We start from the raw sequence: 71009 nt of genomic DNA on the forward strand, positions 1-71009 counted from the left end.
CCTGCAGCTTCCAAAGGGTTCTAGAAGAGTTAGAAATCCTGCTGCCCACTGCCATCAGATAAGTTAATATAATGGAGTTCACCAAGTGGTGGCTTGCTGGATACATCTAGATCAGGCTGGGCAAACTAAGGCCCGGGGGCCACCTACGGCCCTTCAGACAGACCTTGAGCTCCTGCCGGGGAGCGAGGTCTGGGCTTGCTCTGCTCTGGCGTTCCAGCCAGGGAGTGGGGTCAGGGGCTTACCCCACTCCCTGCATGCTGTGGCTCTGCGCAGCTCATGGAAGCAGCAGCGTGTCCCCTCTCTGGCTCCTATGCGTAGGGGCAGTCAGGGGGCTTTGCGTGCTGCCCCTGCACCAAGCACCGTCTCTGCAGCTCTCATTGGCCAGGAACCAGAGCCAATGGGAGCTGCAGGGATAGCACCTGCAGATGGGGCAGTGGCAGAGCCACCTGGCTGCACCTCTGCATAGGAACCTGAGAGGGGACATGCCACTGCTTCCGGGAGCTGCTTGAGGTAAGTGCCACCTGGAGCCTGCACCCCGATCCCCTCCTGCACCTCAACCTCCTGTCCCAGCCCTGATCCCCCTCCCACCCTCAGAACCCTTTGGTCCCAGCTGGAGCACCGTCCTGCACCCCCTCATCCCCAGCCTCACCCCAGAGCCTGCACCCTGAGCTGGAGCCCTCACCCCCTCCTGCATCCCAACCTCCAATTTTGTGAGTATTCAGGGCTTGACACACAATTTCCATATCCAGATGTGGCCCTTGGACCAAAAAGTTTGCCCACCCCTGATCTAGATGGTACTCTCTACTTTGCCATGGAAGAGCAGTCCATATGAGATAGCCCTCCCATGTCAATCAGAAACCAAATAGATTGAAGGTCAAAAGTATAACTGGGTTCAAAAAAGAACTAGATACATTCAGGTAGGATAGGTCTATCAGTGGCTATTAGCCTAGAGTCAGGGATGCAACTTTATGCTCTGGGTGTCCCTAAACCTCTGACAGTCAAAAGCTGGGACTGGACCACAGGGACGGTTCAGTGGATAATTGTCCTGTTCACACCCTCTGAAACATCCATTTAGCACTGGCAACTTGCAGAAAACAGGACATCAGCCAGATGGGTCATTGGTCTGACCCAGTAAGGCTGTTGTGATGGATCCAGAATGGGTTTGGGTGGGGTTATTTTAAATGTAGGCTCCATAGGCTCCTGGCTAGAAGAACCTGCACATTTTAGGCAGCATATTTTGACTCTCCTGTCTCCTTGTTGCAAACTATCACCCTCAATAGCAACACAAAATACACTGCTGACGACCACGGAGCAAACAAACAGGGTACCTTTTATATGAAACATGCACTTTAAAAAAAAAAGAAAGGGAGATGGATCTGATACATTTATAATTATAATTAACTAACTAATTAATTAGTTCTAACCCTGATCTTTAAAAAAAACAAAAACCGACAACAAGAAAACCATCAAAATATGGATGTGCTGAGCAGCAGCAGTCCCCCTGGCAGAGAAAACCCTGCTGCACGGCAGCTTCGGAGGGGTTAATAGCTGGTTTAATTATATATTTATATAAAACGGGGATTGCAGCGTGGATAACACACGTCTCCCTCCCCCCAGCCCACCCCGCTCTCGCTCGCTCTCTGTATATTAAATATGCTTTGCTTGTCAATTTCTTAGCCAGTGCATTTCTGCAGGGCAGGCGGTCCCGCCCCCCCGTGTGCGCAGGCGCGCAGTATCCCAGGTTCCCGCAGGCTCAGCGTTCAGTGACCACAGGCTGATTATTGTAGGTAAGGAATCAGATAAGAAAGTAATTTATAAACCTCTTTAAATCATCAGAATGCCCCCGGGAAAGGGTGTGCTCTGTGCTATGCCCACCTGTGCGCTCGGTTTGCATGCAACGCATTGCTTTGAAAATTGCACTTGCCTTTGCAACTAGCTCCTCTTACCAGCCTTTTGGTCTATTTTTTGGTACTGTATCTTTTGGGAACCAAATTCTCTAGATTTTTATTTGATTTTTCCTTTTGCAATGGGCAGAGCAGTAGAACGACTGAAGAGCAGACGAAATCAGGAGGCAAAGAGGGGTTGGCAGGGACAATGCAAGTGCTTGCAACCCCGGGATGCTTTTTCTATTCCATGTTTAAACTGAGGGAAGGTTTCTTTTTTTAACCCCCTTCCTACCCCCCAAGATAGGCGAATGAGTTGAAGAGTTTGAAAGGAAGCGAGGCAGGAGGGAGAGGGAGAGAGGACAGGGGAAGGTTTGCGATGAGCTCGGAGGGGAGAAAATGGGTCATTTTTGCAAACTTTCTCCGTCGTGCAATTTCCACTCCCCAAATTAGAGGAATTTCTGTTTGTGCAAGAGAATTTTTTTTAAAAAGAGGGAATTCCGCCATTTTGATGTTTAAAGAAAATATTAAAGGCTTTTCGGAATGAAGGGCTGATGGGCAACCTGGTGCTAGCCCAAGCGCCTAGATGTGGGGGCAAATGCAGGCAAGGCTGAGAGCAGCAGGCTGAGCAACGGGGGAGGGGCAGGGAATGATACTCCCCCCTTGTTTATTTTTTGCTGGAGATTCTTGAAGTGAAGGTTCTCTAGGAACAACTCTGCAAATCAGGTGGCATGTGGCTGCATCAAGGCACTAGATAAGCAGCAGCGTGTGTAGGTCCTTCATGAAAGGTCCCAAGGTTGTTTTTTGGGAGGGAGGTGTGTCAGACCTGGATTTTTTTCTCGCCTGTTGTAGCAGAGCATTCATAACCTTTTTGGTCCCCACCCCCCAACTCGGTATTTTGTCTAAGTGCCGTTAATATGGAGGGACAGGTTCAGTGTGTAAAAAGATTGTTGCACTTGGTCACATTTTGATTCTCAGCTGGCTGGCAGGAGAGGGCGGGGTGAAAGGCTGCTGTGCTAGCATCCCTGGAAATGTGTGCCTGGCAGGCTATATATTTGTGAAAGGCAAGGGGGAAAATATGTCTGTATACTGTACTGAAGATACTGGTGGGCTGGGCATTTGCTGTGAATAAATGGAGAGCCCTTCCTTCTGGAGGAGTGAGCCTAGATTAGTGCTTCACACTGGATCACACAACTATTATAAGAAAATATCCGACATGGAGCCCCTAGTAAATCAGAAGGTGGAGTATAGAGCTTGCTTTGGACCATTTTATGACTGACATTTATGTGTAATAAAAGCATTTTTCCTGCACAAACCATTACACCAAGCATGGGGAGGGGGTGGAATATGATACAAGTGCATTAAAAACAAAAGCATGTGTCAGGGTGTATTGTTTGTAATTGGAGTGCTCCTGCACTATTTCCTCCTGTGGTTATATGGGGAATGTAAGTCTGCCAGGTATCCTCACAGTGCCTCCTGCTGGGAGAGGCTGGGGCGTCTATGAAATTGTGGGCCCCTTGTTTCTCCCCTGTTCCCTGTGGTGACTTCTGTTGTGGGTTTTGGGGCCACGGGAGCAATAGTTTGCACAGTCAATTGATGCTCCTGCCTTATTCCAAATAGTGACTCCTGCAGGAAGATGCTGGAACTGGAGAACCAATATACTTGGCCTTCCTGATTGTTCCCTTCAGTCACTGCTGCTGGGAGAGGCCAGAACGGGAGCTTCCCTGTGTCCTGTGCCGCTGTAGTGATTCCTCAGGGATGCTCTGAGGCCGGAGTGGCCAAAGAGTCCCTCCAGTGCTGCTGTACAGCTTTGCAATTTTCCTCTTTACTGGCGGTTTTCAAATCTTGTGTGAAACCCCACTGTAAGGTGCTTGAACGCTGGGGCACTGCACAGCCCGAGTGACACAACAAGTGCCACGCGGAATCCAGGGAACCAGTTCAGCCTTCGTCTTCATCCATCCTACGAAGGCATCGCCCAGGCTGCAGGAAAAGGGGCCATGAGTTTAGGGAAGAATTTGGATTTATTTCTCAGCTGTTCAATAGAAAAATAATGGGTGAACCCTGGAAAATATGAACATTTTTTGGAATATTTGTGGACAGTGTTTCCCATCCCCTTTGATGCATCTACCCAGTGAGTAGGTGTATGTTTTAATTCCATGTTAAGTCAGTGGAATGTACCTTTTTGGCAAAGTACAGCGCCTCCTGCTGGCAGAGGCTGGATCGGGAGTAGCTGCAAGCTTACCCACAACCAGTGCTCCTGCCCTGCTCCATACAGCAACTCCTGCTGGGAGATGCTGAGACTGCAGTAGTGGTGAGCTCCCCTACAACCAACCCTTTCAGGCCAGTCCCTAAAGTGACTCTTATTGCAAGCAGATGAACTTGTTGTCAGAAAAACACCTGAGCCAAACAGCAGCCCTGCCTGTGTCATGCAGCCTGCCCTGGGATGTTAAGAATTCCCCCAAACAGTGAGCATCTTGGCAGAGGTGAGAGCAATTAAAAAGTAAAAAGCAGAGTTGCTAATGTTCATAAGCTGGAGTGTGCCCCTGTAGGACACCCCAGATCAGTTGGCCGGGGTGACCCACTGGAATATTACATCAGTTACATTGAAAACTTAACCCACAGTTTGCACAGCTCATAAGTATGTAGGAGTAACCCATGCTAGCTCAGCATGGCACTCTGTCCCTGTTAGTGGCTGACCCACATTGAGTCTGCTTCAGCTAGCATAGCCGGGTCCTTTAGCTCAGACGGTACAGAAGTTCGTGTCTATAGAGCGACAAGTCTGAGTTCAAGGCGTGATGCCAAAGTCCTATCCAGAGGTGTCGTGCTAGGAAGTCCACAGGGTAAGAAGTGTTTCTGACCCAGAATTTACTTGCTTTGTTTCTTTTGTTACGTTCATGCATTTGTTTCATTAGTGGCACTTCTGAAGCTAGTGCTGAAGGTAGCTGTCTTTCTGCTTGTCTGTCTCCCACCGGGTCCTGTGCTCTGACCCCCATTAGATAAATTAAAATATACAATGCGAATAACAGTCCAGTATAATAAAGGACTTTGAGATGTAAATATAACAAGGATGACAGAAATAAACCCAACACACTCCAGCCCTCCTCTTCCCTAAAAGCCTGGGGAAAACAGAGGGGGTTTGGTGGGAGCCCCAAGATTAGCAAATCCATGTCTGATCCAAAGAGGGAGTAAATTCCACACTTGTGAAACTCAGGGCCAAATTTGATAAGGCAGAGAGAAGCCAGAGATCTACCTGCACTTGCCTGATTACACACAGCCATGCAGTTACTGCCATTGGGCATCTGTGTATGCAAAGAGGTGTCTCAAGGTCTAAGCTGCCAGTTCATATATGAAGCTGCAGGATCTGCAACTGCTTGTGCATTTTTGTGAGTGGACCCTGTTCTTCAGCAGTCTGGCCATGGCAGTGCAGGAACCAGCTCCTAACCAGCTCTATCTCATCAATCATGCATTGCCAATCCTTGCAATTTTATCATGAAACTTCTGCTGTTTGGTGCTTTTCATAAAGCCCCAGCTCCTGGAGGCAACTGATTATGTGATAATCTTAGCTTCCATTTAAAACAATGGAGGGTTCCAGCCCCCATGGTTATGGAGTAAAATGTCACCAAAGAGCACCCTAAAGGCTCAGGAATCAGGAGGCAAATGAAAAGAAACCTCATGATTTTTAAGACAATCTCATCATTTATTTGTGGCCAGATTCTTGATTTTTTTGAAAGCTTGGGGTTGGCAATAGCCATGTGGGACCGGGCAGCCTGTGCCTTCAATGGCGAGGAGGCCTTGGGCTAGCCAGCTCTGGTCAGTCAGCCATAATTAGCTACCTCCTGGCCTAAAGGGGCAGGAGAAACTGGGGTCAGGTGGCAGATGGATAAACACCTGGGCCTCATCAAAGGGCAGAGAAGTTAGCAGGAGGAACCACAGGGAAGCAGGGCCTAGAAGACGCAGAGGAAGTGGATGACAGAAGCAGCCTGGGGGTCAGCGCTCTGTCCCAAGGCAGAGGCATAAAGGGAGCCCAGAAGGCTGAACAGGACTCTTGTTATCCTGGAAGGGGTTACATTTTAGCTGAGGCTAAGCTGTGCCACCAGCTTCCACCTGTATGGGGTTGAGGGGGCACACCTAGGAGGGGGAAATTAGGGTATGGTGTATGTGCAGTGTCCCATTTGGCCAGCAGGGGGCACAACAGGTGCAGGCATGCCTGTGACACTGTGATAGCTATACAAAGAGTTCACACATTCTGCAGAGCTTTATTCCTGATGTTTGACTATTAAAGCCAATTGGAAATTAATTTTTGGTCTCAGGCTGGGTCATAAGTAGCATTTCTTCTCAGCAAAATGGCTGCTTCTAGCACCTCCACAAAACACTTGGGTACTTGCTGTTCTCCCAGGTTGGCTCTTTCGCTTCATCCTCCCGGAGGCTCTAAGCAACAAGACATTTCAGCGATATATTTGTACTTTGCAAATTTCCCCCAGATTTCACTGTGGTTGGGGGTGTGTGAATTACCTCAGAATTTGGGCCAGTCCATGTATCAACAATACATATGTTTACTGGGAGAACCTCTCAGCTAGCAATGGCCCAAGGTGCTGCAGTAGCTAAAGCTCAGTGGAAAAATTATTTCCATTTTTTTTTTAAAGAAAAATGGAAACCTTTGGAGGTGAAAACTTTCATGGACATTTTTCCCCCTATCTTTCACTCACTCTCATGGTAACATCAGGCCCAACACTGGTTCCTTAGCAGGTTTCCTCATTTCACCAACCATGTTTTCTTGGTCTCTTGAGTGGTCAAGATAGGAGTACCTGTAGCTTACGTTAGGCCATGATTTAAGAGGTGTAGTGTTAATTGTTATTCTGGTGGTTCTTGCTGGATTGGCTTTCTGTTTGTCTGTCAGATTGTCTGTGCTTTCCCACAACACTCAGTACCAGTTGGGGGAGCTCTACTCTGCATGGGGGCTATGTAGGGTCAGCAAATCCATGGCTGACCTGAGGGGAGAGCAAAAGCCACCTGTGTGATCCAAAGAGCCAGTTTTCATGCACTCGCTGCATGTGCTGTATACAGTATAGGATTGTCAGAAACAAAAAATTCTTGTTTTTGAAAACCCTGCCTGTTCTGTGCAAAGCTTTAGCAATGATGTGGAAAGTTTTTAAAAACAAAAACAAAAGACCTTCCATTTTCTGTGCATCTTATAGTGCAAACCTCAGAGAAATACAGTGCTAAATAATAGCCTAGAATATGCCACATCCCCTCAGCTCAATGAGCTTAGTAACGACAACAACGCATCCTGGTTAGTAGTACTAAATCAAAGTGGAACTTCTATAATAATCAAGGGGTTAGGGCCCAATCCTGCACCCATTGAATTTATGTTTTGCCACTGGCTTCAGTGAAAGCAGGATTCCCTCCCCCCGCCACATCCAGCCATCCACAAGTAGTTCCTTTGGAATCACACGCGCTGACTAACACACATGATGGGTTCCCTAAAGGCTTGATTGCACAGCTGCTCTTGGGAACAGACAGTCCTGCTGGCTTCACACCATGTGGAGTATTGGAGTAACAGCAATGAGCATTATACTCGAGTAAGTGTTTCTGTGGGGTTGGGTCTTACTGTTGTCACTTGCTTTCCTCTTGCTGTTCCCACTTGCCCCGCCACCTTCCTCAGAATGCCACTTTCCACCTCAAACAAACATCTGCCATGAGAAATTTGTTCGTCTTCGAGATTAAAAGTCATGGTCCCTGTGAAACCCATGTGTTTGTAAACAATACCATGACCAACTGCACTAATAATTCCAGTCCTTATGTTACTAAATGGGCAAGAATTCTGAAAACCTAATTTATGTGTAATTGTTTGTTTACTTCCAGCATTTATTTCAGTCTGGAGGGTAGAACTCTAGAAAGTCGCTTTCACATTTGTTTAGAGTTGTTTCCACTTTTGCAGGTACTTCCTGCTGCCGGGTTAGCACTGCAGGGGGCAGAGTCCGTGTATTTGAAAACAACTGGCTTTGGTGGGCTATTTTAAAGGCGATTTGGAGAATTGCCCGTTGGTCTGAGGCTCTAGAAAAGTTTATTTAAATTGTTACCTAAATGTAAGTCAGCTGGGGACCTTTAATTAGAGATGGAGATGGGAGAGCTCTTTTGGTTTTGGAAACATCTTCTGGCTGATTTGGGGCCACGTTTTATCTAATATGGCTTGGTTTAGACACATGCAGTGTGAAATACTGGCTCTGCTGAAGCCAGTGAGGCCTGTCAAACACTTGTCAAGGATGGTCTAGATCAGGAGTTCTCAAACTGGGAGTTGGGACCCTTCAGGGGGTTGTGAGGTTATTACATGGGGGGTCACGAGCTGTCAGCCTCCACTCCAAACCCTGCTTTGCCTGTAGCATTTAAAATAGTGTTAAATATAAATGTGTTTTTGGTGGGGGAGAGGTTGCACTCAGAGGCTTGCTGTGTGAAAAGGGGTCACCAGTACAAAAGTTTGAGAACCACTGACCTAGATAATATTTAATCCTGCCATGTGGGCAGGGGACTGGCCTAGATGACCTCTCGAGGTTCCAGCCACTCCTACAATTCTATGATTTTAGCCCAAATGTCGGTGCTTCAGTTATTTTTGGATGGAGAGGGAAGATTGTGTGGTTTATTATAGAGCTATTTGCTATGAAATGCTAAACAAAAACAACTCTGCCAAGTGAATGCTTAGTCCTTGAACCAGCAAGTGACTTGTAGGTGTCTCACTTTAAGCATGAGTCACCCCATTGAAATCGTTGCTGCTACTCACATTTTTAAAGTGGTCTTGTCAACCACAAGTGTTCAAAAATCATGATCCAGGCCCCCACAATCATGAGATTATTTAAAAGACAAAATAAAAAATGCTTGGTTCTTTATATTTGCCTTTCAGGATCTGAATCTTTAGGAGTCACATTTTCTCCACAACCATGAGGCCAGAAATTCCCTTTAAAAAAAAAAATCTGAGACTGTCAGAGAGTCACCTAGCTCCAGGAGCTGGGTCTCTGAGAAGAGCCCTAAATAGCGTGAGACTCACAATAAAATCGTAAGAGTTGGCAACAGAAAGTGAGGCAGGTATTTAAATACCTTGCTGATGTGGGCCCTTAGCTGATGAATTTGGATGGTCACCCACTGCACATCAGTGCTTATTGTAGCTTCCATGTAGTATAAGTAAGTTTCTAGCTTCACTTGATGCAGGTATGAAAATATAAACTGACAGCTGAGAGACGGACCTTTACCCTCATGGCCCACATGGTGATGTGGGTGTGGAGAACTCATTTGCAGTGAAATGAAGAGATGCGGCTAGGGATGAGGCTGCATAGCTAGGACTTTAGCAAGCATTCAAAAATCAGAAGACATTTAAAAATAAGTAAATATAGGGGAGTTTGAGCCTTTAGGGTCCATGATTTTCCAGCTTTTCTCCACCACTGTTGGAAACTTTTATTTTGAAATGAAAGCTGAGATTGTCATGTAGTACAGCCTCAGAGTTATGAACACCTCTGGAACAAACGGAGGTTGTTCATAACTCTTAACAAAATGTTATGGTAGTTCTGTCAAAAGTTTGCAACTGAACATTGACTTAATACAGCTTTGAAGCTTTACTATGCAGAAGAAAAATGCTGCTTTCTCTTTATTTTTTTTAGTAGTTTATGTTTAACACAGTACTGTATGGTATTTGTTTTTTTGGTTTTTTTTTGTCTTTGCTGCTGCCTGACTGCATACTTTCGGTTCCAAATGAAGTGTGTGGTTAACTGGTCCATTCATAACTCTGGTGTTTGTAACTCTGAGGTTCTACTGTATTTTCACGTGACTCCATTAGCTGGGGATTTACAAAAAACACCAATTATTGTTAGTCTTGTGATAAAATTGTGAGCATTGGCAACACTGAACCCCAGTTTTACAAATTTGGCTGTAATGACCCTCTCTTAGGTGTGAAGTGACTTTGTCTCCCAGCCTGTCCTGTCCTGTCCTCCTGGATTTTATATCCTCCCTCAATTCTAGGAAGCTTTTGAGTGTCACCTGAGCTTTTTGTAATCTCAAGATTTAGCTGCACATTTGCTACAGATCTGTGTCACAGTTAGGTGAGTGGCATGGGGTGGAGGGAAAGCAACAGTTGGGATGGTTGTTTGCAGAACTTTCACTCCACATGTCCTGACTGTCGTATCTTTTATTTCTAACTTCACTGTCGTAACAGGAAACACAATGGACTGATACGACTTGAACTCTGTTTTAATGGTTTTTGGGGGAGAAATAAAATCTAAATCTAAATTTATTATTAGGTATTTAAAAGGGAAAAATATTAATGATGAGAGATCCTAATCAAAATGAGTACTGGTTGTTGAGGGCAAAATACACCCCCTGCAGCGAGCCAGCCAATGTCCATACATCACTTCAGTCCCACTGCAGCCTGTCAGGGTTTTGTAAGATATTTCTTACGATAATATTACTTTAAAAATGATTTTATATATACATGCTGGCCCTCTGCACCAGGATGAGGTGAGTTGCACTCCTGAGGCCTGCGTATCACTTAGCTTGGATACTGAAACTAGACTGGTCTATTTTGCTTTCTGTTTGTAGTCCTTTTCCCTTGGACTTCCCCTGTACTAGCGTAAGATTTTGTTGTGGTTTGGTGACCTGACTCTCCTCCAGGGCGATTGTTTCAATAATAGTAATAAAGAAACCTCATACCTTTCACAGCCATTAAAAATAGTGGATCCGGATTAGGTTTTGTAAAACCCATCCCATTAACAAAACCTAAGTAGCTGATCTGGGGACAGATTCACAAAATTGCCTGATGATGCAGATAGGTGCCCACTGAGGTTTACAAAAGCGCCAAGTAGGTAGGTGCCTAACTGCCATTGACATTCAATGGGAGTTGGGTGCTGAACTCACTTAGGAGTTTTTGTAAAATCTGGCCCCTGGTGCTTGATAGTGTCCATTAAATATTTCCTCCAGGAGCATCTTTAGAGGCTTTATCTTCCATTGGGTGGGGACGGTATGTTTTGATGCAGGGACTGAGCTGCATCCTAGTAGCTGGATATTCTCCTTCCTCACTCCTAGAGCAAATCTTCAGTTTAAAGTGACAAAAGAGTGCACCGTCCAGTCTTATCTTTTACATTCTTCTTGTAGCGGTCACAAAATACACCTTCAGACCTTGGGAAACGAGAGTGAATAAAATCCCAAGCCCTGCAGTGGTGCTAACTTGGCAACATCTGGCTGTATTGCCTTGCTGCAAGGGCCACTTGTTCTGCAAAGAACCACGTGCGTTGGTGTTGCATATAAAAGATACACAGCTAGCTAACGTACAAAAACCACCTGCTGGCATACAAGACTATGCACTATTTTTCAGATGCTTTTATGTTAGTGAAGTTGTTGTGCTGTGCAAATAAGTTCCAGAATCAGGCTGTTCATAGATTGATTTATTTATTTTTTAAAGGCGGAAGATTCTGTTGTGATCATGTGGCCCAACTTCCTGCATGGCACAGGCCAGAGAACCTCACTGGATAATTTTTACCATAAGCCCCCACCTTCTGTTTGAGCTCTAGAGCATATTTTTTAGATGTAACATGGTGTAAGAGGTGGGATCCGAACCCAGAGCTCCTATAGTAAAGTTGACTCATAGTGGCAAGGCTATATTGTTAACTGAGATTGTTCAAATCCATTGTAGGAAGAAAGTTGGTGTGAGAGTTCAGTGTAATAAGATAAATAGATCTATTTACGTTTGTGTATACAGTTTGTTAATATAAACAGCATCCTGTACTGGCAAAGAGGAAGATGTTCATGATGTGGTAGGTTCAATAAAGTAGTAATTGTTACATAGTGCAGATGTCCTCCTGAGTCCAGCTCTGAACAGCTGTGATCTGTCGAGCCTTCTAAGGGAATATGAAGCACCCCCTCTCCGTAACCAAGTGTGAAAACAGGTAGCCTTGTCCTGTCTTTGCTTTCTCAGGTGCCCCATCCCTGAACTGATGTTCCCCCATCTCAGCACAATTTCCAGGTCATTGTTATCAGTTGGATGACCTGACCATGGGTATCTTTTCTGTTCTTAGGCCTGGGTCTGTACTAGTGAATTTCTCCATCATAACTGTGTTGGAAAAAACCACCCCCCTAATTTATATAGCCATGCTGGGATACTCCCTAGGTAGACATGGTTATACTGGCAGAAAAGTCCTTTTGCTGGCTAGCTTTTTCAGGTCTGCTCTATGCTAGAAAGCTTTTCCAGTAAACATGCCTTAGTTTGGCATATCGCTGCATGAGTCCACACTCAATTTTGAGTCCTGTCGATAAAACCCTTCCTCTCAGAAGCCCAAAACCACCTGCCCATATGACATATGCCATCTGCTGGCACTGTTTTACCGGTACCGCGCCAGTGTTGATGCTGTTACCTCACCCATTCGGGGAACTGGTTTAAACTATACGAGCAAAATAATTCTTTTGCCAGTACAAGCTTTAGCTACACTAGGTTATTATTTTATTTTTTCGTGGTATTACTGCACCAGTATAGCTATACTGGCAAACCTTTTGTAAGGTAGACAAGGCCTTAGTTAACAGAGCATCATGTTGATAAAATGTTGCTGCTGACCCATGTCTGTTTCACACACATCTCTGCTCTGCGGAATCCCTGCTTTCTAGATTATGCCCTGTTGCAGATCTCTGTTCCCTTATACTATTCCTACTCTTTATTATTTTATCTTTGCATTTTGCATTGCACCTTTCATTTGAATAGGAACATTCTTTAATTACACTAATTAGTTTACCCTCCCCGTACTCCTGGCCCATTATTATCTCCATTTTGTAGATGAGACCTGACTGGCATGTAGCCTTTGGCTAATATCACCCTCCCTATCTGTCATCCTCTCTGAAATTCTTAAACTAAATAAGCCTGATCATGCTGGACCAGTCAGAAACTTGGTAGTGTCACTGAAATACAGGCCTTTCTCCCAGGAACCAATGTTCCCTCTAATTTTTTACATCCATGTGCGAAATGAATTTTGTTATGTGCACCAATATGGAGGTGATGTCTGGCAGGGGTAGGGCTGAGGGGTTTGGAGTGTGGAAGGGGCTCAGGGCTGGGGCAGAGGGTAGGGGTTTGGGGGCTTCAGGCGCTGGCTAGAGGGGTGGGTTCTGGGATGGAGCCGGGGATGAGGGATTTAGGGTGCAGGAGGGGGCACAGGGCTGGGGTGGAGGGTTGGGATGCAGGGAGTGAGGGCTCCATCTGGGAGTGTGGGTTCTGGGGTGGGGCTGGGGATGACGGCTTTGGAGTGCAGGCTGTTCCAGGGCTACAGCAGGGAGAGAGGACTCCCCCCAGACCTGTCTCACTGCAGCAGCCTGGGGCCAGAGCCAGGGGAGAGGTGCATCTCCCCAGCCGTAGCAGCTCCGGGCTGGGGGCGGGTGCCTCTCCCTGGCTGTGGCAGCTCAAGCACTGACACCGGGGGAGAGGTGGCTCTCCTCGCCTGTGTGGCCCTTGATAGCCTGCTGCGCATCCACACAGCTTAGAGGGAATGTAGCCCAGGACTAGGGACCTTTTGTGAACCCTGGTTTAAATCAGGCATCGTAGCAAAGTTCAGTCTTCCTAACTGTTCAAAAGAATATTAATTAAAAGAATCAAGTTGTTTAAAAAACGTTGTCTCTAATGCCAGGAAAAGCCAGGCCCTCTCCTGGTCTGACCGCAGGGCCTTGGCTACAATATATTGAGCGATAGCTGAGGAAAAGTCATGACTTCCATGCTGTTGTCTATCATGGGAGCTCCTGCTGGGGGAGAGTGGGACTGTTGGCCCTATGAGCCACCCATAGTTAGTGTTCTCACGCGGTTCATCAGACTGAGTCCTGCTCCAGCTCCTGTCTTTGTTCCTTCCCTGAGTTCATACCACTCAGGCTCTAACTGGCCTCCATGCCTGCTGGTTGGATTCCAGGTTTATGCCACCTGCCCAGAGGAGGTGATGGATGGCAGAGCGGAAATGGAGGTCATGAGAAGCACCAAGGGGAATGCCGCTGGGGAGGTCAGCGTCCATCTGGTCGCCAACGAGAACACATTGCAGAACACACACCTGCCCGCGACTGCCTTCATCATCCCAGGTAGGTTTTCCAGACGCCAGCGGTTAAGTATTTACCAGAGGTACATTAGACAGCCTCCATCACCACAGTATTGGAGCACCTCACGATCTCGAATGTGTTGATCCTCACAATGCTCCTGTGAGGCAGGGCAGTGCCATTATCCCCATTTCACAGAAAGGCAGCTGTGGCACAGAGAGACTAAGTGATTTGCCCAAGGCCACTCAGAAGTCCGTTGCAGAGCTGGGACTTGAACTTAGGTCTTTCAAGACCTAGACTAGTGCCGTAACCATAACCTTTCTCCAAATAGCTTGGGATGTTTCCTCCATTCATAGAGTCATCCCCTCCTTCGGGGCTAGATCTCTACTATTTGAACCTCGAGAGCACCCCCATTAGACAGCAGCAGTAAGCTGTTATCGTCTATGTGGACCAGCCATGGGAGAGGAAGGCAACTTACAATAATAGGCTTGTAAACTGTAGGAAATATTTGCATAGCAGATTCTCCCCCATGGGACATGCATCAGGGCTTGGGGCCGGGATGGCATTCTGGGCATGCTTGTGCTGTAAGTGTTAGTCTTGTTTAAGATCTTGTGTTGATCCATCCAACGGATACACCGCAAGCCAGGGGAGCTGAGGCCAGGCCTGTCCCCACTTCTCAGGGTGCTGGCAGGGTAACAGCACCTAGCGTTCACTGTCAGGGCTACCAACTGGGATCAGAGCCCTTGGATATGGGTGCATGTAACTCTGCAGCTCAGTTATCTAGGCCATATCATCCCCCACAGCCCCTTTGCGCACACTCTCCCTCCCTTTTAACTCTCACTCCCATCCTGTCTTTGTTTCACTTCCTCCCCCACATCTCCCTCCTTCCTGTACCCAGCTGTGCAACATAAGCCCTGAAAGTGACCCCTGCTAGGAAGGGTTTCGAGGTGCTTCCTTAGGTTTTCTCCGTCTCTTGGCCAAGGGGGTGACTTGTGCTTCCTTAGAGACGTTCCTGGCCATTGAGAGCCGGTGCTTCTCCCAGGATTCCTGTGTCAAAGTGATTCCCAGCACAGTTCCCAGGGGTAAAGTAGATGTTAACTATCACCTGGCAGGGGGATAATCCAGCGTGGTTCCCACATGCTGCTAACACCCGCCAGCCAGTCAGGATGATTGGCAGCTCTGCTTATCCCTGTCAATGTACGTCCTGGACGCAGGTAGTAGCCTGATGCCTGTTGACTGCAGTACTTTGGAGTGGAGCAGAAAGACCGGGTGAGGGTTTCCAGTAGGAAGCAGGCATGGAGCCTGTTGAGGGGTTTCAAGATGAGGACCAGGGAGCCAGGATGGGGTATACAGAGCAGTGGGGCGTTGTCATAAACAGATAGCTAAGGGTTAATGTCTCTTTCACCTGAAGCACCTGACCAGAGGACCAATCAGGAAACTGGATTTTTTCAACTTTGGGTGGAGGGAATTGAGTGTCTGTGTCTTTGTTTTTTTTCTTTTGTCTGTCTGCCTTCTCTGAGCTTTGGAGAAGTAGCTCTACTTTCTAGTCTTCTGTTTCTAAGTGTAAGGACAAAGAGATCAGATAGTAAGTTCTATGGTTTTCTTTTCTTTGGTATTTGCATGAATATAAGTGCTGGAGTGCTTTGATTTGTATTCTTTTTGAATAAGGCTGTTTATTCAATATTCTTTTAAGAAATTGCCCTGTATTGTGTCATCTTAATACAGAGAGACTATTTGTATTTTTTCTTTCTTTTTTATATAAAGCTTTCTTTTAAGACCTGTTGGAGATTTTCTTTACTGCAGGGAAATTGAGTCTGTACTCACCAGGGAATTGGTGGGAGGAAGAAATCAGGGGAGATCTGTGTGTGTTGAAGTGGCTAGCCTGATTTTGCATTCCCTCTGGGTGAAGAGGAAAGTACTTTTTGTTTCCAGGATTGGGAACAGAAAGGGAGATTCACTCTGTTTGGATTCACAGAGCTTGTGTCTGTGTATCTCTCCAGGAGCACCTGGAGGGGGGAAGGGAAAAAGGATTATTTCCTTTTGTTGTGAGACTCAAGGGATTTGGGTCTTGGGGTCCCCAGGGAAGGTTTTTCAGAGGGACCAGAGTGCCCCAAAACACTCTAATTTTTTGGGTGGTGGCAGCAGGTACCAGGTCCAAGCTGGTAACTAAGCTTGGAGGTTTTCATGCTAACCCCCATATTTTGGACGCTAAGGTCCAAATCTGGGACTAAGGTTATTACAGGCGTTCTGACAGACTTTGATTTAGCAGCTGGGCCATTGCATTCTGGACAAGCTGCTGGGCTGAATGTGCAGCCCAAGCTTTGCCTGCACGAAATGGAGGGGCAGGGAAGAGCTGCCTGGAAGCCCTGGTGGACGTTAGAGCAGCTGAAGTCTTGCTCTAACTCACCCCAGTGAAGAAGAGACGCAGGAGAGCTCTGCTCTACCGTACAAATATATTTTACAGACCTCTGAGAAATAAGAGGAAGACCAAGGACGCAGTAGACCCATTACTCAATGAGGGAGAGAAAAGCGATAACAGAAAATACCGCAGTGGCCAAAGTGTTTGATGCCTTTGTTTGTTTTTCACTGAAACTGTTTGCTGTGATTGGACACTGAACATCGGGGTAGGATCTGGCGCTAAAATAGGGAAAGAGCAAGTTAAGAATTACTTTGATAAGCTAGATGTTTTCAGGCAAGGCCTGACAAAATCCATCCTGGAATACTTAAGGAACTGGCTGAAGAGATTGCTGAGCCATTAGCAGTTATCTTTGAGAACTCATGGAGGATGGGAGAGATCCCAGAGGACTGGAAAAGGGCAAATATATTCCTATCTGTAAAGAGGGCAATAAGGACAACCCAGGGAATTATAGACCAGTCAGCTTAACTTCAGTACCCAATAAGATAATGGAGCAAAGAATCAAACAATCAATTTGTAAACACCTGGAAGATAAGGTGATAACAACTAAGAGTCAACGTGGATTTGTCAAGAACAAACCATGTCAAACCAACATAGCATCCTCCTTTTACAGGGTAACAAGCCTTGTAGATAGAGGAGAAGTGGTAGATATGATATATCTTGTCTTTAGTAAGGCTTTTGGTACTGTCTCTCACATGACCTTCTCATAAACAGACTAGGAAAACATAGCCTAGACAAATCGGTTATAAGGTGCGTCCAAAACTGGTTGGAAAAGCGTACTCAGAGAGTAGTTATCAGTGCTTCACAGTCCATATTGAGTGAGGTCCCTCCAGGATCTGTTCTTGGTTCAGTTCTATTCAATATCTTCCTAAATTATTTGGATAATGGCATAGGGAGTACACTTATAAAGTTTGTGGATCGTACCAAGCTGCATGTATTTTGAAAGACAGGATTAGAGTTCAAAACGATCTCGACAAACTGGAGAAATGGTCTGAAATAAATAGGATGAAATTCAATAAGGACAAATGCCAAGTACTCCACCTAGGAAAGAACAATCAGTTGCATTTATACAAAATGATGTAAAAAAAGAAAGCTAAATACGAGTCAAGAGTGTAACACTGTCGCAAAGAAAGCAAACATAATTGTGGGATGTATTAGCAGGCGTGTTGGAAGTAAGACACTAGAAATAATTTTTCTGCTCCACGCAGCAGTTGTGTCCAGCTCTGCATGATACACTTCAGGAAAAAGGTGGACAAATTGGAAAAAGTCTAGAGGAGAGCAACAAAAATGATGAAAGGGCTAGAAAATGTGACCTACAAGGAAAGATTGAAAAAATGTGGTTTCTTTTTTCTGGAGGAAGGAATACTGAGGGGGGACATGAGAACAGTCTTCAAGTATTTATAAAGTTGTCATAAAGAAGAGGGTGATAAATTGTGCTCTTTATCCACAGAGGACAGCACAAGAAATAATGGGCTTAAATTGCAGCAAAGGAGATCTAGGTTAGACATTAGGAAAGCTTCCTAACTGTCAGAGTGGTTAAGCACTAGAACAAATTCCCAGGGAGACTGTGGAATTGCTGTCATTGGAGGTTTTTAAGAGCAGGTTAGATAAGCACCTGTCATGAATGGTCTAGATAATACTTAGTTCTGCCTCAGTGCGAGGGCCTGGACTAGATGACCGCTCGAGGTCCCTTCAGTCCTACATTCCTATGATTCTATGGCCCACAGCACACTACCTCCATCCCCTTTTGCTGGAGGTGGCTGCACCACTTTTGCCAGCTTTACACCTGGACAAGTTACCCTGCACAGGAGGAATTCTCCACTGGCTGCCTCCAGCCTGAATACTGTCACTTTCCACCATCAGAGCAATGCAGAGCAGCTGGGGCAGATCAGAGAATCTGGCCCTCCAGGTGGCTTCCATTGCAGCAGTCCTGCCACGAAGGAACCAAAACCTGGGTTGCTATAACCAGACCTCTGTCTGTGAGGAGCAGCTGCTGTTTTTTCACTAGCTAGGGAGTGATTTACTGTTCCCAACCATTGCAGCTGCTCAGGCGCAGGCCTGGGCCCAGTGTGCTCCATAGCCCGGGGACTCAGACACCTTTCCAGGAGTGCAGCTCCAGCCTTGGCCCTCGTGGGGGTGCTGAGCAGACTCAGAGGGCTGGAGGAGACAGAGGCACGGTGCTCATCCAGCAGGTTCTAACTGGTGTAGATGAAGTTTAAAATGTCCTGGGCCTGATTCTCATTTGCACTGTGGCCCTTTACACCGTGCTGGCTTTACAGGTGTAGCCGTAACTGGCACCTGCATTAAGGTCCAGAGTGTGAATGTAAAGGAGAATCAGGCCCTGTTATTCCTGGAGTTATTCCTAACTGGAACCCAATGAACAGTTGAGTGCTGAGCCCCTCTCCTCCCTTCTCCCACCTGGCCTCAGTCCTCCTCTCTGCTCTTCTCCCATTGCAGCTCCTGCCCTGTCCCTCTAGAATTCAACGGGGGGCTGCAGAGGTGGCATGCAGCTCCCTCCCCCGCCCATTGAGGTGTGTTGAGCTCAGAATTGGGGCTTGATTCTGCAGGACACAGAACAAGTAGCTGCTGCTGTAAGGCAGGTCAGACCCGGCGGATTGACACCTTTCAAGGAAATCCCTGGTGCAAACCTAAGAGTCGGGTGTGCGAACAGAGTGAGCGCAGACCGTGTGCCTGGCATCCCTCACCCCCTTGTGCTGTATTTGGCTGCTGCCCCACCCCACGCCTGCTGCATGTACATGAAGTGTTTGTCCCTCTTTACCTTTTCACCCTTCTCCAGCAAACACAGCCACCATCAGCCTTCCCGCCAGCGCCTTAGAGATCCAGCGATTTCCCCGGGAGCCGCAGAGAAGTGCAGGCACTGAGAGACTGGAGAGGGGGGCAGGGAACGAGCCGATCACTGCGACCGTCATCCCCCAGATCAGTGGGGTGCAGACCTGCAACACCGTCCGGGTACTGGAGTGGAAAGATGGGGTGGCCACTCTGCCTGGCAGCAACTTAAGAGTAAGTGTGGGGGAAGCCAGACCCCTGTACACTAGCACCCTTAACCCTGGCTGGGCATGTCCATGGAGAACTATGAACTGGCAGGTTATGCAGCTGCTTTCCTACGAGGGCAATAAGAGCGTCTTCTTGGGCTCCTGCCCTCCAGGTTCATTGTTAGGATTCCACTTTCTGAGCCTGTTCCTCATTCACAGAGAATGAGAGGGAGCCCTTTAAATCCCTGGCCAGCCTTTGGATGGAGGATGCTGCAGGTGTGCCCACAAACAGGTAACTGCACACGCTGACCTCAGGAGCAGACCTCAGTGGCTCTGCATGGCCCAGTGGCCTTTCAGAGCACAGCTGTGGCGCCAGTGCATGTACGCTTTTGAAGGCCAAACCATGGCATCCACCACTGAAAGGCTGGCCCTAAAGGTATCTGATCAGGACTGTCTTTAGAGGTAGTTTGGCTGGTGTTTATGCTAAGCACTCACTGGGGCTGGCTCTGTAGCTTAGTGCTAGTGATCCATGCACAGCACACAGCTGCGGTGCCTAGACTGTTACAATAACCAGTGTACCCCATCCCCTCCACTACCTCATCCAGCACCCTGCCTCCTCCGGGCTGTTCCAGCCTCCAGACAGCACTCTGCCCCTCCCTGCTATGTCAGCCACCAGGCCAAACCCTGCCCTCTCCATGGCAGTGAAAAGCTTTCCCTGAGATTGAACAGCGGGTCAGTGAAAGGGCTGGGTGGAGACCCCACAGCTCCCATACCCCCATCCTGTTCTTTGCCTCCTCTCTCGCCTGGTAGGGCTGACTTGACATGTCCAGCACCTGGGGAAGGGTTGACCTTCGTGGGGGAGACAGGTCAACAATGTTACGTCTGAGTCCATTAGTCCTTTTTGCCTTATGTTTTTGTGATGTCCACCATCTTGGCTGTCACACCGGGGATTGAACTAGGAACCTTCACGTCTAAAAATCACAAGCTGCTACAACTCGAGCTAAGGCTTCCAGGTGGGGCTGTGCTAGACTCCCATCCCTTGTGGGTGGGCCCAAAGGGGGACCAGTGGGTTACGCTTTTATCTTTCTTCCCTTTTGTGTTTGCGTTAATAACCCAGTTTCGGATAAATGAATATGGGACGCTGAAAGTGGTGAGTGCGGATAAGATCCCCCCAGTGGAACCCCTAAAGGAGGGTCATGCGGAGAGAGATGGGGAGTCAGAGGTGGCGCCCACTAGCAGAGACAATCCAGCTGCTGCTCAGGGTAAGGATGCTAGCTTGGCTGTAGGCACTCTGCTGGACACCATGACTTGCAGAGTGCTGGGAAGAGCCGGCACATACTCGTACCTGTGGCTTAGTGGGTGGGCCTAGGGCTTGGGAGCTTCCAAGGGAGTCCCACTTGCTTGCACTGGCTCTCTTTGGCTCGGATGTCTTAAGCATGTGGAACGGTATTCATGTCAGTGGTGGTGTTAATATCTCTGTCACACTGGGCCATGGCGAGCGTGGGTTTCTGCTGGTGCCTCTCCTCTGAAGTGATCTCAGACCCTAAAGGGAGAGTGGGGGTGAGCTAAGTCACAATGGGCTCTGGAGCCACTGCAGCTCTGCCTCCCCAACCCTTCCAGAAAGATCCGCACTCCTGCCCCTATAGACCGGCGTTCGGCTTTCCCTAGTGGGAAATCCAGAAGGCTTCTTTATCTACTTGTTGATGTCTTCTGGAGGGCCAGTAGCCCAACAGACATGTTGGCCTGTCCCAAAACCCCAATGGCTGGCTGGAGCCAATGTATCACTTCAGGCAGAGTTTCCATGAGGCTTTCTCCACATGATCTTCTTGCCAAGGAGTGAGACGGTCCATCCTGTCCATGCCCAGCCCAGCAAGCAGCTGTCCACTAGACCCTGCTGACCACAGGGCCTGCTTCCAAAGAGCCTCCCTCAATCCTGCCCCAGAGCTTCAGCCTCCCCAAGGTATGTGTGTGGTGACTACGCCCACCCTCGAGCCATATGGGAGGCAGGTGTCTCCTGACCTGTGTTGTTCTCCTTCCCCGGTGGCTCTCACCTGTTGGAGTTCATGTCCCTTTCACTCTCTCCTGCCGCAGACGTGCCTGAGCAGCCCAAGCTGCTGACAGCAGAGAGCATGTGCCACTGCGATACCTGTGGCCGGAGACATGTGTCGGAGGGGGCCCGGGAGGGCAGGGGGTTCTGCAGCGAACACTGTCATCGGCAGTTCAAGGAAAGGTAATGGAGACACCGCTTCGAGTGGGGGAAGAAGAACCTGCTCCTTCAGGGGGAAATGTGCTGAATCAAACCCTGTCTTTCTCAGTCCAGCCTTTGTTCTCTAGAGGAGAGGGGGATACAGGCATGTGTCTCCGTGGGCTGGGAGACCCCTCTCTTGTTCCTGCGGGCAGGTTATTCTTCAAGCAAACTCGCAGGATGCCCCGTGAGCCCACTGAAGTCAGGGCGGGTTTTGCTATTTATTGCAGCGGGGCCAAGCTTTCACTCAGATTGTTTGTGGTCTCAGCGTAGGAGTGGGCTGCGCTTGGCGCTATGAGAAGCTTCCCCAGGGAAAGGCATCCTCACATTGGTCCCCGAAGGACACGTTTTCCCTCATCTGATTTCCCAGCTCACAGATGAGGGCAGACCACTACATGTAGATCTGGATTTCCAGTGCCCTGTTATTCTGGGTTGCTTGGATCCAGGCATTTGGTCCAGACCATTCTAAAGATCAGTCTATTTGGATCTGGATTTCAGACACCCCAGCGTTCGAGGATACTTGGACACAGGATTTTGATTCGGCTTATCTCTTAATTTTGACCTCATCAAGACACATGTTCTTGGTAGATTGCTCATTTTAATCATGAGGAACACTGTGTGTGTGCATGCATGCATATATGTGTGTGCGTGTGTATAGGCACTGGAGGAGGGATTGAAAAGGTGGTTGCTTCTCAGACTGGTGTTGGCCACACAACTTCCCTCCATGCCAGGCCCCTTCAGACCAAGTTTGCTGACATCTCATCTCTTGCCAATGTGCAGCATGGCTCTTTGCTGATGGGCATTACGGTTCCTTCTCCCCTGCAGGTCTGTCATAGTGGAGAACTCTGCTGGCAGCACTAACGCCACCAAAATCCTCAAGCCAGTGAAAAAACGGAAAAGAAAGGATTACCAGAGCCCTTCAGAGGAGGAGGAGTATGAATCAGAACAAATGGTAGGGGAGAGGGCCGGCACGGAGGGGACAAGATCACACGCAGATACTTGTCAGTGGAGAGGCTAGGGTACCCCATGTGTGTCCCCCTCCCCTGCTTCTTTTTTTTTATTTATAATTGTCAGTGCTGTGTCCATTATATGTCGAAGTATTAATCAGAAACTGACAACTTAACTCCACAAAGAGCAGAAAGAGAGAGGAGAAAATAGACATCCAAAGGGACTGACCCTCAAGCCCTGTAGATGTCTTGGGCCACATTTTCAGAGGTCTCAGCGCCTGGGTGGAGGTTGGGTGCTGAGCACTTCTGAAAACTGAGCCATGATGGTGGATGTTGAACACTTCAACCCCCAGCCCTGAGCTCTGTGAGAACCCTGGCCTTGTGAGCATGAAGCACTGAGGAACTACACTTACAAACCAGAGCGCATCTGCCTCAGTGATCCAGATGCTGCGTTCTGGGGCATAAAGCACCCACTGGCTGAAAAAATAAGATGACACCGCCCACAATTAATTAATCTTTAGTGAGTCCTTTCAAATCCCTCTCCGACAGCTTCGATCTACTCACAAGCCAGATCCTCTTGGCTGTCCCTTTCTTGGATTTGGGTACCCAGAAATTCTTGAGCACCGTTATAGTCAAAGAAAGTCTGAGACATTACAAGGGTGGCGAGTCACTGACATCAGTTCTCTCTACTTTCATGGTTAGGAGGAGAAGCAGGAAGAGAGAAAGAACTCGGGGGGAGACCCCACCATCAGCAACATGGAGAGCGAAGAGTGGAGCATGAACCAGCACGGTAAGGGGTGTGGCAGGGCAGTCTCTGGTGGCTGCTTCCCATGCAGCAGCAAAAGTCAGCTACAGTGACCTGCTCACCATCCAGCAACCCGGAGGCATTTTTGTAGCTCATGATGCCACTGGAGTCCCCCCAGTGAAGTGATGTTACCTTGTATCACATGGGTGATTGGTTCAGACTCAAGATCCATCTAGTCCCGTGTCCGCTCTCTGAATGCGTCTACTTATAGGATTAAGGTTTGGGTCCTATAGCCCCTTTCCCACCAGAGATCTCCCCCAGTGAGGAGAAGATGGATGGCCCAGAGTTTGGGGTGCTAGGTCAGTGGTTAGGTAGACCTGGATTCAATCCCTTTTTTGCCATCGACTTCCTGTGACCTTGGGCAAGTCAATTTGTTTTTCTGTGCCTCAGTTTCCCCATTGTGCAATGGGGCTAGTAGCACTTGCCTTCCTCCCAGGGGTCTTAAATGTATTAAAAATTGCAAGGTGCTCAGGTTCTACAGTGAGGGGAGCCAGATAAACATCTCAGATAGGCACATACCAGTACAAATACAGCAGCTCACACTCAGCCTTGCCAATTGATTAGTCCCTGTGCTAATGGATCTGGCCTGTCTCTGGCTGCTTTGGGGACTCCTTCTTGTTTTTACAGCTGTTCCTGAACCTTTGCTTGGATTACAAGGAATGGGACTTGGGTATTTCTCTCCTACTGGAGGCTTTGAAAGTCTCAGCCATCGATGCTGGCTGGCTGCAGAATGTATCTGGGTTCTCCTCAGGGGTTTCTGCACTGTATACAGTATGATTCTTTTATTGCGTGACCCTGGGCCCCCACTATATGCAATGACACCAGGTAGAGGGATAGAAAGAATGCTGGGCTGGGTCTGGTCTGCATGGGAAATGGCTTTTCATTTCCCCCTTTCCAGCTGAGCAGATGGACAGACAGGGCTTTGGCCCAGTGTTACGCCTGGATGGCGGTGCCTGAGGTCACTGGGGATGGGAGCAGGTCACAGAGAACAGGATGCAGCTCTTTTTGTCAAGGTGCATCACTCACTGGGAAGCCCACCTCTGCCTTCCCCCATCTCCAAACATGGGTGAAAGTGGCTGGAGGCTGGTAAGGGACCCTGCAGACTGCACACTAGGGTGAGGCAGGGGGAACTGGTCTGCCTTTCCCCTTGCCTGGGCCCGCTCAAGGGTCAGTTCCAAAGCACACTAACCAGATCTTCAGCTGCGTTTCTGAGTGGCTTGTGTGTGCGTTTCTGCCAAGCTCAGGTGCCAGTGAGGAGAAGAAAGAAGGCTGGTCCTGGGCGTCCTACCTGGAGGAGCAGAAAGCTATCGCTGCCCCTTCAAATCTATTCCAAGAAGTGAGTTGGGATTTTCTTTTCCGATTCCTCCTCTTCTCCTTTCCTTTTTTCTCTTCTCATCTGCTCTCCATCTCGTTCCTGTTTTCCTAGCTGTGGGTAATGCCCAGTCCTTCATCCTGGGGTAACTATTTGTCTTCCTCCGCTGCTCTCCAGCTTTCCTCTAGCCCTCCCCTTTGTGACCTTTGCCCCCCACTCAAAGTCTTTTTGATCAGCAAGTGCCCTATAGAGTGATGGCCCTGTCAATGCCCTTCTCCTTCACCCCCTTGATTCTACTCCACCCCAACCTTAGCCAACTTCCTGCTGGATGGGAAAAGGTGAGTCTAATTCACTCGTTGAACCACTCTCTCCTGCCCTTGTCTGGGTAAGAGATGAGCCCACAACTCCAGCTGCAAACACCCCTGTACTTAGGGGAGGCTCATCTCTAGGCTGAGCAATAGAAAGCGCTCAGGGGAGCATGCATGGCAAGCCAGTGCTGTCGTGTTTCCTGTCCCTTCGGCAATGAGAAAAACAAACCACAGAAAACAGAGAATGGCTTTAAAAAACAAAAAACCCATTGGTTAACCCCAGGACTCTGTCCTCCAATGGGCTGTGATGGGTGACTGGAGCACGTCTATTTTTCTCTCATTTTCAGTACCAGTCAGTCGCCCAGCACAAGAACGGCTTCAAGGCGGGGATGAAGCTGGAGGGGATCGATCCCCAGCACCCTTCGATGTACTTCATCCTGACTGTGGCTGAGGTAGGACATGGGACTGAAAGGGACCTCCTGGCTTGTCAAGTCCAGTCTCCTGCTATTGCACGGAATCTGGTCACTTGATCCTGTTGTTAAACTTATCTAGCTCCAACTTGACACTAGTTGCGTGGTTTGTCCCTATTCCTCCTACTGGGAGCTGTTCCAGAACCTCTCTTCTCTGATGGTCTTCAGTGTGACACTGCCCTTCCTTGTCCTCCTGTGCAGCTGCAGCTACAGGCTGACAGCTCCTGCCTGCCTTTCCCAGCTCCTCCGCTGCCCTTTCCCCATGCGTGCTCACAGCCGTGTTGTGTGAAGGGTTTCCAGGGGGAGAAAGGAAATGCTGTGCAGGAGGTGGCTCAGCAGACCACTCGTGGGTCACACCATTAGGCCATCCGTTCAAACCCAGGGTTGGCTGGCAGTTACCTAGACCATTGCCTGTCCAAGCTGCTGGTTGTGAAATGCACTGGTGGTTTGGCAGTGTAGGTCAAGTGAGTTGTGGGTGTCAGTTGGGTTGGTAGAGGACGGGTGGCCACATCGCAGAATCACTATCTCGGTTGGTGGCCATGTTAACACGGTCATAAGAGGAACCCAGGAGTGAGTAGACCATGGAGACGGAAGTGCCCTATGGCCCCTTGATTTGCTCACTCTTGGACAGTCTGAGCCATGTTGGTGGGGCAGTGAGTAGGAGCTTGTTCTTCCACTGTCTGTTCTGCACCCGTTCTGTAGCTAAACAGAGGCCTTCAGTCTCTAGGCGGTCAGGCCAGACCCTTCCATTTGTACTACATTCGTGTAAGGTGCACATTCCATGACCTACGGCACTCATGGGCCAGCAGCTGAAGTCTACTCAATCCTTCTTCAAGATGAGAAATTCTGCAAAGCAGCCGATTTGTTTATTTGTTGCTGCTGGCATATTTTTGCCAGGGCAACAACCTCTTGCAAAACGCTTGGGAGAAGGAGAGAGGGGAACCTGCCCCTGTGAGGTCTTTATAACCCTGGATCCACGCCAGTGCTGACTGCATCACCATTACACCTTGTGCCCCGACAAGAAAGGCTGGCTGTAAAGTCGGAATCTTTCTGTGGCTGTTGCTGAGAGTAGAAGTACTGGGGCCAGTGGCTCAGCGCCTGCCCTGTTCCTTTGTTAAATGCACAGATCTCTCAGACTTCAAATGCACTTCCTGATTCCTGACACCAGTGTGTCAATATGGCTCCCCGGCCTTCTCAGCAAGCTATGAAGGAGGTAAGTGATGGGTGCTTGTGCATGGGCTGCCGGACAGACTTCTTAGGCACATGTTGCTTGAAGGGGGTTAGAACACACACGGGGCAGTGCAGCTGGGGACACGCTCATCCTTCAGTTCCTTTCCCCTCCTTGCTGCAGGTGTGTGGGTATCGGATGCGCCTGCACTTTGATGGCTACTCCGAATGCCATGATTTCTGGCTGAACGCCGACTCCCCCAACATTCATCCTGCCGGCTGGTCTGAGGAGACGAGGCACAAACTGCAGCCCCCCAAAGGTAAGAGGTCGGTGACCTCAGGACTGTGGACGCTGCTCCAGATGGGCCTTCCCCTTGTGTGCTGTCAGTCAGATGCGTGGAGTCTGTGGGACCCCTGAGAGCAGGAGAAGGCTGGTTATGTCTTCATCAGTGCTCAAGCTGAGGGTGGAGGCCTGTAGAGAGAAGAGGAGACAGAGTTGATACAGGGGGAGGAGTCAAATTCTCCCATATGGGAGGGCATGGCACAGTATGTTAAAGTAGGCGTCTGTCCCCTCTGGAGGTCTGGGTTTGAATCCTGCTCAGATGCTGAGCCTTTTAGTCCCAGGTTTCATGGTCCCAGCCAGGAGTATGGTGGGCAGCACTGAAAAGCAGATGTGTAGGGCCTGACCCGGCAAGGGGCTGAGCACACACGCCAATGGGAGTTAAGATTGCTTGTCGCCCTTTGCCCCTGTGGCTAGTACCAGTACTTCAGCATTCCCCATTCTGAGCATAGGAGGTGCCACAACCACTACGCTGCCATGCGCAGCCATTCGGGAGCGATGATGGCTGCAGGATGGTAGAAGGGTAGATGCTGGGCAGGAGGCAGTGGCCGGATGTTGGTTCCCCTGTCTGACGCCTAGGCAGTGCTTTGAAGCACAGCACAAAGGCACCACGCCTGTCCTTGCGGATCTTGCTGGCCTGTAGAGGAGGTGCTGCTCTCTCTGTACGTTTGCTTCTGTCTTTTTTCTTTTCCTGAGGGTGTCTAGGTTACAAGGAGGAGGAGTTCAGCTGGTCAAACTATCTGAGGATAATGAAGGCTCAGGCAGCTCCCAGGCACCTCTTTGTGACCCCAAACAATGTGAGTGGCACATCCTCTTCTTCTTCCTTCCAAGTGAACGCCTCTACGTTCACATGCATTTCCCCACAGATGGGATCTCCCCACCAGTTTTGCTTTGGCCTCTTCCTCCCAACATCCCCCCCCAATCTCCTCCCAATCCCAATAGTAATGCTGTTCATGAAATGGGGGTCGACCCACAGAGAGTAGGATCGACCTGTTCATGCACCGTGCACACAAAGAACACTGTAAGTTAGTGACTGTGTCACCAGTGTTGGGGGTTGTTCAGATAAGGGAGGTTTGTTCGGACCTATCTCTAATACAGCCTGTGTCTACACTTAAGGTGCCATATGGAGTACAGGCATTACGTGTGTAGCTACACGCCGCAATGAAAGGCTCCAGCAGTGGGGAAAGGCTCTGGCAGCATGGAGGCAGCAGTGTAGATATGGGAGGCACTGCCTGGGTGTGTAGAGAACTGTATAGGATTTGTACCAGGGGGTTCAGGCATGTAGCGTGCTTACTCCACTCCACTCCACTCACCTAATCTGTCCCTCACTGCCTACACTGCTACTTATACCCGTGCTAGCAGGACGTGCAGTGCCCATACTCTATCTGCTGCCATAAATGTAGATGTTGCCACAGACAGAGATGGTCAAAAGTATTTGTTTAAAAATATTTCCAGGAAAACTTTTTTTTAAATGTTCTGGATTTTTTTTTCCAAACCAAAAAAAGGTCAGTTTTTCACCTTTCTCTCTCTTTCTTCCATGTTCTCTCCTTTTTTTCAGAGGCAAAATGGAATGGAAAAGGGAGAGAAAGAGGTGTGGGGGGGTGAGACCTGGAATATTTTTACAAAGAACCCTGAACAAAATATACTTTGACATTTTTCAAAATGTTTGGAAAAAAACCTTATCAGCCCTTAAACAATAAATAATAACAATCCATCCTTGTCTCACTGATAAATTCAATACCAGCAAATGATGTGTGATTATCGCAACAGTTTCTCACTCAGCTCTGTCAATGTAGTATTTATGACACAGGGTTTTATGTAAATGTTATATTTGAGAAGACCAGACCAGGGGGGTGTGATGAGAGAGGAGTGCAGGAATTGTGGACCAGATGGGAGGGGAGTGCAGGTAAGGGAGATTTAGGATGAGAATACTACCACTGTCTTTCCTCATGTCAACCCCTAGTAATAAAGATTGGTGCTAGAGATTGGAAAGCAACAGTGGAAACAAGTGGCTTCTTATAGATCCTAATTCTAAGGGAAGCCGTTCTTATCTGGGACCGCAACATATAGCAGGGGCCTGGCAGTCTTGATGCATCTGTATCTTCCCAGATCTGTGAGCAACTTGCCCTGCGACCTAAGTCATGTCATGTAAATGTCCTGTGCCTCAGTTTCTTTGCCTCTGCCTGCTTCCCAGGGGCACTGTGAGGCTAAATTCACTAATGTTAAAAGCACTCCGAGCCCCTCAGATGGAAGGCACAGGGTTACTGCTCAAGCATTCCATATGGTGCCAGCCAGCAGCTGCTCAGGGCATGGTGGGGAGATAGCCATAAGAGCTAACTGACTGGTGCCCAGATGCACCTACCCTGTTTCTCTCCTTTCCCCAGAATGCCGTTCCCACGGGATTCCAGGTGGGCACAAAACTAGAAGCCGTGGACCGCATGAACCCTTCCTTGATATGCGTTGCCACGGTGACGGACGTGGTGGACAATCGTTTTCTGGTGCACTTTGACAACTGGGATGATACTTACGACTACTGGTAAGAACACGGGCATGACCTTCCAGCACTACCTCACCGTGCTGCCTCCTGCAGTGACTGATACTGGATGCTTCCCAGGATGTGGATAATGCACTTGTCTTGGCCAATTGTCTGGTACTGTCCTGAGGAAGTGAATTTCTTCCTGCAAGCATGAGGAAATATCAACCCTTAGAGGGACCAAGCAGGCCTAAGTGTTCTCTTTCCTCACTGCAGTCCCTTTTAGTCCGTGATTCTATGTCTCTTATTAAAATAACTCTAAAGATAGGCCTGAACCAAACTCTGGTTCTGAGCCCATCTGAACTTTGAGAAAGTTCACGCCTTGAGCCAAAATTTGCAGCTGAGCTCCGGCCCATTGTGGATTAATTCTGCACAGTTTAAACTCTGCTACAAATGCAAAATCTGTAAGTCCAACCTCATAATCAGCAATCTCTGACCCTCTCACCACACACCTGGAGAGCGGCAGCATCACAGAAACTTGGTGGAATGATGAATATCTATGGGACACAGTAATACCAGGGTTTAAAATGTATAGAAATGTGCAAAATATATAGGAATGACAGAGTAGGTTGTGCTGGTGGGGGAGTGGCACTATATGTGAAAGAAAGCACAGTGTTAAATATAGTAAAAATCTTAAAATGATTCAAACGGTCCCATAGAATCTCTATAGATAGAAATTCATAATGAGTATAGCAATGGGAATCACTGATCATCTGACTAGTATGGTGACTGTGACTGAAATGCTCAGGGAGATTAGAGAGGCTACCAAAGCAGAAAACCCAATAATAATGGGGGATTTGAACTATCCCATATTGATTGGATACACGTCCCCTCAGGATGGGATGCAGAGATAAAATCTCTAGACACCATAAATAACTGCTTCTTGGAGCAACTAGTTCTGGAACTCACAAGGGGAGAGGCAATTCTTGATTTAGTCGTAAGTGGTGCACACAATCTGGTCCAAGAGGTGAATGTAGCTGATCCACTCAGTAATAGTGACTGTAATGCAATTAAATTTAACATCCTTGATAGGGGCAAAATACCAAAGAAACCAACCACAGTAGCAGTGAGGAGTCCGGTGGCACTTTAAAGACTTAACAGATTTATTTGGGCATAAGATTTCATGGATTAAAAAACCCACTTCTTCAGATGCATGGCATGACAATGACAGATGCAGGCATAAATATACTGACACATGAAGAGAAGGGAGTTACTTTCCAAGTGGAGAACCAGTGTGAACAAGGTCAGTTCAGTCAGGATGGGTGTGGTCTACTCCCAATAACTGAGGCGGAAGTGTCAGTATTCAGAGAGGGAAAATTGCTTTTGTAGTGAGCCAGCCACTCCCAGTCCCTATACAACTCAGTAGCATTTAACTTGAAAAAGGGGAACTACGCAAAAAGGAGGAAGCTAGTTAAATGAAAATTAAAAGAAATAACCATGAGTGAAATGCCTGCAAGCAGCGTGAAATTATTTAAAAGCACCATACTAGAGGCTCAAACTAAATATATACCCAAATTAAAAAACAAACAAACAGTAAGAGGACCATAAAAGTGCCCCATGGCTAAACAACACAGTAGAAGATACAGTTAGAAACAAAAAGACATTCTTTAAAAATTGGAAGTCAAGTCCTATTTAAGAAAATAGAAAGGAGCATAAACTCTGGCAAGTCAAGTGTACAAATATAATTAGGAAGGCCAAAAAATAATTTGAAGGGCAACTAACAAAAGATAAAAAAAATTGCTGTTAGTTTTTGTAAGTACATCAGAAGCAGGAACTCTGCCAAACAACGAGTGGGGCCACTGGACAATCGAAGTGCTAAAGGAGCACTCAAGGAAGACAAGGCCATTGCGGGGCAGCTAAATGAATTCTTTGCATCTGTCTTCACTGCAGAGGATGTGAGGGAGAGTCCCATACCTGAGCCATTCTTTTAGGTAACATATCTGAGGCATTGTCCCAGATTGAGGTGTCAGTAGAGGAAGTTTTGGAACAAATTGATTAAATAGAACACTAATAAGTCACCAGGACCAGATGGTATTCATCCAAGAGTTCTGACGGAACTCAAGTACGAAATTGCAGAATTACTAACTGTGGTATGTAACCTATCATTTAAATCAGCCTCTGTAACAGATGACTGGAGGATAGCTAATGTAATGCTGATTTTTTAAAAAAAAAGGCGATCCTGGCAATGTTAGGATAATAAGCCTAACTTCAGTACCAGGCAAATTGGTTGAATCTATAGGAAAGAACAAACACACATAGATGAACACAGTGGGCTGGGGAAGAGTCAACACAGCTTTTGTAAAGGGAAATCGTGCCTCACCAATCTATTAGAATTCTTTGAGGGAGTCAACAAACAGGTGAGCAAGGGTGATTCGGTGGATATAATATACTTGGACTTTCAGAAAGCCTTTGATAAGGTCCCACACCAAATGCTCTTAAGCAAAGTAAGCTGTCATGGGATAAGAGGGAAGGTCCTTTCGTGGGTTAATAACTGGTTAAAAGATAGGAAACAAAGGGTAGGAATAAATGGTCAGTTTTCACAGTGGAGAGAGGTCAATAGCAGGTTCCCCCAAAGATCAGTACTGAGACTAGTGCTGTTCAACATAGTCATAAATTACACCTCTACCCCGATAGAACATGACCCGATATAACACGAATTCGGATATAACGCAGTAAAGCAGTAGGGAGCCCCGGGCCCTTTAAATCCCCACCCGAGCCCCACTGCTAGAGCTCTGGTGTGATTTAAAGGGCCTGGGGCTCCCCACAGCAGCTGGAGCACCAGGCCCTTTAAATCCCCATCGGGGCTCTGGCAGCCAGGCTCAGGCGGTGATTTAAAGGGCCAGAGGCTCCAGACACTGTGGGGAGCCCCGGGCCCTTTAAATCCCCACCCGAGTCCCACTGCTGTAGCCCCAGCGGTGATTTAAAGGGTCCGGGGCTCCCCACAGCGGCTGGAGCACCAGGCCCTTTAAATCACTGCTAGGGAAGCAGGTCCAGTCCGGCACGTACGCTCTACCAGATCAAACCCGATATAACGCGGTATCACCTATAAAGCGGTGAGATTTTTTGGCTCCTGAGAAGCGCGTTACATTGGGGTAGAGGTGTATCTGAAAAAAGAGGTAAACAGGTGGCAAAATGTGTGGACAATACAACATTACCCAAATTAGTTGAAGTCTAAAGCTGACTGAAAAGAATTAGAGAGGGATCTCACAAAATTGGGTGGCTGGGCAACAAAAAAGGCAGATGAAATTCAATGTTAATAAGTGCAAAACGGTGCACACTGGAAAACGTGATCCCAACTATAAACATAAAATGATGGGGTCTAAAACAGCTGTTACAACTCAGGAAAGCTAACAATGTTAGGAACCATTGGGAAAGGGATGGATAATAAGACAGAAAATATGATGCCATTATATAAATCCATGGTACGCCCACACCTTGAATACTGCATGCAGTTCTGGTCACTTCATCTCAAAAAAGATATATGGGAATTGGAAAAGGAACAGAGAAGGCCAACAAAAAAATGATTAGGGGGGTGGAACAGCTTCCATGTGAGGAAAGATTAATAAGACTGGGACTTTTCTGTTTAAAAAGCGATTAGTAAGGGGCGGGATGTGATAGAAGTCTATAAAATCATAAATGGTGTGGAGAAAGTAAATGAGGAAGTTTTAGTTATTCCTTCTCATAACACACGAACTAGGGGTCATCAAATGAAATTAATAGGCAGCAGGTTTAAAACAAACATAAGGAAATATTTCTTCACACAATGCATAGTCAATCTGTGGAACTCATTGCCAGGGGATGTTGTGAAGGCCAAAAAGTATAGGAGGGTTCAAAAAATAACTAGATAAGTTAATGGAGGATGGGTCCATCAAGAGCTATTAACCAGGATGGTCACGGACATGACCCCATGCTCTGAGTGTCCCTAAACCTCTGACTGCCAGAAGCTGGGCCTGGATGAGAGGGGACGCATCACTCGATAATTGCCATGTTCTGTTCACTCCCTCTGAAGCATCTGTCACCGATCACTGTCAAAAGACAGAATACTGGGCCGTATGGACTATTGGTCTGATCCAGTAAGGCTATTCTTATGTTCTTATGATTACACTAACTTCTTTGTTTCAAAGCACTGAGAGGGAATGTTCAGCCATTACACCCACTTCTCATCTCTTATCCAGAAGATGTCCAGGGCATGGCCCCTTTAGCAAGAGTGTAGTCTGTTCGTGCCCTGGCTGTGGGAGAAGGAAAGGTTGCTGTCCTTCATTTTAAAAAACTCAGTTTTTCAATGGTTTGGGTTATGTTTCTCTGCAGAGCTTCAGGCCAACAGTGCCCAATTTTTGTCCAGCTGAGGTCTATTCTAGGGGGCTAGGAGCTGCCCCTACAGAACAGACAATGAAACAGATTTCCCGCCACCCTTGTCTGTAATACGGAGGTGGGAACCTGTGGAGGCTGTAGGTCTGAGTGTGCTGTGCTCCACCGGGATCTGAGTGAATGATCCAAGACTGGCCTCAAGCTCCACACACCGCTTAGCCCCGTGGATCATCTCCATCTGAAACTTCACGAACTGGCCCTGTCTTCCTCTCCAGAAGTAAAGGGGCAGGGAATAATTCACTCCTTTGCCTCTCCCAGTAGTGGGTCCTTAGGAGTAGCGAGATCTGACTTGCACACAGGCCCATTGTAAAATTCTGGGCTTCGTTTATTTCCCCCTCGGAAATTTAGAGCCCCACATGTTGTAGCACTGACCCTGCCAGGACTTGCTGTCCATAGGGGCCACTCCTCTCTGAAGAGGAGGGCAGCCACATGCTGTATTGTAGAATGCTTAGGTTGGCACGTGGCTATTAGGCCGTGCTCCGGCCACCAATGTGCTGTGCTCTCCCAGCTGGTGCCATCCCTATGGCAGGACACCTGCTCTGAGGTCCTGTGCAGTGCCATGGAGAAATCATGTACATGCCCTGGGTGTGACTGTACCTGTATCCCCTATGAACGTGTATGTGTGTGCTGCAGGTGTGACCCCAGCAGTCCCTACATCCACCCAGTCGGCTGGTGTCAAGCGCATGGGAAACCCCTCACACCTCCTCAAGGTGAGTACACAGCCAGAGGCTGTATCCCTGTCTGGCTTCCATGAGCTGAACCCTAGAGAACTCCCACTGTGGTGTATTGAACACACTTGGGACCACGCGCTAGTGCTCTGACTTAGCTGAAGGCAAGGGGAGTTTTGCTTGAGTAATAAGGAACTCCGGATTTTTACCCATGGTAGGTTTTTTTTCTTTTTCTTTTTTTTTTTAAATAAGGACAGGCCTCGAGGTTGCCACCAGCAATCTCTCATGTGCTATTTCTCACTTTTCCCAACACAGAACACACCTAGCTCCTTGCTAAGGATTCTGGGTAGTGTAGTCCAACAGGCATTTCCTGTACTGAAGTACTATAATGAGAACTACCACTAGAGGGCAATCAAAATATCATGTTTTACCCTCATGCCACGGCCAGCTGGGACCAATGTGAGGGGGAAATGCTGAAAAAACCCTGATCTGGATTTAGCCATGTTCATCCATGTGCAGCATGTTGGTTCTGACAGGCTAGTTAGTGAGTTAAGGGAGAGCCCAAGCTGTCGGACATGGGCACAGGTATCACTCACTAATATGTCCCCTCCCAGGAGTGGACTTGGGGCACAGAAGGAATTGACACACATCCAGGAGTTTCCAGAGTTCCCTCCGGTCCCAGTGCAGACCTGATGCTGCATTGGTCCAGTGGGAGAGCAGGGAATTGTGGGAAACTCCCGGAGGAGAAGCTACTCAATAAGCCTATTGTTTTCATGTCCAGACTATCCCGACCCTGACAGTTTCAACTGGGAAAAATACCTGATGGAAACTGGAGCATCTGCAGTGCCAGCTTGGGCCTTTAAAGTGGTGAGTGCTAGTGCCTGGCTCTGCTGGTGCAGTCATGGACTGGTGAGCACTGGGCCTCTGGAGACTCCACTGTTCTGATGTGGGTCTTTAAAGTGGCGTCTGACATAGCCACTCCCTCATATAGAGTCTCAGCAGGGCTGGCGTGGACCATTAAAGCAGGGGTGCTGGGCCCGTGCCCTCTGCAGACACTGGATTTGAATTCACGCTCCAGATCTCGTATTTGGAAACTGTGCCTGTGCCTTGCGGGGTTTGCCTGGTGGGCTGAGCCACAGAAACCATTGCCACATATTGCTTGGGGGATCACTGCTGGGCAGTGCCACCCCCTGCGTTGGGGAAGGAAACAACAGCTGTGTATAATCTCTCTCTCTCCTGGGCTTTGGGGCATGATACTAGGAAAGCAGATTGTCAGCCTGGTTTGTTAGGACCAGGGGTGACGGGAGATAACCACAATGCACTGAAAGCTGCCTTCAGACAGACAATAGCGCATCCAACCAGCCCAAAAGGCCCCTCACCCTGAGCAAAGTGTTTTCATCATGCATCAGCACAGCACTGGTCTGGGCCTCTCATTGGCTTAATCCTGCTCCCAGGGCCGGCTCTACCATTTTTGCCGCCCCAAGTAAAAAAAAAAAAAAAGCTGCCCAGACTATGCCACCCCTTAGCATGTGCTGCCCCAGGTACATGCTTTCTCCACTGGTGCCTGTAGCTGGCCCTGCCTGCTCCCACCACGCCTGTTCAACTCATTGAACTCCCGAGACCCACTCTGGGCTCCCAGGCCCTCAGTCATTACCTCTTGGTGAGTGACCCATGTTGCTCTCCCTTCTGATGGTTTTTTTTTCAGGCTGCATGGTTCCCCACCTGCAGTGTGATATCCCCAGCAAGCCAGGCTGCCTAACCAGACCAGTGTTTGGGCTTTGCTTTCACTCCAAAGGCTATGAACAATGTAACTGCCAACAGTCACAAGTTACCTCTCAGCTTTTTCTAAGCAAGCCCATTTATTCTTACTGTGGGAGCATTATAGATAAAACAATAGAAGTTCCTATATGTATGTTAAAAGCTTACCAGAGATCACCCATCAGTCTTATGGAGACTCAAGAGGCCAAAGTCCATCCAACCCTTGCTAGGAAGGATTGGGGCCCGCTTGGACAGAGGGTCCTGTTCATTCACTGGATCAGAAAGAAGGCCCCGAGTCTTGGATAAATAACCTGCATTTATCCAAGTCCTTTCTCTGTTGGTCTCTGGACATTCTACTTTGACCCAGTATACGTGATCCTCTCCAGGTCGTGGCAGCTCGCTGAAGGTGTAACAACCTGAGTGAATTGGCCCAATCACCCCCCTCTATTGTTAGTTCCTGGAGGACTGTGGTCCCCCTCCTCCATGGAATTACAGACTATCACTGTCCCACAATTACACTGTGACACCCTGCTGTGGTTCTCAAAACTGTGTGCCACTGTGTCATCCTGTAAGCCAGTGGGACTCACCCCTGTGGCACCTCCTGCTGGTTGCTTCTGGGAATTAGCTCATCCAGCCTTCGGAGCACCCTCTGCAGGCCGGTGACCCCTGCCGCAGGGCCCCTGTGTCCCTCCTGGACCCGGTGCCCCATTATCTGGGGTGCTTCCCCCCTGGAAGTACGCCCCTCAGTCTTGGGGTCTTTCCTTCTTGGGGAACCCTCACCCCCTATCCCCACCTCACCTCAGTCTTTGGCTACTGCCCAGTCTCCATCTGGGCCCCGTTCACTGAGGCAGACTGCAGTATAAGCCACTCATCACAGGCAAGGTTGGGTTTGAACCTGCTGCTTCTGCCTACCCCTTTTGGGCTGCCCCCTGCAACCCCAGTACCTATTCGGCCCTCCTCCAGGCCATAGCCTAGGGGTTTCCAGGCCAGAGCTCCCTGGGCCTCCCCCCCTCGCTTCAGGTCAGGTACGCTCCCAGCAGCCATGTCCCTCCCTCTCAAGAAACCAGAGAGTCTTTCGGCTCCTGGCTTCCCTGGCCTTTATAGAGCCAGCTGGGTCTGTTTGGGGCATGGCCACAGCTGAGGCTGTTTCCCCAGTGAGCCCAGCTTTTCCCCCAACCCTCTCCAGGGCTGTTTTAAGCCCTTCCAGGCAGGAGCAAGTGACCACCCTGCTACACACCCTCTCAGCCTCAGTAACTGAGAGCTTTGCTGCTGCTAAGCTATGTGTCAGCTCCCTGACAAACCAGCTTGTCTGCCCTGCCAGCAAATAGTTGAGGACTCTGCAAGTCCAGACCTTTCCTAGCCGGTAACAATCGGTGAACTCCAATTCCCGAGTTCTTCAGAGACATCTTTCTGCAGTGCATAGCCCTTGCTCGCTGTAACACTCGCAAAACCTTGTCAAGTCCACTGCTTTCAAGAGACAATAGCATAGCATCTTATTATTGTAACTGGGGTTGACAGACCAATCGCAGCACTGTGTTGGCTTACAGTAAAAGTAAAACAAGTTTATTAACACAAGGACAGAGGTTTCCATGTTACCAAGTAGAAGTCATTGAGACAGAAACAAACAAACAAACAAACAAAAGTAAAAACACACCTCTAAGATTAAATCTTGGCTTAACCAAATAGAGCAGGGATGGGCAAACTATGACCCGGGGGGCCTCATCCAGCCCTCCAGATGTTTTAATCTGGCCCTCAAGCTCCCGCTGGGGAGCAGGGTCAGGGGCTTGCCCCACTCTGTGCAGCTCCTGGAAGCAGCAGCATGTCACCCCTCTGTCTCCTACATGGAGGGACAGCCAGGGGCCTTCGCACGCTGTGTCCCCCCCCCCCCATGAAGTGCCTGCAGACAAGGCAGCATGTAGAGCCACCTGGCTGCGCCTCCACATAGGAGCCGGAGAGGGGACATGCTGCTTCTGGGAACTGCTTGAGGTAAGCACCACCCAGAGCCTGCACTCCTGCCCCTTCTTGCATCCCAATCCCCTGCCCCAGCCCTGATCCCTCCCACCCTCCGAACCCCTCGGTCCCAGCCCAGAGCACCTTCCTGCGCCCCAAACCCCTCATCCCCAGCCCCATCCTAGAGCCCGCATCCACAGCTGGAGCCCTCACCCCACCATACACACACACCAACCCCCTGCTCCAGCCCAGACCGCCTCCCATACTCTGAACTCCTCATTTCTGGCCACACCCCAGAGCCTGTGCCACCAGCCGGAGTCCTCACCCCAACCCCCAATTTCATGAGCATTCATGGCCTGCCATACAATTTCCATACCCAGATGTGGCCGCTGGGCCAAAAATTTTTCCCATCCCTGAACTAGAGTCTTTTGTTCAAAGAAGTTTTTATCGCCACAGTCATTCTTCCAGCATGGCTGGTCTATTCTTTAGTCACACATGGAGCTCAAAGCACTTGGTGTCTTTGACTCCTCTGATGAAGGATAATTATGGGGTTTTTTCTGCTACTTTTTATAGTCCAGTAAACCTTTGTAATGTATTCTTTGAAAAGCAAACCCAGATACCTTTCTCTCTCCTGCTGGGGTGTAGACACCATGGTGTCTTCTCCCCCACTTGTTAGTTTGATACAGATTTTGACAACAGTGTTTTAGGTGTAGTAAGCATATCAGGCCTGATGAGAGTTGCTGCTGCAGAATAATGAACCACCAATGGCCCTCTGTCACAGATACACAATACAGTACAATTTCCCAGAGATATTACAGGAAATTGCCATTGTCCTCTCGAGTCACCTTGTTAAGTTCCGAGGCCTCTAAAGCCAGAAGGTCTGTGGCTGTGGGCTGGCTTACGCTGAAAAGCTACATCTCTCTGGGGTGTGAAAAATGACACTCCTGAGTGACGTAGTTAAGCCGTCCTAACCCCCATTGACCCAGCTACTGCCTCTCAGGGAGGTGGAATACCCACAGCAACGGAGACACCTTCTGTCTACACTGTGTAGTAAGCATAGTTGTAGCTGTGACACTGTAGTTTTTTTAAGTGTAGACATAGCCTTTGACGGCAAGTTTGTTGGAGAGAAGCTGGGGGCATTCAGAGCTCCATGCTGGATGTGGCAGACCCAGCCCACAAAGAGGGAGGGGTTGGGGAAGGTATACAGAGAGTGATAGTGAAGGCAATAGGAGCTTATGGGCTGCCCTCTGACTCTCTGCATTCTCTGCTCCAGCGGCCGCCCCACAGCTTTCTGGTGAACATGAAACTGGAGGCGGTGGACAGACGGACTCCCTCCCTCATCCGCGTGGCCAGCGTGGAAGACGTGGAGGATTACCGGATAAAGGTAGGTTTCCTGCTTTCTGCTTAACTGCCCCTGTAGCTTGCTCCTCCTGCCCACCCCCATCTTATAGTGACTGATGGAAAGATTTGAATGCAAAATACGTGTGTGTGCATGCGCCAGCCAACCTGCCCGCTTGCACACCCCTGTAGGGAATCTGAGGCTTTTCTCTTCCTAGGAGCAGACCCAAATTAAGGCACCACCACATGAGGACCTCTGTGACCCTGCTCCCATCCCTCCTTGGTGTGGCAGCAAGTTTAGGATGAATGGGGGCAGTTCACATCTCTTGGAGTGATTTGTTTCAGGCTGTCTGCAGACACTGGTGTGCATCTGTTACACTGGGTCACATTTTCATCATCCATGAGGCTAGAAATGAAAGCTGAGATTCTGATATTCTCATGTGACTCCAGGAGCTGGAGCCCAGAGCACAGACCTCCAATGCCTCTGTTTAATGCCAAGAAGCCCATGTGGGTTTAATGCTCATTAGAGAGGGACTATGATGGTTAAGCAGTGATCTGTCACCTCGTCTCCTCAGGTCCATTTTGATGGCTGGAGTCATGTCTACGATTTCTGGATCGATGTGGATCATCCGGATATCCACCCCGTGGGATGGTGCTTGAAAACTGGACACCCGCTGCAGCCTCCTCTCAGTAAGTACCGGTGCCGATGCCAGTGCTGTCACTGCAGGCCCATCTTGCCGGCGCTGTGCCCGAGGCCTCATGCTGGGAGCGTTTGCTCTGACATCACCTGGCCAGTAAGTGCTAGAACCTATAGTAACCCTGTGCTGTCACTGCCCCCAGGGCCAGTGAGCACACTGACACCAGGGGCAGTGCAGGAATACTCACTCCCCAGTGCAACGCCAACAGAGCGGTGCTAGTATCCGAAGAGACTCCAGCTGCACCCACTGTGCACCTCTCTCAGTGGCATCTGGCACCAGCACTCCACACGGCAAATCTCATAGCCCCACACTGCCCTGTTACGGCAGTGGGCATTTTGTCAATGAACCGAATCTGCAGTGGTGCCACTGAAGTCAATGGACTTACTCCAGCTTTATACCAGTGTCAGTGAGTGCAGAATTTGGACCATTCACTTCAATGGAAGCAGAATCCAGCCCTTGGTGTGTAGTGGTCCCTGTGCTGATCCCAGCAGGTGTTTGTTCTTACTGCCAGTAGCAGTAACAAACTGTGGTGGTTCTTCCATGGAATCACTTCCGCTTTCCTTTTCTGGGGCAGTCCCAGGTATGTGGCGATTCCCAGCATTAGGCTGTGGGATGGTTTGCAAAGTGACTCTGCTGAAATGGCACCTTCACAGTCAGCAAATCTGCTCCCCGCGTGCCTGCAACCTGTCAGCTGGCTCTGGGGCAGACACTGGGCACAGCTCCCTGAGCTCAGTGTGAGTTCCAGGAGAGGAGGGAGCAAAGAACTGGGCCCAAACAGGGGTTCAGTACTGTCAGCACTACACAGCTAGCTCCGCTGGGGGCTGTGAGGCCTGGGATCTTCTGCAGCACTGAGAGCTGTCTCAGCTGCAGGGCGGTGCCAGAAGCAGGGAAAGCCCTGGCTGGAGTTCCAGAGGAGCGCTCCAACTTGCAGAGCCAGCAGTCTTTAAAATCAGCGTGTTCACCTTGCACCTGTGGTGGGAAGTGCCGGCACCCAGCAGCTTCGTTGCTAGCCTGAGGTAGCAGGCGGGTCATTGTGGCTCCGAACCCATGACCACATCTCTCATTTGCTCTAGGGCCAAAGGAACCAGCTGCTTCTGCCCACGGGGGCTGCCCGACCTTGGGCTGCAAGAGCATCCCTCATACCAAAGGCTCCAAGTACAGCTTTCACCACAGGTGAGCTCCCCACAGGCAGCCCAGGGGTTAGTCCAGGCCTCCTGTTCTGCTGCTGCAGGTGGCTGCAGCCCTGCCGGGCCGGCAGTGGGGGCAGCAAATGGGGGCTCTCCTGTGCAGCTGCTGACCTTTGCCTTATGGAGACTCCCACAGCTCAGAAGCCCCCACCTGGCTATGGGTCCCCTGGGCTGACACACCCCAGCCCACAGATTAACCTGACCCCTCAGGCTCCTTCCACCTAGCTGGCAGCCCTCCCCTCCGTCCCTCTCAGTGCTCCCCCAGCCCAAGGCAACCCCTTCTCTCCTCCCCCCCGGGCCTGGAGAAGTGAGAGCAGGGAGACCCCATAGCTGCAGGGTGCAGGGGTAGCATGTGCTAAATTAACGCCCCCCGGGTGTGTAATCCCTGCTCTGGACCTGCCCCCTCTGCTGCTGGAAGCTCACGCACAGCGGAGAAGCCTGGTGGGGCTGGAAAAGCCCCATGGGCACCAGGAATCCCCCCAGTGGTGCTCTCACGGTCCTGCACCCTGCCAGGCAACCATACAGTATCTGTGGCATGGCTGATGAGGCAGGGCATTACTGGAGGAGCTTAGCCCTCTGTTTAGAAGCTGAAATCAGTGAGCGATATAAAGCACTGTAGGTTTAAAGAGATGTAGCAATAAGCTTCCCCGTGTCCTTCCAGATGCTTTTCTGGCCCATTCTTCTGGGACTTCTAAGAGGATCCCGTTGAATCAGGAATGGTAGGAGCTGGGCCCCTGCACTGCAGCATGAACCGGAGCAGTGGGAGATGTATGCTGCAAAGCCACAAGTCATGAGAAACTCAGATTTTCCAGCCCCTGAGGATTTCTCTAGCCCCAGCCCATTAGCCGTCCCCTGAGACCTCGCCCCTCCTCACTCCCCTGGCTTTGGGCCTAAGGAGTTGTCTGGGTAGTGGGAAGGAGTAGAGATAATATGACCCCTGGTGCCTGTGACCTGCTCAGTAAGTGCCACGCAGTGCCAGGCTATTCCTATGGGAAGCGTGATGCTACAGGGGACCTGTCAGTTAAGCAGCATGCCCATGTGACTGGAATCCTGTGGGATTTGTGCAGGGAACTTTGTCCTTCCTATCCATCAAGCACTCTGAGTGCCCAGGGCTGAGGCTGTTTGGTGGGGCAGAGATAGGGTAATGAGCAGCAGCAGGGCTCCTGCCCATCTTTCTCCAGGGCTGGTACCCATTTAAAGTGTCTCTTCCCAGTGTAACTCTCTGCGTCCCCTCTGTTCTCCAGGAAGTGCCCAACACCAGGCTGTGACGGCTCCGGACATGTGACGGGGAGATTCACGGCTCACTACTGCCTCTCAGGGTGCCCCTTGGCAGAGAAGAACCAGGGGAGGCTGAAGGCCGATCTCTCAGACACTGAGGCCTCGGCCCGCAAGAGGAACCTGATCGGCTTCTCTCAGCGAAAGAAATCCCGACATCACGGGAGGTAGGGAGAGAGCGGGAAAGAAGCCTGGCTCAGCGGAGCAGACAGCCTCGCACAGGGGAGCGTCTGTGTGACGCCCTGGGTTAGTGGAGCTTTGTCTTGCTCTGTGGCTAGCCAACAGAGAATGGCCACCTGCCTGAACCAAACTGTACCATAGAATCTCTATGGATAATAATTCCATGCTCGAATAATAAGAATATAGCAGTAGGGATATACTACCGAGCACCTGACAAGGATAGTAATAGTGACTGTGAAATGCTCAGGGAGTTTAGAGAGGCTATTAAAATAAAAAACTCAGTTGAAATCCCCCATTACTACTATCCCCATATTAACTGGGTGCTTGTCACCTCAGGATGGGATGCAGAGATAAAGTTTCTTGACACCTTAAATGACTGCTTCTTGGAGCAGCTTGTCCTGGAACCCACAAGAGGCGAGGCAATTCTTGATTTAGTCCTAAGTGGAGCACAGGATCAAGTCCAAGAGATGAATAGACCTGGACCGCTTGGTAATAGTGACCATAATATTATTAAATTTAACATCCTTGTGGCGGAAAAACACCCACAGTGACCCAAAACTGTAGCATTTAATTTCAGAAAGGGGAACTACACAAAAACGAGGAGGTTAGTTAAACAGAAATTAAAAGGTACAGCACCAAAAGTAAAATCCCTGCCAGCTGCATGGAAATTTTTTAAAGACACCATAATAGAGACTCAACTTAAATGTATACCCCAAATTAAAAAACATAGTAAGATAACCAAAAAAGAACCACCGTAGCGAAACAACAAAGTAAAAGAAGCAGTGAGAGGGAAAAAGGCATCCTTTAAAAAGTGAAAGTTAATAGAAAGGAGCATAAACTCTGGCAAATGAAATGTAAAAATATAATTAGGAAGGACAAAAAAGAATTTGAAGAACAGCTAGCCAAAGACTCAAAAAGTAATAGCAAAAAGTTTTTTCAGTACATCAGAAGCAGGAAGCCTGCTAAACAACCATTGGGGCCACTGGACGATCAAAATGCTAAAAAAGCACTCAAGGACGATAAAGCCATTGCAGAGAGACTAAATGAATTCTTTGCATCGGTCTTCACGGTTGAGAATGTGAGGGAGATTCCCAAACCTGAGCCATTCTTTTTAGGTGACAGATCTGAGGAACTGTCCCAGATTGAGGTGTCATTAGAGCAGGTTTTGGAACAAATGAATGAACTAACCAGTAATAAGTCACCGGGACCAGATGGTATTCACCCAAGAGTTCTGAAGGAACTCAGATGTGAAATTTCAGAACTATTAACTGTTGTTTGTAACCTATCATTTAAATCAGCTTCTGTATCAAATGTCTCGAGGATAGATAATGTGATGCCAGTTTTTAAAAAGGGCTCCAGAGGTGATCCTGGCAATTACAGGCCAGTAAGCTTGACTTCAGTACCAGGCAAACTGGTTGAAACTGCAATAAAAAACAAAATTGTCAGACACATAGATGAACATAATTTGTTGGGGACTAGTCAGCAAGTTTTGTTGTAAAAGGAAATCATGCCTCACCAATCTATTAGAATTCTTTGAAGTGGTCAACAAGCATGTGGACGACAAGGGGGATCCAGTGGATATAGTGTACTTAGATTTTCAGGAAGCCTTGACAAGGTCCCTCACCAAAGTTCTGAAGCAAAGTAAGCAGTCATGGGATAAGAGGGAAGGTGCTCTCATGGATTGGTAACTGGTTAAAAGATAGGAAATAAAGGGTAGGAATAAATGGTCAGTTTACAGAATGGAGAGAGGTAAATAGTAGTGTCCCTCAGCAATCTGCATTTGGCCCAGTCTTATTCAACATATTCATAAATGATCTAGGAAAAGGGGTAAACAGTGAGGTGGCAAAATTTGCAGATGATACAAAACTACTCAAGATAGTTAAATCCCAGGCATACTGCGAAGAGCTACAAAAGGATCTCTCAAAACTGGGTCACTGAGCAACAAAATGTCAGATGAAATTCAGAGTTGATAAATGCAATGTAATGCACATTGGAAAGCATAATCCCAACTATACATGTAAAATGAGTGGTAACAGCCACTTTAGACCCCATCAATAAAGAGATCTTGGGGTTATTGTGGATAGTTCTCTGAAAATATCCACTCAATGTGCAATGGCAGTCAAAAAAGTGAACATAATGTTGGGCATCATTAAAAAAGGGATAAATAATATGACAGAAAATATTATATTGGCACTATATAAATCCATGGTACCCCACATCTTGAAAATTCAATGCAGATGTGGTCACCCCATCTCAAAAAAGATGTATTGGAATTGGAAAAGATTCAGAAAAGAGCAACAAAAATGATTAGGGGTATGGAACGGCTGCTGTATGAGAAGAGATTAATAAGACTGGGACTTTTCAGCTTGGAAAAGAGATGACTAAGGGGGGATATGCTAGAGGTCTATAAAATCATGACTGGTGTGGAGAAAGTAAATAAGGAAGTGTTGTTTACTCCTTCTCATAACACACGAACTAGGGGTCACCCAATTAAATTAATAGGCAGCAGTTTCTTTTAAAACAAACAAAAGGAAATATTTCTTCACACAATGCATAGTTAACTTGTGGAACTCCTTGTCAGAGGATGTTGTGAAGGCCAAGACTATAACAGGGTTAAAAAAAACCTAGATGAATTCATGGAGGATAGGTCCATCAATGGCTATTAGCCAAGATGGACAGGGATGGTAGCATCTGTTTGCCAGAAGCTGAGAATGGGCAACAGGGAATGGATTACTTGATGATGACCTGTTCTGTTCATTCTCTCTGGGGCACCTGGCATTGGCCACTGTCGGAAGACAGGATACTGGGCTAGATGGACCTTTGTTCTGACCCAATGTGGCCATTCTTATGTTGCTCCTATGAGAGGCAGCACAGCCCACTGGACAAGGCACTGGGCTGAGAGAGGGGTTCTGTCCCTGGCTCTGCTGGTGACTTTGGGCACCTCTGTGTGCTTCAGTTTCTCCTCCTGCTCTTTATCTGTTTCACCTGCTTTGACTGGCAACTCTTTTGGGCAGGGACTTCCTCCCGCAGAGCGTTTGTACAGACTCTGTGGGGTCCTGACCTCAGGTGGGGCTTGAGGGAACGATTGTAATGCTGCTCCTGACTAATGGAGTTAATCCTTTTAGCTCAGGGAGTAGAAGTCTAAGTCTGTGATTTGGAATTAGGTTATGTCTACATTTGCATGCCTCCTTGGATAATAGTCCAGGTACCGCTAGCACACGTACCCGCACCAAGTGACCATATATGCTGTGCTGAGCACGAGTGTATTCTGTGCACAAGCATATACTGGCATCCACACTTTTTCAGTATGCGATGATAGCACTACTATTGCAGGGGTGCATCAGAGGAGACATTCTGGGAAACCACCTTGCTGGTACTGTATGCTGCCTTCACACATTTGGCATCAGCAGCTCCTGTTATCTCTCCCTTCTGCCTAACTGCATTGAAGAAATGAAGCAAGTCCATGAAGATATTGTTCTGCTCCTGCTGACAAAAGTTCATGTAGTCCAGTACTGGCTATTGGACAGAATAAGTCCAGAAAAATTGAAGTCAGCAGATAGATAGATGACTGAGAGGACGAAGGAAAATCCACTTGGTCCCATAGAACAGTTGAATGGCAGGATAGCAATGGTATGCCCACGAGTGGGCTGCTGTTTCTGGTCCCAAAGAACCAGCACAGTGTGGTGGGACCACATTGTTTTGGAAACCTGTGATGATGACCAGTGGCTGCAGAACTTCTGAATGAAGAAGCAGTTTCATGGAGTTGTATAAGCAGCTCGCACCCACCTTCCACTGCCAGATTTCTCATTTTCGGAAAATCATACCAGCACAGAAGCGGGTGGCTATTGCCCTTTTGTAAGCTGACGACACCTGCCAGCTACTGTTCAGTTGCAAAACAGTCTAGAGTTGGGAAGTCTACTGTCAGAGTGGCGATTTTACAAGTTTGCCAAGATAGCAATACTGTAATCTACACACAGACAGTTGCCATAACCAAAGTCCCCGAAATTATAGTGGGATTTCAGAGGAGGAGGTTTCTGAAATGTGCAAGAGCCATTAATGGAACACATCCCAGTCCTTTGACCACCAAAAAGGGTCAGTGAATACGTGAACCATAAAGGTTACTATTCACAGTTCTCCAAGGCTTAGTGGAAGCCCAACATTGGACTCATGGGAAAGGTTCACGACACAAGGATGCTCCAGAGATCAGAATTGTACCACAGCGAGGAGAAGGGACTCTATTCCCCTGAAACAATGTGGTTCTTCCCCCACATTCCTCATGTATCTGCTTCTAATGTGGTTCAGGAAGCTGTAACTCAACGTTGCCAATCCAAGAAAAAGGGAATTCAGCTATAGACTGAGTAGCTGTAGAATGATGGTGGAGTGCACCCTTGGACAGCTGAAAGCTCGTTGGCGATGCCTGCAAACCTGCTTGGATGCCAGTGAAGCCAACACAGTTTGCATTATCGTGGAGTGCTGTGCCTAGCATAACATGTGAGGCCAAAGGTGAATACTTCCAGAACAAGTGGGCACAGGACAGATCTGGCTTACAACGCCTAAACAGGCTGCAGGCCCCCACCTGTGCGCACACTGCTCCTAGTTCCTGGCAGGCAAGGGAAATTCGTGATGCTGTTTACTCGTACATTATGGATCAACAGGGAGCCGGAAGGTGACTTGGGACTGGACTGAAGGGCACTTTTGTGATGCTGTGGCGCTCCTGGCAAAGCTCAGTAAAGCAATGCCACATTACTGGTATTGTGATATACCTTGGTGGATTGGGATCCCCTGCAGCTGAGTGACTAACTGAAAGCAGAAAATTGGGTGAGGGCCCTCAAGGTTAGCACCTCTGGCTGTGGTTTTGTGCTGTAGAGTGTAATCATTGAGCAACGTTTTGTTCTATGTCCTGGTGTTTTATGGGGAGTAATTAAGCATTGTTAAAGTAATTTGAAAACAGTTCTGCACGGGTTTTGGGAGGGGCTTTACACATTCCTTCTTCACAGTGCTTATCCAGTGCTATGCACAAATACACGCATGGCTGCCAGTGGTGACGATTTGTTGGAGGGTGGTAAAAGCTCTGTTTAGTGTCATGTATCTTCACTGTTCATTTCGTTTTGTATTGTCCATTCAATCATTAACTAAAACACCTTTTATGGCTGTTAACTTCTCTTTTGGTTTTCATTCTGGTGCTTTGGACAGCTGCAGTTATTTCACAGCTTAGCTCATTGCCCTTGAACCCTGTTGTGTTGTTCTGTCAGTGCCAATAAAGCAGGTCCTCCAGGGTCCTTCTCTCCTTGCATCTGCTGCTCCTGTTTTCCTGCCAGAACGGGTTCCCTATGGAATCCTGGGACATCGAAGACAAGGCCAGTGTCCCATTTAATTTATTCTTTCGAAGGAGCCTCCAGAATTCCCCCACATCCTGAAACTCTGCTGCCGAAGGCCACAATATTGATACATGTCAGGATCCCAGGAACGTGACTCTCACAGCCCCCTTCCATCAGACAGCATTTGCAGCCCACGAGGGAGGAGCCGAGGACAGAAATGGTAAGATACCTGCAGTACTGTTTATCAAATTGACAGTGCAACAAGGGGCCGATTGGGGTGGGGTTCAGTTCCTTTCAGGGGTTACGTTCCTAGTTGCCTATTTCTTCTTTAATGGCTGGCCATCATCTGGAGAACTTAGCAGCATTCAAGACTCTGGAATGGAAAAGAGAGAAATGGCTTTCCAGTCCAGTGGAGGAGACCCGGCCATCTGTGAACGAGAGATGCTTCTGTTAATGGTCACTCCTCTACATATTGCTGAATGTAGGGGTCTGGTGAGCTACAAAGGTGGACCAAGAAAATTCATCCTGCCATTAAATCTGAAGAACCACCTTGAATTTCTGCTACTCCAGAATTTTTTTGAATTATGCTAAAGGTCTGGGAGGCAATTGACTGACTGTATTCTCAGCTAGCAGATTGATCTTTCATGGAAGAGGAATAGAGAACCATAGAAAACATCCCTCCAACCCCTAATCTTCTCACCTTGCCGGCAAGTCCGGCCCCTGTGTCCAGCAAACACCATTGAAAGGTGCAGAGAAACAGTCCCAAGTGTATATTCTTCCCTAAACTTTTGGATTAACACTGCACGCCAATCGCCTCTCCACTGCTAAGGGACAGGGCGCTGAGTTTGTGGAACCACCAGAGCAGATGCTTCACCCACCCATGCTGCTTCTGGCTACTTCAGAGAGACTTTGCATGGGGAGAGACCAGCAGCAGAGACTGGGAACAGTAATAAATATTTGCAGTCGATACAGGGATAATGGTTCCTTTTCCCTTCCTGGACCTAGGCGGGCCACCACCCAAGCCATCAACCACCGCACTCCTTTCTGCATGGCACCCATTTGCAAGGAGAAGGAAAGAGGGAGGGAAGGGGTGTTTTGGGGGTCTTAAAGCAACCATAAATGTCATAAAACTGTTCTGTTCCCTCCCTCCCTTCCCCCTCAGTCCACGTGGCCCAGGGACGATCACTGTTCAGAATGCTCGCTGAGAAATGCACAGACACGGGGCACAGTGACTGCTTGTTAATAATCCTATTATAGCTCCCCCGACATGCTTTACACTGGTTTGTGGAATTTCTGTAAAATCATTGATTTGCAGCTGTGCCTCGTTCGGGGACCATATTGGGGTGCAGTGGGGCAGATGGTGGGGGGGGGGAATCTGCCTTCAGACTTGTGTTTCTGGAGCAAGAGGGGATATTTCCAAGGAGTGTGGGGATTTATTGTAACTTACCAGCCTCAGATTCTGGTTCCTGCCATGGCTCGGGGTCCCCCACAGGCTGCTCAGGTGTCAAGGTGCAGAACCACACACTCCTGTTCCTCTAGGTCTCCGGGACTTCCCCCACGGTCCCTGCTGCCTTGTTGCCTTGCCCCTCATCAGCGTCCTGTTGTCTGATGAGACTAGCAGGGCTGAGGAGGGGTCATGATTCACTGCAGAACCACTACTCACAGACCCAGACAGCACCTGGTCCAGCTCATCGTAGCAGAGTCATGTGCTGGGGCCTTTCCCAGAGCAATTGCTGGAGTCCTTCACCCTTCAGTACAGGAGCCTGAGGGGCTTCATGTGCTCCTGGCACTGGGATGGACTCTGGTGAATGCTTCCTCCATGAAACCTCCCGGTAGAGGTGTGTGTTCTTGCCGATCCGGATGAAGTTGTGGAGGGCGGTGTCCTCTGACCACACGTTGATCAGCGCCCACGTGTGCTCTTCAGACCGTACAGCATCTCTTGGAGCATAAGCCATGATGGCTGGTGCTGCTTAATACAGTTATTGTGAGACCGGATCTTAAGAGCTCAGCGCAGTTTGCTACTACCGCTGGCAACGGGGAGGTTAAGGAACTTTAGATTTGGGTAAGGGTGAAGCAGCAAAGGTATCAATGCATGGTGGGAATGGGGCTGGTGGACGTGGTACACACCCTTTGTCCATGTCCACAATGGGCTGTAGAACAGGTCTGGGGCCATGCCACAGCACTGTCATGTACGTACCCAGACTCCCCATGTGTGTTAGATTTCCCGTACTACACTGTGCTTCAGGAACCTTCTTCAGATGTGGACAATAGGAGGGTTATGGCACAACAAGGCACATATAACCGTTATAATCACAAGCGCAGACGTAGCCTTGGAAGTCCTTGGTTCAATCCCTGCTAAAGGATTGTTACCTGTGTCGTTCATTTGATGGTACAATCCTCGCTGAGCCGACAAGCGGTGCAGTTAATGAACATGCTGGTTCCTACAGCACCTCTGAAATGGTAAAGCAGACAGCTTGCAAATAAATCCTCTCTCGTCTCTCTAGAGGGCGACCTCCAAAGTATCGGAAGATCCAGCAGGAAGACTTCCAAAGTAAGCACCTTTTCCCCACGCTGCTGTCTTTTCATGGAGAGAAGAGAGTCAGGGTGGCCCAAGGGCTTGGGAAGGGGATAGAAAGATTTTTACCCCAATATCACCAGATTGGACCTGGCCCAGGTCAGCAGCAAGCCCCAATGCATAAGGCTCTCTGGTGGCCTCTGTGCAATGAGTTTGTGAGCGTTGGTCTATTTCCTGGTGGGCAGGTTGCATCACCACCATCAACATAAAATCCAGCACAGTTTGCTTAATCTCAGCGAAGAGGCCAAAGAATGAGCCATTCTCATGGCTAGAGCCCGGGTGGCAGGGCTGAGCGAGGCACGTTGGCAAAGCAGTCTGGAGGTGCTGCCACTGGTGCGACTCCTACTATCCCTGTTCTGTAGATGCAGAAAGCCCTGCTCTGCAGAGCTGTCATGGAAAAAATCATGGAATATTAGGGTTGGAAGGGACCTCAGAAGGTCATCTAGTCCAACCCCCTGCTCAAAGCAGGACCAATCCCCAGGCACTTGTTGCCCAGGCAGTATGTTCACTCCAGATCAGCAGGAGAGAGACTGGGAAAGATCCTGTGCTGAACCTGTGGGTATGGCTTTGGAACGGCTGGTCTGCCTTGGCTGAACTGCCCTGAGATTGGAAATAGAGACCAAAGTGAAGATCAAGATGTGGGGCCAGGTCCTCAGGTGGTGTAAATGGACATAGCTGCCCATGACTTCAGTGGGGCTATCCTGATTTCTACCAATGGAGGATCTGGCCCCTGTAATGTGACTTGATTTTGTATAGAGGCTGGGCTCCCCATAGTGGGGCCCATGAAGGCCCTGACTCAGCAAACGTCGTAAGCACATGCTTCAGAGATGCACAGGCTTTAAGGACAGAAGAGACCCTTGTGACTCTCTTGTCTGACCTCAGAAATTAAAGGTACCATAACTTCCTCATGCACCGCCCGCGAGAGCCAGCGCTGGCGGGATTTAAGCACATGTTTGCAGTGCACATGCTTAAGGGCTTTGCGGTATCAGGGCCTCAAGCTGGACCCAGCTTTACTGAAACACGTGAGACATACGCAGGCTGAGCTGTGAACTCCTCCAGCCAAACTCCTCCAGCCAACTGCCAGCTTGACCCTAGGGACGTTTGGGATGGGAAGTGACTCTCCCAGCCCTAAAGTACCAGCCTGCGTAATTTCTCTCCCTCCTTCATCTTTCCATTTAAAGTTGTTAATATTAAGGTCTGACTATAAAACCCCTGTCCTCAGCCTGTCTTTTATCCCTCACATAATGCCCAGCTTGAATGTTGCGGTCCACATTGTTAAGGCTCAGATTTAATCAGGGGCATTTTTAGTAAAAGTCATGTAGTGGTCAAGGATAATAAACAAAAATTCATGGCCCCTGACCTGTCCATGACTACTTCTAAAAATACCCCTGACTAAATCTTACCTGCTCCTATGGGTGCTGCTGATTGCCTCCAGCTGCCTCTGGGGCCACCCTGGGACTGCTGCTCGGGTGGCCCTTGGGTCAACCGCACTGGCCGCTGCAGCTGTGGAAATCACAGAGGTCACAGAAAGTCATGGAATCCGTGACTTCCGCGACCTCCGTGACAGACTCGCAGTCTTACACATTGTCATTGGGCTTCTTAATAACCCCCCCAGCCCCCAGAACTAGATAAAAGGCAGAGTGTTATTAACGCTTATGGATCTAAAGGAAGCATCAAGTATTCATATTCTGGGCTGTGTACTGCCCGAGGAGATGTCCCTTTGTGCAGTGTGTGCTTTCTGGGAAAGCCATGCTAGAGACAGTGCCAAGCTAAGACTTAGTCCTTGACTTCTCTGCAGGGGAGAGGAGCTGCCTCTCCCAGGCCACTCTGGTCCTGAGCACAGAACACCAAAGGAATCTGCACCGGCAGATCCACCAGCCCTGCCCCTGTTTCTTCCCTGGTCTCAAAGCCCTGCGACTAGGTGGGGAGCCACTGGAGAGCTGAGCTCCATGACCCACGAGCTATGCCTCATCTCACAGCAGAACAGACTCCTCTCTGTTGCTGCTATGCTGGGGCAGGGTCTGTCCCCTGCTGCATGTATACTGATTGTAAACTGCACACACCCCCCCCCCCCCGTAGCAGTGCCCCTTCACTGTAGCTGGCTGGCATGAATGCTTACGGGCATCTTTGACTATATCCCCAGTCCAGCTTTTTTCTTTCCCTCTTTCTGCCCTGCAATCCCCCCTCTTACCACCAGAGGGTTTGCTGATACTTCAGCATGTGACCAATATAACCAAATATATTGGAATGGTTTTTAATCTTTCATGCCACAACCTGAAAGCTAATTCCATGCCATCCATCCCTTTGTGCACGAGCACTGTGAGCAGAATGAGCTGCTGAGTGGCCACTAGGGGACAATAGCAGCTTTTACAGCAAGAGCTGATCTGATAGTGGCCATGCCTAGAGCTCTCCTCCAGAATTCTGAATGAGTGAAACAAATGAGATCACTGATCATGAACTCAGGAAAGTCCTTACTAAACTCATTTAGTGAGGGAAGAGACCAACCTTGGTAAAAAATTAAAGGGACAGAGTTCGGCCTGAAATTCAGCTTTGATTTGAAATGAAAGTTGATGGGTGGGTGTTTGCAAAACGGACTGTTGAACAGAAGTGTTTTCATAATTAACAACAAAAAAAGTCATGAAATCAGGCTTTTTGAATGTAAACACACCCCCACCTCATAGCACTGGGAACTTGCAACACAGTAGCCAGGGGCTAGGGCAGAAGAAGCAGAAAGTGACACCATCTATAAACAGAAAGTTCAGATCTTTAAATTCTTCTCAGTTTAACTAATGGTAACCCAAGTAAGGAGATATACATAATTGTCCTTACATATGTACTTATAAAATATAGGAACCTATTGTAATAGAGAGAGACCATCAAGTTAAATAAGTGCAGTTTGTTCTGCATTAACTATTGCTAATAGACATTTTTTTTCTCTGATACAGCGTACATCAGTCATGTCATGATAAAGAGATTTGCAGTGTTACTGTAGCCATACTGGTCTCAGGATATTAGAGAGACAAAGTGGGTGAAGTGCTATCTTTTATTGAACCAACTTCTGCTGGTGAAAGAAACACATTTTTGAGCCCTGAAGAAGAGTTCTGTGTAAGCTCGAAAATGTGTTTTTCACCAACAGAAGTGGGTTCAATAAAAGATATTACCTCACCCACTTTGTCTCTCTAATAGAAGAAGACACCATCATATAGAAATCTTGATCATATCCCTTTATTCTGACACAGTTGAGGTTCCACTGTATTGGAGAAGAATGCCGTCTGTTTAGCAATAGTTAGCACAGCACAAACTGTTCTTATCTGATACCTGAAACCCCTCCAGCTTCTGCCTTCAGCCCCCATGCCTCCTCAGCTCTTCTTTCAGGCGTTGCAGGGCCTTTAGGATGAGACTGGATTTCCTTGGCCCTCCGCCTTGAGTAACGTTTTGAATTTCTTTGCCAGCTATTTCCTCGGACAATATGCACCAGTCCCTCTTCATGTCGGCCTTATCTGCTCACCCTGACCGCTCCCTGTCCCTCTGCTGGGAGCAACACTGCAAACTCCTGCCAGGAGTGGCTGGCATCACAGCAGCTACTGTGGCCAAATGGACCATTGATGAGGTGAGGGGGTTTCAGAGATGGCTGGTAAAGCAGAGAAAAATGTAGAACGGGATGAAAGAAATAAAGGGTCAGATTTCTAAAGGCACATATGCAAATCCCCCAGTGCACATGGCTCATTGTGTGCACGTGCCCTCCCTGGCATGTTCACACGCTGTGGTTCATGTCAGGGTTAGGAAACAGTGAGGGTGTCCTTTCGCCCGGGGGCAATCAGCAAGGGTTGCCAGCGGGAGCTGCACAGGTTCCACAGCCTCTCCGATTCCTCCCAGCTCTCTGCTCGCTGTGAACCACTCATCTCACAGACCTGGTCTTGGTGCCCTCACTAATCCCAGCCACAGGTCTGATTGAAGGGTACCGCTCTTCTCATGTGATTAGCAGTTTCCAGCTTGGCTGGAAGCCATCGCTTGAGGCTGTGCAAGGACATGGCCAGCAATCAGCTATTTACTTATTTATTTTATTACACATTTTCCAATAAATCTGTTTTTTGGGGTTTTTTTTTTTTGGTAAGTGACAACTTAGTTGAAACGTAAACCTCAAATCAACAGAGAAAGGGACAAGTCAATCCCAACCCCTCCCTACCCACAGTTCTATCTGAGCTCCTTATTAATGCCTGCTGCTGCTGACAAACACTGCCGTACTCCCCCACCCAGCCACTCTCGGACACTCCTGCCACGCTGCCTCGCACTGCACTCTATTGTCAGAGATCTAAGGCCTCAGCCCCAAATGCTCCAGGGCCCATTGTTTGGTGAGTATATTTGTGAGATACCTGATGACCTGTGTCGCCTTTCTGTGGACAGCAGGCATCTGCACTCAAGTATGGTAGAATAAAAGGCGCTTTGCATCCTGTTCGACCCACAGCTTATACAGAAAGCAGCAGATCTTGGCTGGAGCAGGGCATGCAGAATTCCAGAGACTCCCAGCTCTGTGGCTTGTCCTCTTAGATCCTGAAAAGGCAGCTCTGGCAGTGGGATTTCAGGCAGGCTAATTCCCTGATTTTGTGTTTCCCTCCTTATCTCTTCCAAAGGTCTTTAGCTTTGTTCAGACGCTAACGGGTTGCGAGGACCAAGCCAAACTCTTCAAGGATGAGGTAGGAGGAATGGGGTTCAGTGTGTGGGTGGGGGGAGCAAAGGAAGCCCATTTGCAGTTGGAGGAGGATGGGAAAACAGGCTGCCTACATGGTTTCCTGCCACCAGCCTCTGGGACTCTGCCCTGTTGCTTCTAAAGCAACAGTCCTTGAGAGCATTTGTTTGGGATAGCATCAGCGGCAATGAGAGAAGAACCCACTGATAGTGACCTCAGACCTCATGGATCCATCCAGATATAGTTAATAGATACGGTGACACTCCATGTATGGGGCAAGCCCGTCCCCTGTGAGCGGGGGGCTTGGGGTAGGAGAGCTCCAAGCAGTCAGTGGGGGAGCAGAAGCAGAGCTGCACTGCAGGCAGTGCTGCAGCCTTCTCCCAAAAGGCCCATGGGTCTGGTTAGTCCCAGGTCCCCCGCTCCCCTCAGTTCCTGTTGTGGAATCTCTGTTACTGGGGATTATGTGCCTAGCTGGAGTCCCAGAGCCAGGCTGTGTTTGCAGCTCCAGTGGTTGCAAAGATTTTGACCCCCACACAGAGCACATCTGACCTGGACTCGTTGGCAGAGAGAATCACTCGGACATTCGTTCAGAGCTGCCGGGGCCGGCTGACTCAGGGTGCGTTGGTTGCTAGAAGCATCCCAGCCTGTCCAGTAGATGGCCTGCATTTTTACCTGCTGTGGCACCATTTTCCATTGCCACTTACCACCTCCTAGTGTGATGGGGCTGGGAAGGAGGCTAGGCTTTTCACTGAGAAGGAGGCAGGATCATATGTTCCGTGTTTGTAGGATCCCTAGCTAGTCCATACCAAGAGCCACCTTGCTGGCCATGCTCACGCATCCGCAACTGTGCATCTCCACCCCCACTTTGAAGGGCGTGCTTGTTTGAACACATGGCCCTGAGGGGAGGGGGTGGAGATGAGCAGCTCTGGAGCCCAGATTTCCCGTGAGCATGGTGCACACACCGGACCCACTCCCCTCTCTCCTGCAGATGATTGATGGGGAGGCATTCCTTCTGCTGACTCAGGCCGACATCGTCAAGATCATGAGCGTCAAACTGGGCCCAGCACTCAAGATCTACAACGCCATCCTCATGTTCAAAAACGCTGACGACACCTTAAAGTGACCACACCCCACAGCCCGGGACTGCCCTCAGCACTGCAGCTGCTAAGCTGTCTGTCTGGCTCACTGGAGCGGAGACCTTCTCCACTGTAGCAGCTGTAAAATCCTGCACGCTCCTTCTCTCTCTGAGTCACCTTCTCTGTCCTTGCACCAAACCCATCTCTCTCTGTCTTTCTCTTCCCCTGCCCTGTTACACTTCTCTTCTGGCCTGGTGGGGGAGCTCTAGTCTGGGTACCGCTGACTAGTGCTCTCTCCCACTGATGAGACAGAACACGGATTTGAGACGGGATGACCCCCTACCCTTCAAGCGCTTCTGACTGATCCTGTTCCATAGGATGACGCGTGTGTGTGTGTGTGTGTGTGTGTGTTTCAGGGCTGATGAGGTACAGAGGAGAAGGTGTGGGGCTTGAGGGATAGTGTTGCTGCTCAAGAAACCAAGATCAGAAATTTTGGTGATCTCCTAAGAAATAAACTGCCTCCACACACCCTTCTCTCACATACGTGAGTGCACACAAGCTCGTTTAGAGGGATGACTCATTTTCCCTTTTCTTAGCAATTGAAGAGGATTTTCCCAGCATATTTCACTGCATTGGGGTGGGTATTTAACGCTCTTTTGAAGGGACATTCTCAAGTAGCTTTTGATAACATTCCATTTGTTTTCTCTTCAGTTTTTGTGACTCTCACTTTGAAGCTGGGCAGTAACTTTGCTTTGCCCTGGTTCACCTTCGCCATGAGGCCAACTTGAATTTTCTTCCATCTCCTTCTGTTTCTCATGGGGAATGAGCCCAGAGTGCTATTTATGCTGCAGATCTCTTTGCTGCTGGGGGAGGGAGAGGGGGGTCAGTGTTTTATTACTATTTATTATTTGTGCTGCAGTAGCAGCTAGGAGCCCAAGTCATGGACCAGGACCTTACTGTGCTAGGTGCTGTACAGACACAGAACACAACAATCCCTGCCCCAAAGATCTTACAGTCTAAGTATAAATATACCAGCCATGTCAGCACAGCTCTGGGAATAAGGTTAGTCAATTCAGTTGTGCCTCCTCTGCTGGGTAGGTGGCTGCTCTGCAGCACAGACATCCTTTGCAGAGGCAGAGTGGCCTTTTCCTTTCTGTCTCAGTGGTGGGGTTCCTATTTTCAGATCTCAGCAGCCCTTTGCCATCAAACTGTAAGAAAGTCAAGGTGGGCCAAATTTTTGTCCTTAGCTACTTGACACACATCCCTCTGGGACAAGACTTGGAAACTGCTTTTTCAAATGACAATTACCTGCTGGTTATTAACTAGACAGTCTCTTGGGATTATCTAAGAAAAGGTCAGTGCAGCGTGTGTGATGTCTTGCGACCAATTGCCTTTACTCCAGCCACGTAAAAGCTTCCTGAAGGACCAATCAGAAGAGGTGTAGCCTGGGCAGGGGGACCGCAGTCCCCAGTCTGCGCTCTGTCAGGTTAGAAATACTTGCATTCCCAAGGTCTGCAATTCGTTAAAGGAATCGACCTTTTCCTTTGCTTCCTTCCCCTCCCCACAGTCATTGAAGACAGGGATGAGAGCTTCTACCATATGCACCAGCAACATGTCTCATAGCAACATGGCATATGAAGTCCACTTTCATGTACATATGGGTCAAATTCATGCTAGGCTTCCCATGGAAATGCAGCATTTGACTCTTTTTTATTATTGACTTTTTGGGGTCACATTTGACCTGCCATTCCAATATTTGCTGCTTGCTATTCATGAGAGATTTTACACAATTTATGGGGTTTTTTGGTAAGCGTTTGGGTTTGTTTTGCAAGTTCTCTTTCCTTCCCTTTCATTTTCTTCCATCTGTTCAAATGCTGCCATATGTTCATCTGTGGGGAGGAGCGAAATGGAAGGAGAGGAGTTGTGGGCTCTGGACCCAATCTTTCCATAGATGCAGCCTGATCCTCAGCAAATGGTGCCAAACTGGCCTCCATGTCCAAAGAGGAGCTCTTCTCCTGGTTTGCTGTTGGTTGGGAGAAGAGGAATATGAGGAGCAGCCTTGGGATACAAATATGGCTTCAGCTTTGGGACTCTCCATGTCAACCTCCCTGAAATATTTCCAAACTTTATCCTGAACGCAAGCAAGTCTCCTGGTTAGCTCATTATATCCCTGCACAAGGCTCAGTCAGTGTCTATAGGAACCATCAACTGCAGAGAAAGAAAGGAAGAAGTCTCCTGTTCTCATCAGCTGCAACTCAACCTGCTAAGGGACTATATTCCTCTTTTAGCTAAAGGTGAGCTAACCAGGCATCGTGCTGGCCGGATGCTGGAGGGGCACTCTGGGTTCGGCACTGGAGCGGAGTGTCAGATGCCTGAGTTGTGCTCTGCATTTGAAGCTACAACAAAAGATCAAGTGGTTGGTTCCTGTGGAGACTGTTCCAATAAGCGGGCCCATTTTGAAGGGAACGGGAGCTATAAATGTCTGCCTAGGATTGTCTCCGTAGAATCTCAATGGCCAATGGGATTAAATCTCCTGTTCTATTACTGAGACACTGAGTGAGCTGTTCTCTGGCTACCTGACACCTTACAGACTTTCAGATGGATTTCTGGGCTCCTGTGAAAATAACTTCCTGATTACTGGTGAGACTCTTAGTCTGTAGCCACCTAAAGAGCTCCACGGCCAAACTGTGCCTATCCAACCCTTGCATACAGTTTCTAGGAGATTGACCTGAACAGCTTTCTCACCTCCTTGCAGTATAACCTTGGACACAGACCGAACTGGACTCGAGTGGTATGCCCACCTGTAGGAATGGTCTCTCGGGGGGAATTCTCTTGGGTCAGAGCTCTCCAGAAAAATAATCCTCACTGGAAATATGAAATGAGATAGAACGTGTGTCTGTGTGTGTGTGTGTGTGTGTTTGTGTTAATGACAGCGTTCTTATATCACACTTGCTTAGCTGCTGTCTCAACCATAAGTCCATTCCCCTCTTGGGTTGACTATTTGAGGTATGAAGCTTCTGAATTGGTCTGGGTGAGAGAAATACAAATTTTGTAGACGGCCAAGGGCTATGTACTGTTAAAGCTTGTAATGTTGTTATTTTCTTAAAAAAAAACAAAACCCAAAGCAGTGCGTGTATATGAGAGAGTGAGAAAATCTATTGATGCTATTTCCTCTACTGTTTGTCCAACTCTGTTTTCTGTGGCACGCTTTCTTCCGAAGGGTTGTGGTTCTTGAGATGTGGCAGCACTTGAGTGTGGGAGCAGGAGGACAGCCCTTCCCTGATTGGAACTGGTTGGGAATTATCTGTCTAGATTGTTTTTTTTGTCAGAAAACGTTGATTAATCAAAATTGAAACTTTTGGTTCTGATTAAACTTTTGGTGGGAAGATTCCTCAGGTCCAGGATATAATTCCTGATCAAAACCAGAGAAATCCCAGAATTCCTCATAACCTGCATGGCTACGATACACATGGACTTGACCCTGGATCTCCCATAGCCCAGCTGAGTTCCCTTGCCATGGGGCTATGGTGTATTCTGGGAGTGGGGCTCTTTTTCCTTTTTTTATTTTTAGAAGCTCTGAAAGCTCTCTGTTTTGTCCCAGTGTGAACCAGAAAAAATTTTTAAATCTTAAAAACTGGATGGGAAAAATGTTCCCTGCCCAGCTTTCTTCCTGACCCCGATGGGAAGGCTGAGAAGGAGGAGCTTTGTCCTCTGTTCTGAATGCCTCGTCAAAATCACTGTCGGTCTCTGGGGTGCGTTCATGCCAAGATCTCCTCCCTGTTTTAAACTAGTTAGAGGCCCCACCAGCTGAGGGAGCCTTGAGGCCCTTGCATAGGAAAAGCTAAAGCCCCCACTGAGGGTCTCAATCCTTAATCTCCCAACGGACCAAATTTCTCACTGGTGGCACTCTCAGAATAGAGTTTCACCAGGGTTGAGTTTGGCCCAGGAGTCTTCTCAGCGCTCCTTTTGGGGGAGGCTAGAGCAGCTAAAAATATCTCAAATGAACTTCTGAGTTGCAGCCTCTGACTATGCCTGCCCATCCTGAGGGAAGCATAGAGAAGTTGGTGGGACTGGGACCTGGTGGGGCAGAGGTGGCACAGAATTATCTGCTGGGGCCAGGCAGGACCATCAGCCAGTCCTTCGCCCTGTGACGGTAGCAAATTCCCCTCTCACGTTACAGCCCCCAGTGACGGTTGCCATCGGGTGCTGACAACAGCTACGTTGACTGTCATTGTGACACTCTGCTGCCCTGGGAAGGCTGCCAGCATTATGTGTGAGCTCAGCCAGGTGGTGGGGCTGGCCCTGCTCTGGTTCTAATTCCCATAATACCTGTGCCAGCCCAGCAGCCAGGCCCATGGGATGGGAGAAGAGCACAGTCCCCACACTTCTAGGATTTGTACAACTTTTACCAGATACAAAGTGTCTGGGAGCAACTCTCGCTTCTGGAGCAGCCTGGTAGAACATGGGCCGGGGGGTGGGGTGAGAGGTATTCTGGTCCTGTCCAGAAAGTGTCTGCCCAGTGTCATGAGGAATTTTCCAAGTCAGCAGGCTGACTATAGGATTTTCAGAACACTCAGTCTCTTCCCCATTTCCTCCCCATCCCTTTTCCTCCATTTATTCTTGCTCTCCCTGCCCCTCCCATGTGAGGGGATGGAGAAGGAAGCAGCAGATCCCTTTCCCAGATTCCCATGGCAGACAGACGGTCTGATGCCCGGTTCATTAATGACAACCTGTCAGCTAGACAGCCCATCGCTCTTCCCTTGGCTAGTCTGAAGATAGCAGCCAGCCTATCACCACATGGACAGTCTAAGGCAGAGCCAGTTGGAGCAAACAGGGCCATGGCCCTCAGTGGGGTTTGGTTCAGGCCCCTGTAAGGCAACATGGTCCCATGTCCAATTCAGGTCTGTTCTGAAAAGTGGCAGAGTCTCTTGATGATGGGTTGGGTAGTGTTCTGCAGATCAGGGGGTTGAGCAGAGCAGCTTTCAGTGTAATGGGGCAGCATCTTGCTAGTCAGAAACTTTGTGTGGGGAGGGGAGGGTGGGAAACATACTAGCTAGGAACTCATGGGGGGAAGAATGGGGTGTCCTATCTCTTGCTTCTTTCCAGAACTATGAGATCCAAGCGATTTCTGCACCGACTTCAAGCACTTTTTAAAAAGAAAATAAATCCAAATTGTCCAGGAGGTTAGGTAGCTAGGAGAACTCAAGGAGAACCTTCAGACTTGAGTGCAATGGTGGAAATCAGAAAGAGGAGGAGGGAGCCTTTGGAAGTCATTACTTGGCTGGCTTTTCTTCTTCCTGTCGTCATAATTTCTTGGGCTGATGGTTTATCCCTTGATGCCAAGGAAAGGGTACTAGTAGAAGCCTGCAGCCCAGCTCTGCTCAGCCCCCTGCCCCTTTATTTTGAGGAGTGGGGTTTGCTATTGTTTGGTTGCGGGGAAAGGGGCTTGTGTTTTGGAAGGCACGTGTTTATGACAACGAAGCTTTTTTGCACTTTCATTCATTTTGCACTCGTTTAATTTCTGGTTTTGTTTTTTGGGGATTGGCACCTTTTTTTTGTGTTTTCATGACGAAAATATTCTCGTCGTCGCTGGTGCAGCTATTCTGGAACTTTGTGTCCTGAGTATACAGAGGATTAACAAACAAACAAATCAAGATGTGATGTGTTTTTGTCAGTGTTTTGAAATACAATAAATCAATGTGAGCTATGGAATTATACAAAGCTGGTGCCTGGTTATTAATTCTTAGCCCACGTGTTGCCCTTTTCAGCCAGACTTCTCCAAGTGCTCTACAAAGGAAGGTAAGTGTCTTTATCTCCGTTTTGCAGAAAAGGAAACTGAGATACAAAGAGGAAAAGTGATTTGCCCAAGGTCATATAACAGAGCTAGGAATAGAAATCAGGTCTCATGACTCTCAGCATAGTATTCTGTCTACTGACCCACACCGCCTCTTGCTGCATAAGGTGCTATTTAAGACAGAATATTGCACAGCCCCAGCCACCAATTAAAATTAGGCCAGGAGAACAAAGACCAGGCACATACCATATGGAGGACGATGGTAGATGAAGTCCAGGGCCAGAAGCTGATCTCGGTTATAGCACTGAAGGACATGGAGTTGCTCTGGGTTTGCACTATTGGAATACAGCAGAATTTGTCTCCATGGGGGGCGGTCTCTCTTCACCATTTCTGGCTGGGGCGGATGCCCATTGGAAGGCTGTGCAGAAGTCCTGTAAAGGTAAGGGGAGGATTGACTGCAGAGGGGGTGGCTGATCCACGCCCGAGGGGAGAGAGCGTGCTTCAAGCCTTGAGGAGCCCATGAGATGGTGCAAGGACAAGAAAAAGAGAAGACCACAATGGGAGCAGAGAGAAATGAAGTTCCCCATCTGACCTCGTCCCCCTGCCCCTACAATAGCACAGCCAGAGGGGCTGTAGCTCAGGGCTCTGTCTCCTCAGCAGCAGAGCCAGAGGGGAAGCAACACTACACAATCACCCTGCCCTTTGGTTGCTCTTGCTTCTCCCGGGCTCTCAGCCTACCCTGCCTCACCTCAGGCTTTTGGCCTGGGACTGTTTGGAGGGGGAATTTCTTGGACCAGCTAAGAAATCTCAGAGGTGCCATGAATGCTGTAGTTGGCACAACTGCCAAAGGGGCCAAGGAAAGGCAGGCCTGGGTGAAGAGACAGCAAATCCGACTGCTCCTGAGGAGCCCCATCTCCCATCAGTGTGCTCTGTGGTTCCCTCTCCGTTTGACGCTGTGAGTCTGCTTGCTTCTCTAATATCCTGGGACTGATACGGCTACAGCTATGCCGCATGTCCAGCAGGGGCCATTTCCCCTTCAGGCCAGAGTTCTTGTGGTGTCTCAGCTGCTGTGAAGGGCCTCGATATACGACTGGAAAATTCCACTCTGCCTCCAAAGCCATGATTCGTACCAGCCCCTTAACGCCCCCAGCACGGGCGTGGGGCATGAGAGACCTTTAAGCAACTGCTGAGCTGTCTGATACGATAAGATCTCTTTTGCATACCAGCATTTGCTGCCATGTTCAAGAGGTGCAGACAGAAATATTGGTGCAAGGTTAAACAGCGCCCTAAGGGTCAAGGCAACCACTGATTCACTCTGTGAAGGCGAAACTCCTGGGCATCAGGCTTTCTTACCAAAGGGGAGTTTCTGTTCCCCAGTAATCTGTGGCAGCAGGGAATACAGCCAAGTTTGACCAATTCCAAGCCTTGCAGAACAAAGCATGTACAATCCATCTCTGAGAGAGGCTTAAGCTGTCCCAGAGTTCGGGGTGCTGGGATCCAGCACCTTGATTCAGTGCATCAGAAAGTTTGGGGACTACCTGCAAAGTCCAGCCTTCCCCAGCTGTAACCTGTGTCCCTCAATCCATTGGCTCCTCGCTGTATGCTGCCCCCACAAAGCACCGTGTCCTTGCAGTGTATTATAACAAGAGTCGATCAGGAATTTTTTGATTAACCATTGTTTTTGCTGAAAAATGCGGATTAATCGAAACTTAAACTGTTTGCGAAACAGGGGTTTTGATGAGTCTCCTGACTTGTATAACTTTTGAGAAAAAAGTTGTTGAAAAGTTCTGACATATTCACACGGAAAAGTTTTGGGGACTTTTTCTAGTTGAAACAACTTTTTGTTTTGAAATGTCAGTATATTTTTTTTTAAAGGAACAAGCTCAAAATTCAAAATGAAATGTATTTAACATGATCAAAGCAAAATGTTTCGATTGACCCAGATGGAATTTTTGCAGCCATTTTTGTGGTCAGTTTTTGTCATAATTCAAGATAGGAACTTTTTTTGACATCTCAAAAATATTCCCTACATGGAAAAGGCATTTCCTGCCAAGCTGTAATTGTAACATACAGCCAGGAGTTGGACACACCAACCTTTCTGGTGGGAAAGCCTTTTACGTTCCCATTCAGGAGTCTCTTTATCTCCATAGAAACAACACCAAACCCTCACTTTTTCATGGTTCTTCGTATACCTGTGGTGATTCCATACAGGGCTGCAGGAGGCTCGTAGGGGGCTATAAATCGCAAAGCTATTAGGGAGCCATGAGAAGAGGAGAATCCAGCATTTAATGGGGACCTTCCACTGATGTCATCCCACTTCCATGCTCTAGCTCAGGGGTAGGCAACCTATGGCACACATGCTGAAGGCGGCACGCAAGCTGATTTTCAGTGGTACTCACACCGCCTGGGTCCTGGCCACCGATCCAGGGGGCTCTGCATTTTAATTTAATTTTAAAGGGAGCTTCTTAAACATTTTAAAATCCTTATTTACTTTACATACAACAATAGTTGGTTACAAATTATAGCCTTACAGAAAGAGACCTTCTAAAAATATTAAAATGTATGACTGGCACACGAAACCTTAAATCAGAGTGAATAAATGAAGACTCGGCACAGCACTTCTGAAAGGTTGCCGACTCCTGCTCTAGCTGTTAGCCGATGGATTGTGTCTGGATTCAGGACTCCTGACATTCCCCTGCCTCTCTTGTTGCCAACGTTTAGCAGGTGACACATGCTTAATTACCTCAGCTAGTGCCCAGCATGTGACCTGCCTTTGGAAAACAGAGCACTTTGTTCAGACCTTTTTCACTTCATTTCATTTCTCTGTGGTGAGCTGCCCTCTAATTCTTCCGCGGGAGATTTGTCCTCACCCCCCACCCCCAGTGGCTCTCCAGGACCTCTGTGTCCCCTCAGAGCAATGGCAGGGTAATAATTTACTTCCTGGCATAAGCCACTCCTTGAGAATATTCCTTTTGACCTTCAGACTAATTCACCAAAACAAAAACAGAGAGGGGGTGTGTGTAAATAACACCCTTATGCAACTGGTACTAGTTACACACTCGGCTTTCTCCAGTGCTGCGTGACCGGACAGCCCTGCCTGGTTGACTTTCTCCTTTTGGCAGGTAATGTTTTGGTTTATCTACTTATTTACTCCCTGATGGTCCCTCCATTCTGGGGTGCACAAAGGAGCTGGTTTGAGGGAAGCTTGGTCCTCGATCATGGACCGTCCCATAAAGGGGTGTCAGCAGGCATGCTGGAACAATTTATAGAATGGGGGGTGCTGAGAGCCCTTGAACCAAACTGTAAACCCTGTATATAATGGAAACCACTTCAAGCCAGGGTGTGCTGAAGTACCTACAGCACCCCTAGTTCCAGCACTTATGGGTGTCAGAATCTAGGGCCAGAGAATTGACTTTGGGGAGGGCTGGTCCTTGGGCACAGACTTGTTGCTACAGGGGTGGCAGCAGCAGGCAGGAGAGGCTGATTTCAGAAGCATGCTTGTTCCCCTCTTCAAAATGATCAAACTCTCAGAAACATTGAACAGACGTGGGAAAAGCTGCTTTGGGAGGGACGGTTTCTCTTGTTTTGGAGAGTGGCGTCATGTGTTCTCTCTCCCAGAAGGGAAGAGCCACTGTGTGCTCAGCGTAGAGGTTTCCTGTCATGTCCCCCCATTACCATAGTTTTGTCTGCTCCTCAGAGCTGATTTTTCTAGGATCCATTTTCAATAAGCAGCAGCAGGAGGCATTTTATATGATATGTGTAAATTCCTATTTAAAAACCAGAAAGGGCAGGGATACCTGGATACAAAGCTAAACCCCCAGGGCAATCCAAGCCAGCCAGGGCCAAGAAAACAAGCCCTTAAGCCACGACAGCCAGGGCTGTGTCTGCACTAGAATTTTTCAGCTGTTTTCAGCTGGCTCCCTCTCAGCCCCTCGGGAACGGGGGCTCAACTGGTTGTCCCACTGGTGTGTGCAGGGTGAGCCGACTTCAACACCCCCGTCCCTCCCAGTTTTAACAGCACAGCCTCATTCTAACACTGGCACCATGAGTGAGTTCAGGACCAGCCCACGGGAGGATAAGGGGGACACGTGATGTCAAGCACAGTGGGGGATTGAAGCAGAGACACAAGTATTCTACTTTATTTCAACAGCTGGCAGCAAGCTATCAGGGTTGGGGGTTTAGCCCCTAGTGGGTGGAGCTTACTCTGCCCTTGGGATAATAGCTTTCGTCGACAGCTTAAGCATTGTTTGGTCCAGTCTGGACTGGTCAGCCCAAGACTGATCCCTATAGACATAGGAAGGTGGGCAACGCCAGCTTGCAGCAGCCCCGCAGTCCATCTAGCTCAGCATCCCCCTGCTGACAGCGACCATCACTAGCTGCTTCCCAGCGTGATAGATATTTGGGGAGGAGGGAGGGCGTTAAAACATCCCCCCCCCCATGCCTTGTGAGGTAGAACTGGCAGAGTCAGACTAACATCCTCCCCTCTCATGGAGGAGTTGGCATCTGTGCAGCAGGGGGAAGGGATGTAGCCAGTAAAAGGGCAGATCCCCTAGGTCTGCTCTGCTGCATGTGAGAAGGAAGGACCATGGGGTTTAGTACAAAGGGAAGGGAGTGGGCCCAGCTGGAATTTTGAGATGGGCCCGGCCCCCTCAATTGGGCCAGATTTTAGCACATCGGGTGCTGTGCTCTTTTGAATATTTGCTCATAAGTATCACTGTAGCAACCTCTGGGTGCTGAGCCCTTTTAGAAAATCTGGTCTGTATGGTTGGTGCTGAGCACTTGGAAATCAGGTCTGAGTGCTGCTGAAAGGCTGCCCCCAGGTCCTTTTCTTTATTACTGTGATTGAGCTGGAATTTTGGCCTTGTGCAGTGGCCCTTTGAGTTAGGTTATTTATTCTATGCATCCGATAAAGTGGGCTGTAGCCCACAAAAGCTTATGCTCAAATAAATGTGTTACTCTCTAAGGTGCCACAAGTACTTCTGTTCTTTTTGCGGATACAGACTAACATGGCTGCTACTTTGATAACTGTTATTTAAAAAGGCGTCCCACACGGAGGGAAACATGTCAGCTGGGTGCCCCTATTTTACATTTTTCTGCTGAATGAAGAAGGCCTAGAAGCTTTGTTAGAAAATTTCCTGCATTTTACATTAGCAGTTCAGCTCTTATCTACCCTGAAGCGCTATAGAGAAATGGAATGCTATTGATTAAGGTCAAACAACTGTGCAGGGGGGAGGCAGATTTGTTTCAAACTCTTTGTTTGCTTACTTTTGTTAATATTAACATTAAGCCAAACACCTTGTAAACACTTGGACAAAAGAAAGTCTTTGTGAAAATGTCAACAGCACTCCTTTAATTAAGGTTTGAGAAATTTCCCAGTATTAATGTGAGACCTCCACCAAATCCTCCTGGAAAAAACCAAGGGGCACCAGATTTTTTATATTCCTGATATTTTTAAGGTAAAATAAAATAGAAAATAATACTTAAAAAAAACCCCAACCATCAACAAAATCCACTCAATCATTCTTATTCCTCATAAAGAGGCAAAAATAGGCAATATCCCATTTTTAAGAAATTGCCTTGCTATTCTATTCTATATAGGTTCCTATACTACCCTTAGCACCGTAGTATCTGAGCACCTTCCAGAAGCGCATTAAGCATTTGTAGGTCATCTTTTCATGGCTGGCTGCAAGTAACTAATTTTGTATGCTAAAGAAATGTGTTGTTTCAGAGTAGCAGCCGTGTATTAATCTTGTTTGGACCATGTAGATTCTGGTTCATGTGGGCAGTGTTGTTCCTCTTAATGACGACGGTTAATATTATTACTATATAAGTGGATGTCTACAGAATGTGGTTCTCTATAAAACAGCCTCTGAAGGAGTGGGCACAATATTTGGAAGCGGATGTGTGTTAGTGTGTGCGTGCTTGTTTCTATGTACGGGTATGTGTACACTACAGAGACTACACCGACATAGCCATGTCGGCATAACCCTGTAGTGATTGCAGCCGACCCTGATGGAAGCAGCTTTTCTGTGTAGGAACACCTGGTGCCTGAACAATAGTAGCTACATTGATGGAAAGAATCCTGTGGCACCTTATAGACTAACAGACGTTTTGGAGCATGAGCTTTCGTGGGTGAATACCCACTTCCTCAGATGCATGTAATGGAAATATCCAGGGGCAGGTATATATATGTGTGCTAGCAAGCAAGCTAGAGATAACGAGGTCAGTTCAATCAGGGAGGATGAGGCCCTGTTCTAGCAGTTGAGGTGTGAAAACCAAGAGAGGAGAAACTGGTTCTGTAATTGGCAAGCCATTCACAGTCTTTGTTCAATCCTGAGCTGATGGTGTCAAATTTGGAGATGAACTGAAGCTCAGCAGTTTCTCTTTGAAGTCTGGTCCTGAAGTTTTTTTGCTGCAGGATGGCCACCTTAAGGTCTGCTATAGTGTGGCCAGGGAGGTTGAAGTGCTCTCCTACAGGTTTTTGTATATTGCCATTCCTAATGTCTGATTTGTGTCCATTTATCCTTTTCCGTAGAGACTGTCCAGTTTGGCCGATGTACATAGCAGAGGGGCATTGCTGGCATATGATGGCGTATATTACATTGGTGGATGTGCAGGTGAATGAACCAGTGATGGTGTGGCTGATCTGGTTAGGTCCTGTGATGGTGTCGCTGGTGTAGATATGTGGGCAGAGTTGGCATCGAGGTTTGTTGCATGGATTGGTTCCTGAGCTAGAGTTATTATGGTGTGGTGTGCAGTCACTGGTGAGAATATGTTTCAGGTTGGCAGGTTGTCTGTGGGCAAGGATTGGCCTGCCACCCAAGGCCTGTGAAAGTGTGGGATCATTGTCCAGGATGGGTTGTAGATCCTTGATGATGCGTTGGAGGGGTTTTAGCTGGGGGCTGTATGTGATGGCCAGTGGAGTCCTGTTGGTTTCTCTCTTGGGTTTGTCTTGCAGTAGGAGGCTTCTGGGTACACGTCTGGCTCTGTTGATCTGTTTCCTTATTTCCTCTTGCGGGTATTGTAGTTTTGAGAATGCTTGGTGGAGATTTTGTAGGTGTTGGTCTCTGTCTGAGGGGTCAGAGCAGATGCGGTTGTACCTCAGTGCTTGGCATTGGTGACCTCCCAGAAAACACCATCCTAGCCACCATGGATGTAGAGGCTCTCTACACAAACATCCCACACACAGATGGAATACAAGCTGTCAGGAACACTATCCCTGATGATGCCACAGCACAACTGGCTGCTGAACTCTGTGCCTTTATACTTACACACAACTATTTCAAATTTGATGACAATATATATCTCCAGATCAGTGGCACTGCTATGGGCACCCGCATGGCCCCACAATATGCCAATATCTTCATGGCCGACCTGGAACAACGCTTCCTCAGCTCTCGTCCACTCACACCCCTTCTCTATCTACGCTACATTGATGACATCTTCATCATCTGGACCCATGGGAAGGAGACTCTGGAAAAATTCCACCATGATTTCAACAGCTTCCACCCCACCATCAACCTCAGCCTGGACCAATCTACACGGGAGGTCCACTTTCTTGACACCACGGTGCAAATAAGTGATGGTCACATTAACACCACCCTATATCGAAAACCCACCGACCGCTATGCCTACCTTCATGCCTTCAGCTTCCATCCCGGGCACATCACACGATCCATTGTCTACAGCCAAGCACTGAGGTACAACCGCATCTGCTCTGACCCCTCAGACAGAGACCAACACCTACAAAATCTCCACCAAGCATTCTCAAAACTACAATACCCGCAAGAGGAAATAAGGAAACAGATCAACAGAGCCAGACGTGTACCCAGAAGCCTCCTACTGCAAGACAAACCCAAGAGAGAAACCAACAGGACTCCACTGGCCATCACATACAGCCCCCAGCTAAAACCCCTCCAACGCATCATCAAGGATCTACAACCCATCCTGGACAATGATCCCACACTTTCACAGGCCTTGGGTGGCAGGCCAATCCTTGCCCACAGACAACCTGCCAACCTGAAACATATTCTCACCAGTGACTGCACACCACACCATAATAACTCTAGCTCAGGAACCAATCCATGCAACAAACCTCGATGCCAACTCTGCCCACATATCTACACCAGCGACACCATCACAGGACCTAACCAGATCAGCCACACCATCACTGGTTCATTCACCTGCACATCCACCAATGTAATATACGCCATCATATGCCAGCAATGCCCCTCTGCTATGTACATCGGCCAAACTGGACAGTCTCTACGGAAAAGGATAAATGGACACAAATCAGACATTAGGAATGGCAATATACAAAAACCTGTAGGAGAGCACTTCAACCTCCCTGGCCACACTATAGCAGACCTTAAGGTGGCCATCCTGCAGCAAAAAAACTTCAGGACCAGACTTCAAAGAGAAACTGCTGAGCTTCAGTTCATCTGCAAATTTGACACCATCAGCTCAGGATTGAACAAAGACTGTGAATGGCTTGCCAATTACAGAACCAGTTTCTCCTCTCTTGGTTTTCACACCTCAACTGCTAGAACAGGGCCTCATCCTCCCTGATTGAACTGACCTCGTTATCTCTAGCTTGCTTGCTAGCACACATATATATACCTGCCCCTGGATATTTCCATTACATGCATCTGAGGAAGTGGGTATTCACCCACGAAAGCTCATGCT

General features: G+C 48.4%; 1 protein-coding gene across 2 annotated transcripts; it reads left to right on the forward strand.

Annotated features, from left to right (window-relative positions):
- Window positions 1–1730: 1730 nt before the first annotated feature.
- Window positions 1731–58784, forward strand: L3MBTL1 (L3MBTL histone methyl-lysine binding protein 1). 2 transcript variants are annotated; one of them, XM_050917301.1, is made up of 22 exons: window positions 1731–1787; window positions 13799–13961; window positions 19130–19353; window positions 20443–20587; window positions 21417–21555; window positions 22396–22522; window positions 23220–23307; window positions 24567–24658; window positions 25290–25394; window positions 26764–26899; window positions 27616–27716; window positions 29304–29455; window positions 34454–34530; window positions 35270–35355; window positions 39470–39580; window positions 40110–40224; window positions 41306–41405; window positions 42664–42861; window positions 50697–50743; window positions 54220–54377; window positions 55399–55461; window positions 56443–58784. In XM_050917301.1, exons 2-22 carry the CDS (start codon window positions 13826–13828, stop codon window positions 56575–56577), a joined length of 2535 nt encoding a protein of 844 aa, XP_050773258.1. In that variant the 5' UTR covers window positions 1731–1787; window positions 13799–13825; the 3' UTR covers window positions 56578–58784. The 2 variants fall into 2 exon arrangements, with proteins under 2 accessions (XP_050773258.1, XP_050773260.1); XM_050917303.1 differs by having other exon boundaries at window positions 27625–27716.
- The last annotated feature ends 12225 nt before the right edge of the window (window positions 58785–71009 follow it).

Source organism: Gopherus flavomarginatus, chromosome 11 (assembly GCF_025201925.1).
Source record: "Gopherus flavomarginatus isolate rGopFla2 chromosome 11, rGopFla2.mat.asm, whole genome shotgun sequence".
Lineage (NCBI taxonomy): Eukaryota > Metazoa > Chordata > Testudines > Testudinidae > Gopherus > Gopherus flavomarginatus.

Excerpts from the sequence above, each read along its gene's own strand:
- L3MBTL1 (XM_050917301.1), top strand. The coding sequence starts at position 13,826 with ATGGATGGCAGAGCGGAAATGGAGGTCATGAGAAGCACCAAGGGGAAT. Across the intron at positions 20,588-21,416 it reads CAATCCAGCTGCTGCTCAGG|ACGTGCCTGAGCAGCCCAAG; the intron begins GTAAGGATGCTA and ends CTCCTGCCGCAG. Across the intron at positions 26,900-27,615 it reads CAAACTGCAGCCCCCCAAAG|GGTGTCTAGGTTACAAGGAG; the intron begins GTAAGAGGTCGG and ends TCTTTTCCTGAG.